This window comes from Lepidochelys olivacea (assembly GCF_965140295.1).
Source record: "Lepidochelys olivacea isolate rLepOli2 genome assembly, chromosome: 10".
NCBI classification, from domain to species: domain Eukaryota; kingdom Metazoa; phylum Chordata; order Testudines; family Cheloniidae; genus Lepidochelys; species Lepidochelys olivacea.
In genome coordinates this window covers 75,727,596-75,799,684 of record NC_140420.1, presented here as the reverse complement: position 1 = coordinate 75,799,684, position 72,089 = coordinate 75,727,596, and the positions used below count along the sequence as shown (strand labels likewise).

The 72,089-nt window shown below is 42.0% G+C and overlaps 1 long non-coding RNA gene across 1 annotated transcript; it reads left to right on the top strand.

The window, feature by feature from the left end:
• The first annotated feature begins 16,589 nt into the window (after nt 1-16,589).
• Nucleotides 16,590-48,344, top strand: LOC311527692. The gene is made up of 4 exons (XR_014713421.1): nt 16,590-16,678; nt 39,456-39,531; nt 42,838-42,985; nt 48,264-48,344. It is a non-coding gene; the product is annotated as an uncharacterized lncRNA (long non-coding RNA).
• The last annotated feature ends 23,745 nt before the right edge of the window (nt 48,345-72,089 follow it).

Sequence of the window (72,089 nt, the reverse complement as noted above, 5' to 3'; positions counted from 1 at the left end):
AATAGGCAAAATCAATCAGTAAACAATATGTAAGTGGGTGTGACTGAGAGTTTAATTCAGCTTACGTTGTGTAACCAATTTATTCCTTGATCTGTTAATGTAAATGTGAACCCGGATCTAATATTCGCAGCAGCTGACACATCTCTATTGGCTGAGGAAGAAATGTTGCTGGGCAAATCACTTTTACCCTTAAACTGAGATTTGGAAAACATTTCACATCCAAGACAATTATGTAAATTAGAGAATTATATCACTTTATCAGTAGTTCAAACACTTAGATGAACACTTAATAGTAAGAGCATTCAAAAAGCCATAGTGATAGTGGACCAAATTCTGCTTTCAGAATTCCCATGGAAGTCAATAGGAGTTACATCAGGGTAACCGCAAGCAGGATTTGGCACAGTATAAATGGCTGATAGAAGATTTTCTGTGAAAACTCATTTCTGAAGGAAAATTGATTTGGGACCAAGATTATTATTATTATTATTACTACTACTATTATTATTATTATTGTTATTTGGAAAAGTGTGCTTTTCACAGAAAATTTTGAGTTTTCATCAAAAACTTTTCAGATGAAAACTGAAAATGTTAGGTTTTCATTTTTGATGAAAAGTCTGAATTTTCTGTGGAAAAAAACACCCTTTTTCCCAATCAGTTCTAACCATTTTATCCATCACTGAAATAGAGCCACCTACGCGGTGAAACACAACAGCCATTCCATGCCAGCAAATAGAGTACTAAAAAGGGGAAGGAGAGAGAGAGTGTGTGTGTGTGTGTGTGGTGGTGGTGTGTGGGAGGGGGGAGGGAAGAGGGGGGATGTTTTCTGCATTCCTCAGACAATAAATACACGTTTTCAACTCAAAATTAAAGCCTAAGTTATACAGCCTTTCACGATAGATAGAGAAAGCATTGAGGTAATTGCCTCTGCCTGTCTAGGTATGTACATGGCCTCTATCATGGTAATATCTCAATGCCTCACAAACATACACACTGAAATATGTACCAGTCAGTCACTGAAGCTCACAAAGTCACCAACTAGACAGTGCCCCCTGACATCACACTGTGGCATTGCTTCAATACTGCTCCATTGGACCAAGTTGAATGGAGGTACACTAAGGATGTAAATGAAGTCCACATAATTTAATGATTTCCAAGGGTGTAAATCCAAGCTGGGATTCAATGGGCAGAATGTGTGAAATAAGACAGGTGCATGCGGCTGTCACAGAGGGGGGCAGTCCATAATGATGAAATGACAGGCTAGAGGTGATGCCCAACTGAGCTTGTAGGGGCCAAGAAGAAAGCTGCTCATTGCCACAACAGAGAGCACCAGGCCTAGGCAGGCAACTAAACTTGGAGGAAACAACAGGAAAAAAACAACCCCTCCCCCAACTCCTGTAACTAAACAAGTGGCTGTACAAAGGAATCCCATAAAAGATTGCGCAGATAGATGAGGCTTCTAAGGATACATCTACATAGGGATAAAAGATCCCCAGCAAGGCTGCATCTGGCCTGGATCAGCTGACTTGGGGTCACGGGGCTTGGGCTGCTGGGCTGAAAAATTCCTGTGTCGATGTTCAGGTTCAGGCTGGAGCCCGAGCTTTGGGACTTTGTGAGGGTGGAAGACATAAACTAAAGAAGAAAATGAAGTCTGACTGCAAGCTTTACTTTCACAAATAGTCCTCAATCACATGAGACCTACTCTCGCCAATGCAAGTGTTAAGGTGATTAAGAGTCACTTGCATGAGTAAAGCTTGCAGGATTGGACCACAATAATTGTAAAACATACTGTATCATAAAATATATTTCAACTATATGATCAACAATGCAATGATATGGAAGTTGCTTGTTTATGTTGGCCATTTTTGCTTATAAAGCAAATCAGATCTTCCAATCTTGGGTCTGATTATGGAAAAGTTTGTGAAGAGACAAGTCTCATAGTATTTAAGTGTCACCGAACTCCTTGATTCTCGTCAGTCTGGGTACAGTTATTGAGATTGCATAAGTTGCACTGAGGGATGATCTCCTTCTAGCAATGGATGAAGATCAGGTGCCCATGAAGATATTAGGGCTAACAGCCATTTTCAGTATCATTGATTATGACGTGTTATTGACTACTTGGGCCCTCTAATGAGAAATGACAGGGCTTATCTTGGGTCGCTCAATTGCTCTCTGTCTGAGAGATCCTAGAGAGTAGGTTCGGGTAATTGCTCTTCCTTCTGGAGTGCACTCTCATGGGGGGTTCCACAGGACTCCATCTTGTTTCACCTCTTCATCAAAGTTCATACGAGACTGTTAGGAAGGTGAGTGATGAGGCATGGACGGTGGTACTTTTCATTCTGATAACACTCTATGCCTTTGTCATCTTGGACTCTTGATTTGGTCAAGAAGTTTTTAGGTGCTTGACTCCAATTAATTTCAATGGGAGTTAAGTGCCTAAGTACTTTTGAGGATCTAGGCCCTAGTGCCTAAATCCCATTGTCAAAAATGACCTAGGCTCCTAAGTCACTTCTGTGCTTTCCCCCTGCTTCCAAATCTTACCTTTAATCTCTTTGTGCCTTAGCTCCCCAGCTGTAGAATTGGGATAATATTAGTTTCTTTCACTTTCCTTTTCTCTGCCTAGTCCTATTAGACTGTAAGATCTTCAGGGCAAGGAGTGTCTCCCACAGAGTACATGAGCTGCACCCAGCATAATAGGGCCCTGATCTCATTTGAAGACTGTATGTGCTATGGTAATCCAAATAATAATAATGAATACATGATTTGGACACGCAATCCCTGCAAGCCTTACTCCCATTTCAGTCCCATATGGCTCCCAATGACGTCAACCAGAGTTTTGCCAATGTAAAGAATTATGGCCCAATTCTGCACATGTTAAAGCCATAGTAAAACTCACTCCACCTCAAACCCCAGTTATTAGCTCTTTGCCTGCTCCTGCTCCCACTAAAGGAAATGAAAGTTTTGGGCTAGACTTGAATGGTTCACTCTCTCCCCATGCCAGACTGTCACAGCTGAGATCAGATGAGGTGCCGGAGCTGGAACACCCCTTATATAAACAAGAGGGAGCTGTTGGCAGGGCAGTCTCGGGGGGTGGGCGGGAGGGGTGCCTTTGAATGTGGAACTCACTCCCAGCCTTGGTCCACTAACACCAAAATTTGTTAATCTTCCAGGCATGTGGCAAACCCTGTGTTTTTCCTCTTGTCTCCTAGGCTGAGGTAGGTGTCCTTAATAGGCAAATTTTGATTGTGTTGTGATGTCTAACTGATGGGAGAGGCAGCCAGAACACTGGATGGGCAGTTGTTTTTTAAATGTTCAAATAAATAAATACTTGCATCACCAGCAAAATGTCTTAATGGAACTTTCCTCTTGATATGCGTCTGGAATAAACTCTAACTTACTTATTTTTTTCTAGAAACATCTTGTTTCTAGGCCCCTGAGTGACTAAGTATGATTAGAGCCCTCTGAATCTAAAATTGGCATGGAAAACCATTTTCTGACTTACATGCAATGTATACTTTACCTCACTGATGAGCAGATTTAATTGGGTTCAATAATAGCATGTGAGAATCTCAGGGCAGAATTTTGCCCCATATATATTGTGAAGGGCATCAATGGTAACATTTTCAATAAGGCTCAGCAGCCAGCAGCTCCGAGCCTGGCCCACATACTTTTATGTGCCAAGGAGGTGAAATTCACGCTCGTGCAATGCATTAGTGGTGCATACGACCTTTTGCTGTCACTCTGCCCTAAGAACTCCATAGCATTCAGAGCTGGTATCATTCCTTGCTTGGGATCAGTCTATTTTACTGCAAGATATTCTGTGCTTGCAAAGCTAAGGAAAGGGGTGCATTTTTTGAGTGAATGTCTGTGTGTGTTATGATTGCCTCGCTCTGGGACTAGATTCTTACCATGTTCTTGTCTCTTTATGCCATTACCTTTCTTCTTCTTCTTCTTTTTTTTTTTTACTTTTGCCATATGCTGCCCTGATGACACTGCCTTCAGGAGAGAGTGTTTGGGCAATTTCCTTGGCAGTGCTGAAAAGTCCCCTCGCGTCCACCTCTCTCATTCTGCTGCTCCAACCTATGCACCACTCGCTGTGGATGAATTCCATCAACGGTTCATCTAACCACCTCTCATATCCCTTGTCCGAGGCTCATGTGCTCAGCTTACACACAGTCTCATCAGGATGTCATTTTGATTTAAGCCCTCGTCTTCTCTCCATTAGGTCTAAGACCTCATCTGTTAGCCACTGCAGGCTTTTGCACTGTTTCTTTCCTCCAGTCATATTGTGTGCTGACATCTTCTCCCTCACACCAGGGATCATTTGGTCCCCTTCAGTTCTGGCATGCAAATAGCACCTCAAACTGGCTGTAAACTTCCACTCTGGAGTTGTCGCTGATATGTCTCGGGAGAAATCCAGCACATGGAAATTGCTTTCTCTTTGTTTCTGTCTTGCATAGGAAGAAACATGTGGCTCTTAGAAGCCAAGAGATAAACAGAGGTGAGGAGTGTGGGTAGGGAGAATGTTATCAATAATTCACTGGCAATAGAGCAGCAGCAAACTGTTCATCAGAGATTTGAGCTCCCGTGGATGAGCTCTACCAAAGTGCACAGGCAGCCAGGCTCATTCTTCATTACATGCTGGAATGGGCCCACTAGCTTAGGTCCCTAAGAAACACTGTGAGGAATAAAGTTCCCCTCTTGCTCCCTTTACCGGCAATGACAAGATCACTTTACATCTGGATCCTAACTGCTGAATAGAGACCAAGAACTTGTTTGCACAAGTAGAGGCCTTAATCCTACAAAGAATTACACATTAAAGTCAGGTTTCAGAGTAGCAGCCGTGTTAGTCTGTATCCGCAAAAAGAAAAGGAGTACTTGTGGCACCTTAGAGACTAACAAATTTATTTGAGCATAAGCTTTCGTGAGCTACAGCTCACTTCATCAGATGCACGTAGTGGAAAACACAGTGGGGAGATTTTATATACACAGAGAACATGAAACAATGGGTGTTATCATACACACTGTAACAAGAGTGATCAGGTAAGGTGAGCTATTACCAGCAGGACAGCAGGGGTGGGGGGAACCTTTTGTAGTGATAGTCAAGGTGAATTCAGAATGCGTAACATTAAAGTATGCAAGGGCACTGATGTTAAAGTACGTAAGTCTTTGCAGTATCGAGGTCCGAGAGCCCACACTGAAATCACAACTAGACACAGACATGAACTTGACACTTTTGAGGTGCCATTTACTTCTGGCAAGTGTGACTTGCTAGCTGCTGCTTTGCTTTTCTTTAAAAAATCCCCTTTTTAATCTTAAAAGTGGAGCAAGAATTAGCCATCAAACAATAATCTCTATCATTACAGAGAGTAGGTTTCTAGTTAGCTTGGCATATATGTATTTTTTATGAAATTTCCCTGGAAAAATAATGGTTTAAATTACAGGAGAAAATGTTTCATGAAATTGGAAATGTTTTGCAGAACCCAAAACGTATATAATTAAAAACCCTAGAAGGCATATGCCTCAGGCTGCCCTACTTCACCTCTGTCCTAAGCCTTTTGGACACAAGGATAGAACTCATCCTAAAAAGACTGAGAAAGGAACAAAGAAGAGAAGAAAGTTCCCAAACCAACACTTTAAGATTCTGAAGTGTTTCCTCCACTTAAAAGTACTTTAAGAGGAGAAGGGTATCAGGAACCATCAGCACTTTCTAAGCTGAATCTCGTAAATATGACTGCTGCCTGGGTCAGGAAGAAAACTCTCTCCAGCCTGCATGGTACATGACTGCACATTTAGATATTACCTTGAACATCCATTATTGGTCACTGCTGGAGATGGGCTACTTGGCTAGATAGAGCATTGCTGTGCTGTGGCCTGGCTATCTTTAGAGTATATTCACTTTTATTCTTTAACCAAAACTAATGCCTGGGAGAGAGAGCCATTGTCTATATGCAGTTGCGATAGATGGCTTATTTATAATGGGGTCAAATCCAGGAGCTGGATCCAGAAAAATAGGGCATAGTTTTGTCTGAGTGAAGGATCCATTGCAAGTTTATTTTGCACAAAGACCCCAAATTTTTTACTCACATTTTAGCACAAAGTCTAAAATCCTGAGTATTAAGAAGAGCTGAACAAAGACTGCAAAGTATTTCCCACAAATGTGTTCCCACCCCTTTTGTGTTTGCTTTCCACAAATATTCTAGTGAATGAGTTTAGTGGCAGGAGTGTCTGCAGAAACAGCTCTACGTATTTGTGAGCAAATATAGGGAATATTCACAGAAGCAAATCTTCATATATGTGCATAGTTCACGCTTGGAACCTGAGTCTATGTAATATACTCATCCAATCAGAAAGGAGAGTCAGAACATGTGATCCATGGGTCCAATCATAACAAAACAGTTCAAATTTTGACTAACATTTCCAAAGAACTTCTCATAAACTGACTTACTTATGACCAAGGAAGTATTTGAAGGAATAATTCTCAACAGCTAATAAATCAGAGAAAGTTGTGATTGGCTTGTCGATAGTTCACTAATAAAAAGAGGCAGAATTCACTGAATACATTTTTCAGTTTGGTTTATTCGCCTAACTCTAGCATTAAGTGAAAGAGGACATATGAATGCACTATAATATGGTAGACTTCAGTTAAATCGAATTTGCCCTACCTTGTCTGTGTTCAGTTTGTCTGCAGTTTTGAGGGGTTGTTACTGTCATTGGAGTGTACAGAAGTGATCTTCAGGACATGCCTGGGGACAGCAGCCAAAAATGGTATTGAGCCAAACCTTTGAGAAGGATATATAAAAACCAGGGGGTAAAATATCAGTGTATGCACTGTATTCATTTGAACATCTTTTGCCCCATGGATTCCGCTCAGTCAGAACTCTTGCTTGGAGCCTGACTGAAAGGAATTGCTGACTGGATGCATAAGAGGTTGTCTTAGACAGGTGGAGGCGGTGGTGATACCCATGGTTTGTTGCTTTGCTATTCATTGGGCCAAATCCTGTCCTCAGTTAAGATAATGGGTAGTTTGTCCTCATTTCCCTAGGACATGGATTTGGTCTCTGATATTGGGAAACATTTGAGTAAGGGTGGCCAGAAAACAGTAATTCTGTTTGTGAAAAAATTTGCAGTTTTGACACTTGTTTTTGTTCTGCATCGGAACAAAAATGAGACCTTTTGAATTTTTTTGTGTAAAAAGGGAGGTGGGGGGAAGAGAGAGAGTGAGAGAACGAGACTGAGACCTAGCCCTACCCCAGAATAGCCAAGAGCTTGGTGGTTAGTGTACTCACCATGGACATAGGAGATCCATGTTCAAGTCCTTTCACAGCCTGCTTTTGGCTATTCTGGGGTGGTCTTTCTCTCTTTTTCCCAGAAATTCCATCTGGATCCGAGAAGTCTTTCAGATGCAATTTTTTCACCCAAATGAATAAATTTCCATGAAACATTTCAGTTTCAATGAAATGACATTTTGTCAATTTTTTTGACCAGCTCCACCAATAAGCTAATTGCATCCTTTATTTTCTATACTCCTTATATTTTCTATACTCTATACTTATGATATAAACTGTCCAGGCTTAAAAAATGCTTATGATGTTATCTGTTGATGTAGGGAAACACATTAAGACCCTAATGAACAGCAGCAGCTACATACCAGTGGCTCCCACTAGGGGCTTAGCCATCCTACCCATCTAGCCACACAGTCCTGCATTGATTCCTGATAAATCAGATACATGCCCCACAGCAAGATGCATGCTCCTCCCATTCAAGTGGCTAAGCTGATAAAGCGATGCAGATGGCACTTACCTTTATGCTTTAGATACATTTAGGTTTGCCCGCACCCTAGAAGTAAGTAGTCCAGCCCTTCCCTCTGCATCATTGTCTTGGACGAAGCATCCTTGTTTCTGCTGCAGCTTTCCATTCTAAGATGAAAACTGTTTGAGCCTTAAGTGTGTGTCTTCAGAACCGAGAGACATGTCAAAAGAACAACTGGAACGGAAACCCTTAAATGCCAGGTCTTAAATCATTCTGGCAAATTTGCAGTCTGCTTGCATTTCCTCCCAGTCCCAAAAGTTCGGTGACGGATGACCATTGATTGGAACAAGTTGGAACTTATCATCTGGCACTCGATCTCAGATAACTGACCTCTGTTGCCATAATAAAGGGCACCATTCTAAGCATGTTTAATAACTTACTGTAACCACATCACAGAAACACTTACAGGACTAATGGGGTTGAGCTTGTTATTTCATCAGTCTAGGAACACATTACAAAATCCCAGCACACTGCTTTTCCAGCTGCAGAAGAACAGCTGGCCCGTCCTACACTCTAAGAGCCAACCACACTTACCATTAAAGAACCAGTATTTGCCACGCCAAGTATAGTGAAAACCTGTGGTATCTCTGATGCCTCTTTGGGTTCACTGATGGCACACTCTGATATGTAATAGCAACACTTTTCAGGGTCACCCAAGGTGTCTGGGGTGAATCATGACTACCTGCTTATAGGGTAAGAGAGCCTCATCTGTGCCTACCAGGGGAAACCCTCCCAACTCTGCTGTCTGCTCGCAACAGTGAGCTCTGCTTTCTCCCTTTCCAGGCTAGCAATGTACACGGCCCACTTTGTTACACTCGAGTGCACATCTACAGTGTGCAGCGATCTGCTGCCTCTGTGGAAGCAGTACACCCCAGTTTGCCAACTTCACTTCAGTTCAACACTGTCCTTAGCACAAGGCACATAGACTTGTCTATAGTGAAACCAAATTGAACTTTCTGCAATGGAGCTTAAGCTACAGATTCAAATAAAAGCAAGGAAAAGGATTTGGAAATGTAAGGTTAGAGGTAAAAGGAAAACAGGAAACACAATCTATAGCTTATACTTATTAACAAGTTACTTTCCTGTCTAATAAGGTATTTCTTACCCAGTGGTCAGTCCTTTCAGTGCTTGTCCACTCCAGAGAGCTGGGATCTGCTTTTCCAGAGACACTCCTGCTGGTAGAATGTCACCTCCCTAATGGATTACATTTTTGCCCTCTTTCCTTCCCTTATACATTTCTGGACCTTTGTCAAATCAAGTCTATATCTGTTCCAGATTGTAAACACAGGGTTGGGCAAGGTTGACGGATGTCAGCTGTTCTCAGTGTTGATTGGAGTGAGCTCTGAGACCCACCCTACCTCAGATGACAAGTTTCACCTCCACCAGTTTTGGAAACCAACAGTCTATATGTTACATAACTACAAAATGTCTCCTGTAGAAACATGCCTGCAATAACCATGACAACCAACTTGTTTTTAGCTTCTGGTAGAGACCACACATAACCCCCTTTTGGTGAAATATTGAGAAGGCTGTTGGACACAGATGTAATATATCTGCCAGGGCCTGCCTGGGCATATCTGTGTCAGACCACTATAGAACACGACCGTTTCTCAGTGAGAAATGTAATAATAATTTAATAATCCTGCGCTCTCCTGTAGTTTCTTTCATCCAAAGATCTCAAAGCACTTTGCTATCTCTCATTAATTAAGGCTCACGACTCTCATGGGAATTCCAGGCATGTGTTTCATTTGCAGATCAGAAAATTAATAACTGTAGAGGTTATGTGCCTTAGTCACGTGGCAAGCTGGTGGCAGAACTGGGAGTACAACCCAGGAGTGCCTCCCAGCCCCTCTCTTTAGGGCCAGATTGCAGCTGACCCTTGCATGAATGGCCAAGGGGTGGGAAGGGAGCTTGGAGCCTCTCCCTTTCTTTTGCACACCTAAGACGTGTTCACCCATACTGTGGCTTGGGGAACACAGGCGTTGCTATATCCTAGCATCAAGGCAGGTGCTAGCTGCCTCAAAGAGGGCAGGGAGGGAAAGAATAAGGTGGGGATAAGACCTCTCTACTTCCCACTCTTATTGGCTAGAGGAGCTGGTCAGGCATGAAATAGAAGGCACATTGTACCTTCTCCCAGGATGGTGTATAACTGATGCAGTGTGTGCTGCCTAAAACCCTCCAGTAAGATTTCAGTCTAATTCAGTAATATGATTTCTTGGGGATTCTGCCTGCTGTTTCTTCCACTTGCACAGCTGAGGGCAACAAGGGTGCCCTCAACCACCACATCATGTTTCCCCCGACCCCCACAGACCATGGATCAGCGTAGTCACTCTGGGACTAATGTGATGAGCTAGATCCCTCAGCTGCTAGAACTCAGCATAGTCCCACTGACATCAATTTACATCAGCTGAGGATCCAGCGTGGTATTTTGACTGTCACATACCGAGCAGGAGCAATGCTGTTCTTTCCTATTTTCGCCACGACCAATACGATTTGTGTTTAGGACTGTGGTTTACAAAGATCTTATTATAGAAAAATGAAAAGAAAACTCATCTAAAATCTGGTTACATTGAAGAATTCCAGCTGCCTTGCAATTCAGTGCAGCTGTGCTATCTGCTATCTTTTTTCCCCCTTTTGCATCCCTTTATAGAACATTAGTTTCTATAGAGAAATGCATTTATTTTAAACATGGTGATTTTTTTTCTTTATTATTTGCTAGCTATTATTTTCACCAATGAAACCTACAGAGTCTGATTGGGGAAAACGCAAAGATATTTTGAGACAGAAGAGCAGTGGGAAGGAAAAAAAAGAAGCATTTGTGAAGCATTTCTACTGGCAGTCTCTTGTCCATGAATTTTTCTTATGGAAACTCTAATATGATGATATTATGCAACTGCCTTCACATATTAGAATCATTATGAGCCGTAGCGGTGTGATATCATACAGCAGGTGCAAAGAACAGTTTTCTTTTTTCCCCCAAAGCAGCTACAAAATTACTTATGATTTCATTATAGAACAATCAATGCTTTGCGGGAGGAGGTTTGTATTATATTGTGATTGTGATAAAGAAAAAAAAATCTTTCTTGGGAGTTTGCAGAATTCTCAGGGTGAAAACTAAACTGAATTTAGTAGGAGCCAAATGTTCAAGTCTGTATTCAAGCAAAACTCTACTTGGTCTGAAGTGCATGCACTCCTAACTCCACACTTTACCAGGACCTCCTCCCCAAGTCAACAGAAGTTTTGCCTATGGTCATTTGGCCATAATGGGGCTGCATGAGGGAATGGTGAGCAGTATTTAGTCCCTGAATAAGGACTTTAGGAATTTGGTGCAAAATCTTTAAAATGATCATTTGATACCTTGCACATTTGTCAAAGCACTGAACAGACACCCTTTTATTAACCCTTTCAACACCACTGCAAGTTAGGTTGATATTCTCCCCGTTTTATAGATGGAGAAATGGAGACATGGAACCCATAAGTGATCTGAATGTCACTGTAATGGGGACCTTATCACTCTGGCATGGGGATGTGGCTGCAGCCTCATTTCCCCCTCACACTCTGGCTATTTTAGCTCTTTAGCTAAACCAGGAACTCCACCCTATCCAGGGTAAGGAATGTTCAAAAACAAACAGAACATAAAATTCCGATGAGAACCAGATCCTTCTGTCAGCCACTGACCACTCCCAAGAGTTCATACATCTTTTGGCCCCTCACTACAGAGTAGCTCTGAGAAAAGGAAGCAAATCATAGAATCATAGAATATCAGGGTTGGAAGGGACATCAGGAGGTCATCTAGTCCAACCCTCTGCTCAAAGCAGGACCAATCCCCAACTAAATCATCCCAGCCAGGGCTTTGTCAAGCATGATCTTAAAAATATCTAAGGAAGGAGATTCCACCACCTCCCTAGGTAATGCATTCCAGTGCTTCACCACCCTCCTAGTGAAAAAAGTTTTTCCTAATATCCAACCTAAACCTCCCCAACTGCAACTTTGTTCATCATTACTCTTTGTTCTGTCATCTGCTACCACTGAGAACAGTCTAGAGCCATCCTCTTTGGAACCCGCTTTCAGGTAGTTGAAAGCAGCTATCAAATCCCCCCTCACTCTTCTCTTCTGCAGACTAAACAATCCCAGTTCCCTCAGCCTCTCCTTATAAGTCAGGTGTTCCAGTCCCCTAATAATTTTTGTTGCCCTCCACTGGACGCTTTCCAGTTTTTCCACATCCTTCTTGTAGTGTGGGGCCCAAAACTGGACACAGCACTCCAGATGAGGCCTCATCAATGTTGAATAGAGGGGAACAATCACGTCCCTCAATCTGCTGGCAATGCCCCTACTTATACAGCCCAAAATGCCATTAGCCTTCTTGGCAACAAGGGCAAACTGTTGACTCATATCCAACTTCTCGTCCACTGTAACCCCTAGGTCCTTTTCTGCAGAACTGCTGCCTCGCCATTAGGTCCCTAGTCTGTAGCAATGCATGGGATTCTTCCATCCTAAGTGCAGGAGTCTGCACTTGTCTTTGTTGAACCTCATCAGATTTCTTTTGGCCCAATCCTCTAATTTGTCTAGGTCCCTCCGTATCCTATCCCTACCCTTCAGCGTATCTGCCACTCCTCCCAGTTTAGTGTCATCTGCAAACTTGCTGACGGTGTAGTCCACGCCATCCTTCAGGTCATTAAAGAAGATATTGAACAAAACCGGCCCCAGGACCAACCCTTGGGGCACTCTGCTTGATACTGGAGTGCCTGGTCTTGTTCTCTCAGCCGCTCCAAACCTCCATGCCAAATGCTGCTTCTTGCCCTTGCTCTGAGGGTCCCACCCTCCCCAGATTTCCCCACCAGCAGTTTTCAAAATTCAAAAAAAAACTTTTTGAGCTTTTTTGCTACATCAAGACAACGCTCTGCATTTCTGCCAACAGCCAGCACCAAGAGCAGGAGAGATCTGCAACCTGTTCCCTCACCACCTCACTCTGTGCTTGGAGGGAAGGGAGGCTTTATACAACTGCATCCCTTCCTGGCATTCCTTGCTAGGCTAGGCTCCAACTTCCATGGTCCCTCTGGATTACTAGTCCCAGGATTACCTTGCTCTGGGTGGAAACTAGGAACAGAGCCGACCTGGAGCTGAAACCCACCTTAATGTGTCAGTATGCATTCCAACAATCACACAGAGTGTTATTTGCAGAGCTGGGAACAGAATGCAGAAGTCCTGGCTCCTAGCCCCTTCCTCTAAACACTAGACTGTAATCCTTACCAGAAAAGCCCAAAGTCCATTATCCCATCCCATTAAGAAAGGAACAAGAATATAATAAATGAATGATGAACACAAGTGTTATATTTCCAACACAAAGAGTTTTGACCTAGATGGCCTAGATGCTTTGGCTTTGGCCTAGATGGCCTAGCTTTGTTCTTTGGCCTAGATGTTCCGGTCCCAGCAGTTCCTGCTGTGACTCCTATTGCTGGATTTTCAAAAGGTCTCAGTTCTTTGGCAAATCTGGCCAGCAAAGTTTAAAATAACTTTTATTTTATATTAACAAAAACAAAAAAGAACCATAGTAAAATTGGCCAGAGAGAGCACAGTGTGTGTGTGTGTGTCTCTCTCTCTCTAAGTTATGGACTGTAGCAACTAACAATAAAACGACCCAAGAACTTTTCACACAAGGAGTACTCTTACAAGTCTAAGGGTGCAGTCTGTGGAAATAATAAGGCATCATAATCAGAGCTGATTGATACTCAGAATGTCCATTTGGGGGAAATGTCAACATTTCAAAATTGGTTTTCATTCTGAATCAGAATGAAAAAATAAATATTTTTGAAATTTTCCATGAAACAGAAATTTCAAACAAATGCTGTTATGGAAGTTTCTCATTTTGCAATTTCAAAATTCTGAAACAAAAAAAAATTAGTTTCAACAATTTTTTCCTGCCATCAAAATTTATACACTTTTGTAAAAAGAAAAAAATAATCTGTTTGATTGAAAAACCTTTTTCCAACAAAAAACTGTTTTGATTTGTTTTCCAACCAGCTCTAATCATGGTATCATCATGCTGTACAACACAACATGGTATATGTGAAGTCTGAAAGCAGAGCTGGGCTGACAGAGACTGAGCCATCCCCGCTACTCACAGATGCCCTTTATGGACCACATTACACATTAGAGAAGCTACCTGGAAATGGTTGTCCCTGGAAACAGACATCCTGGAGTGATATTGTACAATGTCAATCATCATTGACCAAGGCTTCAACTCTGCTCCAGGAAATACTGCTTCCCAGTGTATAACCCAGCTTAGCCATACTGTACACAGCGGTTTAGAAGGAACTCCCCAAAACCATTAGCCTTCAAACACACCTGGAGATGGCTACACTTTGGGTCTGATCCATCTCTGGATGCAAAGCAAGAGTGTGAAGTAAACAAGGCAGGTGTTAAGTGCCAAAAGAGCCACATCCTCTTCTTTGTTCTGCTGGAGCAAAGTTTCTCTAAAGCTGGTTTAACTGGACTCCACTTGTTTAGAGGAATTCCCTGTGGGATAAAGCTGTTTTAGCAGCTTCTATGCCCCCTCTTTCTGGATGGTTGCACAACCAGTGCATCCCTACTACCCTAGGATCTCTCACTATCAAAATGGCCCCTTGAGGCAACTGGCTACTGGGCATATACCAGAGCATCCTTAAGCATGCTCTAAATTAAGCCGGGGGTAGGACAGTCTTTAGCTGACCCCAAGATCATGGAAGCAACAAGGTGGCTTAAATCCACCTTTCCCACCCCTCGCTCTAGTCCTGTAGCAAACATAACTCAGACCCGAGGCTCTACCCGAAAGTCATGGGAGTTACTCCAGATTTACACTGGCAAAGCTCAGATCAGAATCTGGCCCAAAGCGCTGGAACATGTGTCCCACTTCATGTACAGGTTGAGAAGGCAACAAGGTATTTCACCGCCTTTTCCCACCACTCCTTGAAAAGTTTTGTCTCCCCCTCTGCAGCTTTCCATCCTTCGCTCTCTTTGCTCTTTGTTCGGAAAAATGTAACAAAGTTGTATTTGTATGTGTGCCATCCTGTTGCTATGGCAGTTCCTGGGCATTTGATCCTGAATAGTGGGATTAAACCATAGGAACTTTGTGTGAAGCTGCTTTGACACTGTGGGTAAGGCTCTCCCTAGCCCAACGTGTGTTGCAAGAGGCTCTGTTCCAAACAACCTTCCCCTTTTCTCTTTCCTCCGACTCCGTTAATAAATGTACATGTGGCACGCTGGAGATGGGTTTGTCGCTTTTCAATCTGCCTCATTTTTCAAATTGGGCACTCCACAAACTCATAATTGAATAACCACAAACCTCTAAAGGGACACAAGGTCTGGTCAAGCTGGACTCATAGCAGCTGTCATCTGCTTATGCCCAATAAAAATGAAAACAGTCTGAGGCATTGGTGCCGTCAAATCTGAACCTAAATCTTAACTCAGATTCACTGTCTAACTCATACCCTAGACTTTGGCCTAAAGCTAATCTGCATCCACGCCTGGCTCTTCATGCCATGTCTGATTGTCATCTGACAATGTTCTTTTCATAACCAGTTGTGAAATTCTGGATGATCTCAAGTCCTGCTCTGCTCCTTCTAAAACCAGGTTTGTAGGATGAACTGGTGGGGCTGCTTTGAAAGTTGCAGAGCCTACTTTATTTTGTAAATGAAGGGCCTTGAAAGGGGGCTAAACATGGCTGATAGATAAGGAACCAGGAGTTCATAAATCATGTTCCTTGAGCAGGAAACAATCAAGTTTCATTGTATGATAATCCAGGCTTCCTTGCATGAGGATTCAGATCCAGGGGCAGGCTGGAGGTCTGGATGTGGATCTGAACTTCACCATCATTTGGGAATGGGCATGGTGTGGTTCTGGTCCATCTCCACTTGGTGGAAACTAAGTGGAGTTGCAGTGAGCCCATTTGATTGATTCTCAAAACAGAGTGCAGGGCATCAACTTTTCCAAAAATTGCTTGGGGCCCGGCACAGACTGAAGCTATTAGACTGACCCTATGCCCCCCATCTATCAGTAGACTGGAGAGGGGGGAAAATTACCGCCAGATGCCCCCTTCCTAGAAGCCCGACCTTGTTCTATCAGATGAACAGGCCTTCCAGGTGCTTTGGAAAAAATCAAACTCACTGGTGTGTGAGTGTTAAATTGTGGTTAAAAAGCTACAAAGAATTTTGCAGTAGCTTTAGTGGGCCAAAACCTAAGCTGGTGCAAATCAGCAAAGTCAGTGGGGTTTCTTACAATTGAGGAGCGCCAAACAAGGGTGGTGGTGATGGGGAGACAGACAGATGCTCATAGAATATTAAAGTGCACGATCTCAATCCTAGAGAGCTGTATACGCTCAAATAGTCTTTTCCCGCTCAAAGCAATGGGATTAAGGGTAAAGAGTAATGGTCTGTAGGATTGGGCCCCATCAGTTTTATTGCTTGGCTATTCCTCTTTGCTGAGTTCAACTCGGATTTCAAGCTTGGAGAAGTGTTTTTGTTTGGTTTGGTTTTTTTGAGAGCGCAAGAGAGCGTGAGTGCTCGATAGTCAGTCAATTTTTCCCAAGCCATCAGAGCTCTAGAACTGAGCCTGTAGATTATAGTTGTGTGCTTTTGTGTTTATGGCATACTATAATTAAATTAAGCTTGTCCCTTTAAATGGAAGGATTTCAGCAATAGTCAGTAGATGGCGCTAGGGTACTACATAAATTACCACTGAGCTAGTCCTTTTTTCTGCGGTTTCCCTGTTTGAAGAGGATGGAAGTAGCTGATTCCTTTCTAATTATTATTTGAAGGTGCAGTCTGGAATCCATTGTTGAGGGAATAGACCCTGGTTAAAGAAAACGGGGAGAATACTTTCATGTTTAGCAAAGGTAATAAAATAATTCACTTTCTTCACAAATTGTACGATTGAATTACAGCTCTGCTTCTCTACTAGGTTTTTATTTTTTTAAAATTATATCCCAGAGAGGAACATGAAAGAATCCGATTGCTAGAAAACCTCAGAAACTCAAGGGAATTCCTAACTGTGTAGATATGAATATGGATGAAAATCTATATTACCTCAGGCACCAGCTTAGCACAGAATATTTATGAAATATTCCTAAAATTTAGTTTATTTACAAATCAAGTTACCTACTTATTTATGACACTTAAATATTTATGCATTTAGTGGACAGTTAATATTGTTGTTATTTACTATTTCTTAGGCATAATGTGCTCTGCGCTGCACAAAACAAATATAAAGATTGTCCCTCCTTCTAAGAGAGTACAAACTACAGCCCTGCTCCAAAGCCCATTGAAATCCATGGGAGTCTTTTCATTGATGTCTGTGGACATAGGATTGGGCCCTAACTGAAGACAGGGTAAACTGGCAAACCCAGGAAAGAACAAAAGCTTTGAGGCATTTTCTATTGTTTGCTTGTTTGTTTTGTTTCTTCGAAATGCCCACTGGATCAAAGTAAGTTTCAAGAGTATTTCTATGGGATTTTTGTCAGAAAATATTTAGCTCAAGAGGGGTTTTTTTAATCTATATCAGATTCTTTTTCTCTCCCTTTCCTTTGGGAACTGGGCAGAAGAGATCATGCACCCTGTCCTAAAGAACAGAGTTACATACCATTAAAAAGAGGAGGATAAACTGGAACACATGTGAAGGACTAGACAGGCTTAAAAAGAATATTTTTAGCCATGGGACTAAACAATAGGAAATATTCCTGAGTACTCTACGCCACATACCATCCAGTATACGTGTGACTGTATTTATAGGTATATGTATTATACAGTATATAGCGATTTCTATTGTGTGTGTATATACATTTGTACAGATGCATACATGCATACAACAGGATATAACCATGGTAACTATAATATACTGGTTGTGAAATATTATCAGTTTTCCCCCCCACTTCACACACACTCACACACGCACACACAAATGTGTGACTAGTTTGTGCTTTCTGCAAATCTATTTTAATTGAACTTGATCTTAGAGTAAGATGAAACTTCAGCACTAGTAATACATGCTGTTCATGTCCTCTGCAGGCTGGAAAGCTGTGTCATGCAAGACATGTCACGGTTTATGCTGCAACTTTAGGGCAGAGGTCTAGCAATTCTTTTCAGGAAGAAGCAGCTCTGTAACTCATCAGAGAGAAGCAGATATTGCCCGTACAGAGTTTAAAACCACAGCAAGAACGTATTACCTTTTTCCAGCCTCTCTGGACAGAGTGTGTTTCTCCATTCGGTGAAGAGGGAACTGCTAGAGGTATACACAGATTCCCTTTAGTTTTTAGCCATCTAATTGTACCAGCCGAAGGGGTGAAATTGCGTGGTTTACGGGAGGTTTCTTTCTGAGTCTCCCCTCCCCCATTTTATTTTAACCTACTGTTTAAAATTAAAAAAAATTGATTGTATAGACACGTTAGCTTGATAGAAGAGTATTGTTAAACAAACATGAAAAATAACGTTGCAAGGGGCTACATTATTTAGTCTATAGATACCTTTATTTACTAGTGTTAGTGATCTGGATGTACTCATATTCTGCATAGAAGGTCATATGGTATTTTTTGGTGGTGTGGAGGGTAAATTGTGCGTACACACACTGTGTTGTACGCGTTTGTCATACAAAGGCATCCAACACTACTCCCCAACCCACTGAAGTATATATACATGCAGACTGATGCAAGTAATGTCTGCAGCTGAAAAACTACCCTATCGTATCTATATTACTGTGTATTATTCCGCACCAAGTATTTAAATTATTTCGCAGAATGTTGTTCATGAAGAGTTCAATACAGCTTGTAGTTCTGAGTGCAGCAAGTACTCAGTTCCAGTGGAGAGGTAATGGAGAAAATAGTTAATGATAACCCGATAGCCGTAATCACTTCTTTTGAGACAATCCAGAAGTATGTCCTAGTCTGTGGAGCTGTAAAGCTTTCTGGTCTATTATTTTTTTAAATGAATATGGATTATTTGGAAAAAAATTGTTACTGAGCCAAAAAAAAAAATGTAAAAGGAAAATGCTTTTCAGAGAGTCATACTGGGAAAGAAACTTCCTAGCAAACTGGGTTAAAATAATGTTGAAAGTTTCAACATGAACCAACAACAGACCAATTCAGAGGAAAATGCTAAACACTCCATACTTAGCTCATCCCATTGTAATCAGGTTGTAGAGGCCATTGCACACTGTTTAGGTCACACTCCTTGCAGACCCCTGCAATATGTAGGTGCAGAGGGGTGACTATAGGATAGATGGGCCATCATGCTTAACTCAGAATTCCCTAAACTTTGGACAATTTAAACCAGACTTTTAATGGGACTTGAAAAGTTCTTTGTGAGATCTCTCTTTCTTTCTTCTTTTCTTGCAGTTAAATCACAATTCGTGGGGTGGTTGGGAGAATGGGGTGAGGAGATAAAACCCTCCCTGTAGGTTTTAAAGAAATGTATTGATCTGATACTCCATAACGATACAGATATCATGTAAATATAGAAAATATATTTTTAAAACACATGCTCTAGCCCAACTAGAAGTTATGCAGGAATTAGTGGGTGAAATTTTCTGGCCTGTGTTATGCAGAGGATGGATAGCATAACCATAATAGTCCCTCCTGGCTTTAAAATTTATGAATACAGGAACTGCTCCAGCTTTTTATGAAGTCATTGGGAATTTTGCCATTGAGTTCAATGGTTGCAGGATTGGACCCAAATGTAGGTTAAAAAAAGACACCATTATTTGCAGTTACTGTGAAGAAGCTGTTGTAGGTTCTTTTGTAAATACCCCTAATAGGATTTTGTAAACCAGAGCCCTCTAATGATTATTTATTTATTTTATATAGACTTGGTCTATGATGTCATTGATCTCTTGGGGACCCCTTTTCCATAAAGACAGCGACATGTCACACAGCTGATGCTCATGCATGCTACATCTCTGTACTGACATGTTAGGTAGAAAACATATATCTCCTGTGCAAAACCAGCTACTATTTAAAATGAAATAAATCATTTGCCTTTAATGTTCAGTTTCCCAGTGCAGCTAATTGAAAGGCTTTCATTCACATTCTGCACCTGCTAAAAATCAGATTACCCCTCCACTCAAAAAAGCTGTTTTCAAAAATTGGGGAGTAGGGAGTTTCATGCAGAACACTGAAATCAGTTAGACTTTTTGTGACTTAAAATGGGAAAAGTAGGATTTTGTCTTTAATTTCGTTTGCAAAATAAATAACTAAAATAACAACCAAATAATCAGCAACAGCAAGTGAAAAAGGTCTTCCCTGGCTAAGATTTTAGATGGTCTATTTCAATGAACAAAGTTTTGCGGCCAAATTACAACCCCCCTACAACTAACAACCATTAACTACAGTGGTGCTGGTGTAGTTTGAAAAGAATAGATCTCAGATTGGGTTTTATTAATCTCCCAGAATTAAAATGTGTAACCTTCGCTGACATGAAAAAATATTTTTAAAATGTCATTAGTAAAATGATGATTTATAGTGTTTATTAGCTTGCTGGTTTTGTACATACTGCTTGAATATTATGCAACAATTGCCAAGTTTTGAGTGAATTTCTGCTGAGGGAACGATAGAAATGAAGAGGAACAGAACATTAAGGGAGAGAATGTTTGCTTCTGTAATTTTTAACAAAGCCAGCTGTGATATTCCTAAAAAGGGTAGATCAGATATCACTTCTGCTTTAAATATTTGTGGTCATTTCAGGTCTTTGTGCAAAACTGTTTGATGCTGTCGTTTGTTGTGCAACACCAATGTATGCTGTGATACAGGGGTGCTGCCAGTTCAAAGGAGATGGCCCTGTGTAGTGTCTTTTTTTCATGTTGTGGCTTTTGCTAGAGGCTTTTGTTTAAAACATGCATCCAGCACGCTCAGTCTCTGTCTCTCTCATTCTCTCGTGTGCTGGAGACGATGAGTCATTTGCAATAATAATTATAAAATCAACTGTTGAATTTAGAAATTGAATATGCATGGAAATATTGCATAATATTGCTACCTTTCCCAGCTTAATTTAGGTAAATAAGTCTGAAATGTGTGTTGGTGGTATAATGGATATTTATATACTGGAGATATTAATTACATTGAGCTAATTTAAAGTTTCTGTTATTAATTCCCTTCTAGTTTTACTGCCTTCAGGATTAATTGCAACCACCGACATGCACACCCGTTTGGTAATATTCTTAATTACTGTTAAAATGGTGCTTTAACAAGCAGCTGTCTTGCACTCTCTCTTTCTGTGTTTCTTTTGTTTATTCAAAACCAATATTAGCCAAGAAAAAGAACAGGCCAATATTCTGAAAGTAAAGACTGGCCTGAGGGAATTGGGCTAGCAATGATTTTGGTGAATGTTTAATTTCTTGTTTGGTTGAAAAAGGGCTGGATTGGCTATTGACAAGTCCCTATCAATAGGCAGACCCTGGAGGTCTGGCTATTTGCACATGGACTGATTGACTTGTCCTTAATAGACATATAATTGTTGACAAATACCTTTGAATAGATGATGGCAGGCATGGCTAGGTGGACAAAAGAGGTTGCTCTGTGACAGAGACCAGAGCTGAGCAAGGCAAGAGAGACAGTACCTTAAACAGGAAATAGTTTGCCTCCATAAAGAAGCCTCTCAAGTAAAACCCGTAAAAGCAATCCAGCTTTCTCCCCACATTGAGTGTCAACCAGCTCAGATGGTAAAAGCATCATTGTACTTCAAATGTGCAGGATCCGTCCAGGATGAATTTCACATCTCTCGTTCTGCTGGGTAATGTGAGAAATGCAACTTAATCACAATATTAATAATACGAGGCACTTCTGTAGTACCCCTTCCCTATGAGGTGGAGGCACTTTAAAACGTGAATGGGTTTCACCTCAAAACTCTTCCATGTGGTAGGTTAAATAAGACTGTCATTCTCCTTTTTACAAATAGGGAAACTGAGGCACAGGTAGGTTGGTGCCAACATTTTCACACGTGGGTGTGTGATGTTCAATTGAAACAGGCACCCGATTTTCAAAGGTGCTGAGCCCTTGCAGCCAGAGGTGCTGAAACTAGGAGTGTTGGGGGGTCCTGCCGCACACCCTGGCTTGAAGTGGTTTCTATCAGATACAGGGTTTACAGTTTGGTTCAGTGGCTCTCAGCATCCCCCACTATACAAATTGATCCAGTACCCCTGCTTGCAGCTCCCATTGTGAGTGCTTTAGCATCTCCGGAAATGAGGTGCATCGACAGACATATTTAAGTGCCTAACTTGGATCACCCAAGCTTGAAAATTTTGGCCTAGCTGACTTGCCCATGGTCACACAGGAAGTCTGTGACACAGCCCAGCCTACTCCTGTGCCCTAACCTCATCCTCCCTTTTGAACAATGTTCTCCCTACCACACACGTGAGAGGATTAAACAATGCATGCACTGATTACCAGCAGAGGGAAAGAGAACTGAAGAGGTGCAGGCCAGGGAGAAAAGATAATAAACTCTGTTTATCTGCTACATGATAATCATTCTATATTTGTTATGTTGGGGAATTAATTACATGGATTTTTAGCATGTTTAGTACATTATAGGCATGCAATACTTGTCACAAGACAAAAGGCCATTGAAACGATGCTGCACAGCCTTAGGCAGCCATAAAAGAACAAACTGTTCAAGTTTGTACATGAGAGTGAGATCAGAGAAGCCCTGGCTCCAAGTAAAATATCAGAGGAACTTACATCTTTACCTACATAATAAATCTCTCCAGAAGTGGTCCGAAACCTGGATTCTGGCCCTTTGGTCCACGATTTGATGTGCCTGTCTTTCCAAATCAACAGCCAGCTGAGAAATCACTCTTGAAAATTTGCCTTGCAGGACGTGCTCCCCTGGTCAGTTTGGTTTCAGTAATTTCTTTACCCTTGGGACGCTGCTCTTGTCAGTTAGCAGTATCATGGTTATCTCTCTGTGTAAGGAACCCTCTATGGGGTGGGGGGGGGTTGTCAGAAAGGATGTGATTTAATATTTACATCTCTAAGCTAGGGTTGTCCTCTTCTGCACCCCCCCCCCTCCAAAATCCCTAAACCCAATAAAAACAAAGACAAAACTGCTCCCGATCATGACCACAAAGCCTAGGAAAATAGGTTACTCATTAATGTGACACCATTAAGGTGACACTGCAGACAACCTCTGACACCCAACACGAGGTTGAATGCCTCGTGCCAAAAAGACCTTGAGCCTTGTCTTTGACTTTTATTGATCAAATACGTAGATTAAATACAGTATCAGATGGCCAGGCTAAAGCCTAGAATTCTATGCAACATCTTTATATGCAACTCCTTTGGGCCTTATACAGCAAAGCCCCTTCTGAGTCATGAAAGAACACACAGACATACAGCAAGTAGATAGATAGATAGAATAACTGTACAGTGAACAAACAGATATAGGTTGAGACAGATACAAATTTACCTGGTGAGAGACAAGCTTTCGTGCTTACAAAGAGCTCTGTGTAAGGTCGAAGCTCACATCTCTTACCAAACAGAAGTTGGTCCAATAAAGGATATTACCTCACCCACCTAGTCTGCCTAATGTCCTGGGAGTAACACAGCTCCAACAACACTGCATACAACACATTCATCTGACAGACCGGCAGGATTTTGGGTTACTGAACCTTCCTACATGTCATGAAATTCAAATCTCGTCTTGACAGTTCTTTAGATATAAAGGACAATTTTTTAAACGGTGTCTTTGCAATCCCTAAGCATTCCTAAACATGCAGCATTCTGCAGCCAGCTGCTTCAAAATGTTTGTATGTGTATGTATCCATTAATTCAGAATTACTCCAATTACGAGCTTTTGATGCTCCGAAATCTCCTCTCTAACCCAAAAGAGATGGAGAGCCCTTGGACTGTCCAATCAGATCATTTCCCCTCCTGCCTGCAGCAGATGTAAGCAATTTAGTTTTTTATTTCTGCATATTCAGTGCGAGCGGAGCTGTTGGTGACCTTTCACCTTGGAGCCTGCAGGATTCTAACCCTATCAAATTAAAGCATTTTGCTCACTTATTCCCAAATGCTTGGCTGGTGCTAAACAGGCATCCCGCTGCATAGCAATGGCGGGCGTTCGTGTCCGCTCATACCCCAAGCCTAATCAGAGATTATTAAGGAAAATATACAGTGCTTTAATTTGATGAGACTGGTTATAGGTACTGCAGTTAAAGGTCACACTCTTGCGTGTATCTCCCTCCGTCGCTGTAATATTTCCCTCTCGCTTGACAATCCTCGGCTCCAAACAATAGGCCAAGAAGACACGTTTATTTTTGTCACGCTCTGATGAGCTCAATAGGGATAAAAATGAATTATTTAAAGTTCGCATAAACAAACAACCCTGTGCAGGTTCCCCTACCTTTTTATTCCCCCTCCCCCCCGCGTTTTCTTTTTTCTGCTTTGTTTGGTTCTTGCCTTAAAAGAACATGCTAGAGATGTGTGCATCAGTTGGAAAGAGAACCCATTTAGATGTCAAGTCCAGATAGGCTGATGCCGGATGGCCAGTGCCTGCTTCGTAACTCCTCTTGTTGGGAAGCCAGCAATGTCTGGCTGTTAAAACCTTTCAGATGCTTCTGGGTGGGTCCCAACAATGTGTGCCTAGTAAGGAGGACCTTCTGGCTTCTTTGGCTCTTAAAGGTTTCCTCACCGCTAGGCGGTAATTGAGATATCCAGTGCTGAACAAACACACAGGGCCTGATTCTGCAAGGTGCCGAGCTCCACTGAAGCCAATGGGAATTGAGGGTGCTTTCAGCTGTTGGAAGATTTGGGGTTGTGGGGAGAAGTGTGCTGACTCGGACGTATCTACCTGGGTACTGAACCGTAATGGACTTGCATCATATTCTAAATTCATCCAGCTTCACATCAAGGGCAAGAGAATGGATGCAACAATACAGCTTCCCCCCCCGCTGCTTCTCGTGGCTTTAACTCTTCTGCCACTCATTAAAATACAGAGGTGATTTAGTCTCTTGTAAAAGCTGTGTGTTGAGAGAGAGAGAGAGGGAGACAGGGAGCGAGAAAGTGAGGGTTAATTCTAATCTCCTGTCAAGCCTAATGGTTTGAGCATATGTGTCCATGCAGCAGACCAACAGCAGGCGTATTTATTTCCAAAATTTACATGAGAATTGCTTTATGCAGCTGTATGTAAAAATTCAAACCACACAGTGTCACTGTATCCCGCAGGTCACTCCAAAGCCCAGTGGCATTATAGCTGGGGACAAAATCTTGCCACTTTGCCGAGGTTTCCTTTAGGACTGAAACTTGTCCTGTTAAAAACAAAAATGGGAGCATTTCCACCCCCTTCTCACTCCCTCCAGCTTCCATTTACATTCCTCAGAGGCTTCCAAACGTACAAGGAATTGGGGCCCGATCCTGCTGTCACTGATATCAACGGGAGTTTTACTGTTAACTTCAAAGGGCGACAGGACTGGGCCCTGGATCATTCCTTTGTCGATGAATAATCCCGTTAGCTGATCCAGAGCTCTGACTTTTTACTATATACACGTTGTGGACAGGCAAAGGCTGACGGGTTTGCAGAGGTTCAGTTTCAGTGCTTATCCTAAACAGAGGCAGATTGGCTCAGGCTGCTTGGGATGCTGACGGCATCCTGGCCTGTCTGTTAAATGGTTTGTGAGAGCCTGTTTTTGTTTTTTGCCAGATTTGACGACCTCCCATATATCTCAAGAGCAGCCAGGGCTAGACATCCATTTTGTATCTCACTGGCAACCTGAGGATCCTAAGGGGGTTCAGGAGAGATCATATCTTAAAATCACCTTACTTGGATTATACTCTGGTGTATCTACTTATGCTTATAGAAAAGCATCCTGACATGCGAGCCAGCGCGCCGGCCTCACAGACGCTGATTCTGTGTGTATCCAAACTCATCTGGACATTTTTGGCAAATTTTATGAGATCAGGTTTCAGGTTCTACCATGGTTGGAAATGTTGAATTAGAAGGCTCTGCGGTGGAACTTTCCCCAAAAATGCAGCGTTACGGTGTGGGGCGGGAGAAGACGGGAGTTACATGAACTTTTTCAAACTTTGGAAAAGCTATAGATGGAGGTTTGGGACAGTTCTTGTTTAGTCTGAAGTGGATCATTCAGCCTTAAAATCCACATGCACCCTGCTATGTCTCTGCTCTTTGATCAGAATGAACTTGCTTAAAGATCAGCTCAACCACGGTTCAAAGTTAAGTTTTTTGATTTAAAGCCCTCTGCTCCCATCCATGAGAGATGGTCAGAAGCACTTTAGTAAAAGCCACTAATAAGTGTGATTCAGTAGTGGCCATGCCTTGTAATGTGCAAACCAATTAGAAAAGAGATGCTTATTGTCAGTGTTACAGCTTAAACACAGATCACTCCAAATATCTCTGGCAGAACATACTGGATATTACAAAAGTCCTTAGCTTGCCACTGCGCAGCTATTCAGAACTACACTGACAGAGGAAGAGAACTCAGATCCTCTCACTCCAAAAGCCTTACACGAAAGGAGAATCTCCATTAGCTGACAGCAATACAGAGCTATGACACACACTTTGGCAGTTCCGATACTATCCATTAGAGGGTGGCGGTGCTCCTCATGAGATACTTTCCAGGTTATTACAATAAGCTTTTACATGTATGACTATAACTCATTTCTAGAGCTCAGAGCAGAAATCAGCCCCTACCCCAGTATTACAATTTATCTCCAGGTGTTGTTTTATTCTGCACAAGAGAGGGATGTGTGGTTCCTGATATAGTGAACAGAGATTGTTCTCCTTCCCGAATTGCCCCATACCCCTCGCTAAACATTCTCGCCTTTAAACCCACAAAAAAAAAATCTATCTCAGGTGCGCACAAGAAACAAAATGCAGGAAAAGCACAATATCAAAATATTTCAGGTAGCAGTGTCACCGTTTTATTAGAAGGGCGGTGATCGCTCTTTTGAGGAGGGATCATTACCCCGCTATACACAGCAGCAGACTGTGCTGCAAGGATCGTATGGAAACACCAGACCACAGTTCCCCCCTTCACCATTCAGAACTTTACTTTGTCGATAAGAACTAAGAGAATAAAAAGAAGATGCTTTTTTTTTTAATTTTATTTTTTTCTTTGCTCCTGGTGAATGAGAGCAATTTGACTTTAAATATCAGTGCTGTGGCCAATACCTTCAGTCGCTGCATCCTGCTGGGTCCTTTCACTGGGGATTGCACAGACCTCTCTTTTCTTTTCTGACTGGACCCTTAGGCACTTTCCTATCTTCTCCATCTCATTAATTTGCCCTTGTATGTGCCTTTTGGCAGGCCAGAGAGTGTCCTGGTAATTCAGGGGGAAAGGCAGGCACAGCCTTTATTACCACAATCACTTAGCTGTGGTGTAGCAAAGGACCCGATTTACTCTGGAATTAGACATGAAACTGTTTCAGAGGACCGATTCTGTCAGCCCATCCCCCAACCAGTTGTCCCACTGATTTCAATGGGGCAACTGGTGTGAGTAAAGGCTGCACGTATAAATAAGGGTATGTCTACACTATGAAATTAGGTCGAATTTATAGAAGTCGGTTTTGTAGAAAGCGTTTTTATACAGTCGACTGTGTGTGTCCCCACACAAATGCTCTAAGTGCATGTAGTCGGCGGAGTGTGTCCACAGTACCGAGGCAACTGTCAACTTCCAGAGCGTTGCACTGTGGGTAGCTATCCCACAGTTCCCGCAGTCTCCGCCGCCCATTTGAATTCTGGGTAGAAATCCCAGTGCCTAATGGGGCTAAAACATTGTTGCGGATGGTTCTGGGTACATATCGTCAGGCCCCCCTTCCCTCCCTCCTTCCGTGAAAGCAAGGACAGACAATCGTTTTGCGCCTTTTTTCTTGAGTTACCTGTGCAGACGCCATACCACGGCAAGCATGGAGCCCGCTCAGCTAACAGTCACCGTATGTCTCCTGGGTGCTGGCAGACGCGGTACTGCATTGCTACACAGCAACAGTTTATTGCCTTTTGGGAGCAGACAGTACAGTATGACTGGTAGCCATCGTCGACGTAGTCCTGGGTGCTCTTTTAACCTACCTCGATGAGGTCGGGGCGCCTGGGCAAACATGGGAATGACTCAGCCAGCTCATTTCCCTTTTAAGTTTTGTCTCATGGCGATTGAGTCCTAGTGGCAGTGCACTGTCTTTTAATCAGCAGCCAGCAGAAGGTGATGGCCAGTAGTCATACTGCACCGTCTTCTGCCGAGCACCCAGGAGATGACGATTGCTAGTGGTCGTACTGCACAGTCTGCTGCCAGCAAGATGTATAAAGATAGATGAAGTGGCTTAAAACAAGAAATAGACCAGATTTGTTTTGTATTCATTTTCTCCTCCCTCCCTCCGTGAAATCAATGGCCTGCTAAACCCAGTTTTGAATTCTATCCTTGCGGTTTTGAGTTCTATCCTTGAGGGGGCCATTCAGTTTCTCACAAAGCCCACCCCCTTTGTTGATTTTAATTCCCTGTAAGACAACCCTGTAAGCCATGTCATCAGTTGCCCATCCCTCTGTCAGGGCAATGGCAGACAATCGTTCCGTGCCTTTTTTCTGTGCAGACGCCATACCATGGCAAGCATGGAGCCCGCTCAGATCACTTTGGCAATTAGGAGCACATTAAACACCATACACATTATCCAGCAGTATATGCAGCACCAGAACCTGGCAAAATGAAACCGGGCGAGTAGGCAATGTCAGCACGGTGACGAGAGTGATGAGGACATGGACACAGACTTCTCTTAAAGCACGGGCCCTGGCAATGTGGGCATCATGGTGCTAATGGGGCAGGTTCATGCGGTGGAACGCCGATTCTGGGCTTGGGAAACAAGCACAGACTGGTGGGACTGCATAGTGTTGCAGGTCTGGGACGATTCCCAGTGGCTGCGAAACTTTCGCATGTGTAAGGGCCCTTTCATGGAACTTTGTGACTTGCTTTCCCCTGCCCTGAGGCACAAGAATACCAAGATGAGAGCAGCCCTCACAGTTGAGAAGCGAGTGGCAATAGCCCTGTGGAAGCTTGCAATGCCAGACAGCTACCAGTCAGTCGGGAATCAATTTGGAGTGGGCAAATCTACCATGGGGGCTGCTGTGATGCAAGTAGCCAACGCAATCAAAGATCTGCTGATATCAAGGGTAGTGACCCTGGGAAATGTGCAGGTCCTAGTGGATGGCTTTGCTGCAATGGGATTCCCTAACTGTGGTGGGGCCATAGACGGAACAGATATCCCTATCTTGGCACCGGAGCACCAAGCTGGCGAGTACATGAACCGCAAGGGGTACTTTTCAATAGTGCTGCAAACACTGGTGTATCACAAGGGACGTTTCACCAACATCAACATGGTATGGCCAGGAAAGGTACATGATGCTCACATCTTCAGGAACTCTGGTCTGTTTCAAAAGCTGCAGGCAGGGACTTTATTCCCAGACCAGAAAATAACTGTTGGGGATGTTGAAATGCCTATATGTATCCTTGGGGACCCAGCCTACCCCTTAATGCCATGGCTCATGAAGCCATACACAGGTAGCCTGGACAGTAGTCAGGAGCTGTTCAACTACAGGCTGAGCAAGTGCAGAATGGTGGTAGAATGTACATTTGGACATTTAAAAGCACGCTGGCGCAGTTTACTGACTCAGTTAGACCTCAGCGAAACCAATATTCCCACTGTTATTACTGCTTGCTGTGCACTCCACAATATCTGTGAGAGTAAGGGGGAGACGTTTATGGCGGGATGGGAGGTTGAGGCAAATTGCCTGGCTGCTGGTTACGCACAACCAGACACCAGGGCGGTTAGAAGAGCACAGGAGGGCACGGTGCGCATCAGAGAAGCTTTGAAAACCAGTTTCATGACTGGCCAGGCTACGGTGTGAAAGTTCTGTTTGTTTCTCCTTGATGAAACCCCCCACCCCTTGGTTCACTCTACTTCCGTGTAAGCTAACCACCCTCCCCTCCTCCCTTTGATCACCACTTGCAGAGGAAATAAAGTCATTGTTGCTTCACATTCATGCATTCTTTATTAATTCATCACACAAATAGGGGGATAACTACCAAGGTAGCCCAGGACGGGTGGTGGAGGAGAGAAGTACCAGGAGGAGTGATGGAGGAGGGAAGGACAAGGCTACACAGAACTTTCAAAGTTTAAAACTTTAAAACTTATTGAATGCCAGCCTTCTGTTGCTTGGGCAATCCTCTGGGGTGGAGTGGCTGGGTGGCCGGAGGCCCCCACACTGTGTTCTTGGGCATGTGGGTGAGGAGGCTATGGAACTTAGGGAGGAGGGTGGTTGGTTACACAGGGGCTGTAGTGGCGGTCTGTGCTCCTGCTGCCTTTCCTGCAGCTCAACCATACGCTGGAGCATATTAGTTTGATCCTCCAGCAGCCTCAGCATTGAGTCCTGCCTCCTCTCATCACGCTGCCGCCACCTTTCAGCTTCAGCCCTCTCTCTGCAGCCCGCCACGTACTCTCTTCAGCCCACCACCTCTCCTCCCGGTCATTTTGTGCTTTCCCGCTGTCTGACATTGTCTGCCTCCACGTGTTCATCTATGCTCTGTTAGTGTGGGAGGACAGCATGAGCTCAGAGAACATTTCATCGCGAGTGCGTTTTTTTCACCTTCTAATCTTTGCTAGCCTCTGGGAAGGAGAAGATCCTGTGATCCTTGAAACACATGCAGCTGGTGGAGTTAAAAAAAGGGACAGTGGTGTATAAAAGACACATTTTATAGAACAATGGGTACACTCTTTCACAGTAAACCTTGCTGTTAACATTACATACATAGCACATGTGCTTTCGTTCCAAGGTGGCATTTTGCCTCCCCCCAGCGCGTGGCTAGCCCCTCCCTGTGGCTAACAGCGGGGAACATTTCTGTTCAGTCACAGGCAAACAGCCCAGCAGGAACGGGCACCTCTGAATGTCCCCTTAAGAAAAGCACCCGATTTCAACCAGGTGATCATGAATGATATCACTTTCCTGAGGATAACACAGAGAGAACGCCAGCAAACATACACTGCAATGCTTTGTTCTACAATGATTCCCGAGTACGTGCTACTGGCCTGGAGTGGTTAAGTGTCCTACCATGGTGGACGGAATAAGGCTGCCCTCCCCAGAAACCTTTTGCAAAGGCTTTGGGAGTATAATCAGGAGAGCCACGAATGCCAGGGCAAATTACTCATTAAACATGCTTGCTTTTAAACCATGTATAGTATTTTAAAAGGTACACTCACCAGAGGTCCCTTCTCTGCCTGGCGGGTCCGGGAGGCAGCCTTGGATGGGTTCGGGGGGTACTGGCTCCAGGTCCAGGGTGAGAAACAGTTCCTGGCTGTCGGGAAAACCGGTTTCTCCGCTTGCTTGCTGTGAGCTATCTACAACCTCATCATCATCATCTTCCTCGTCCCCAAAACTAGCTTCCGTGTTGCCTCCATCTCCATTGAAGGAGTCAAACAACACGGTTGGGGTAGTGGTGGCTGAACCCCCTAAAATGGCATGCAGCTCATCATAGAAGCCACATGTTTGGGGCTCTGACCCGGAGCAGCCGTTCGCCTCTCTGGTTTTCTGGTAGGCTTGCCTCAGCTCTTTAAGTTTCACACGGCACTGCCCTGGGAGATTTTGACAAATGTTTTGGCATTTCGAAAACTGGAAGGTAGTTCTGATAGCACAGATTCCTCTCCCCATACAGCGATCAGATCCTGTACCTCCCGTTTGGTCCATGCTGGAGCTCTTTTGCGATTCTGGGACTCCATCATGGTTACCTCTGCTGATAAGCTCTGCACGGTCACCTGCAGCTTGCCATGCTGGCCAAGCAGGAAATTGAAATTCAAAAGTTTGCAGGCCTTTTCCTGTCTACCTGGCCAGTGCATCTGAGTTGAGACTGCTGTCCAGAGTGGTCATAATGGAGCATTCTGGGATAGCTCCTGGAGGCCAATACTGTCTAATTGCGTCCACAGTACCCCAAATTCCACCCGTCAAGGCCGATTTCAGCGCTAACCCCCTTGTCAGGGGTGGAGTAAGGAAATCGATTTTAAGAGCCCTTTAAGTCGAAAAAAAGGGCCTCGTTGTGTGGACGGGTGCAGGGTTAAATCGATTTAACGCTGCTAAATTCAACCTCAACTCCTAGTGTAGACCAGGGCTGAGCTTGTCTGGTTTGGGCCCCAGGTTTGCTTCCTGTCTCAGTTTCCACAGGACAATCCTGATTTTGACAGGCTGTCTCATGTCACAATCAGGACATGCGAACCGCTGTCATGCCATTGCTGCACTGAAGCTGTGCATGGCAATATAACACCCCAGCACAGCACCGGTCAATACTGTTAACAAGGGCTGATGAGTGGGAGATAAGCTCCCACTCAACATTTCCTTCAGGAAATCCATGTTCAAAGTACTGCAAAGTGTGTGTCAGTCTATTGGCACAAACCACGCCCCAGGTTAGTTTGTAACCTGTCCAGACTGTCTTGAAAGTGCAGCTCATGTTTTTATTGTTACAGAACCAACTGTCACAGAGTGGTGGAGCCCATGACAGGAGTGTACACTTCCATAGTTTAGGGATTGATCTGAGGCTCTTTGAAGTCAGTGGCAAAGGTCCAGTGATTTGGGGTCCGGCCTTTAATGAACAGTGAAAAAAGTTGGTTGCTTGGCCTCAAGTTTCTTCCCGTTTCCCATCAAAAATGCAAGCAAAAAGTGGTTTTGCGGTGGAAATGCCGCTCTCACTTGTGGCAAATGCACGAAGAAGCGGGACTCTGCTCCCACAGTGACTTAATATTTGTTTTTATTGCCACTGCCCTTTTCCCTGAAGGTGCTCTCTGGTGAAACAGGAAAAACCTTGCTGGAATGAGCCAATTTTCTTGAAAACATGGCAAAATGTCTGGTTTTGCCAACAAAAATTGGAAATTGGAAACTGCTGATTTTCCAAAATTCTAGCAGAGACCCAGCTGATCCGTTGTGGTCTCCATCCTCACTTTCTAGTGTGGGATTCTTGTTCAAGGGTTAGAGCAAGGAATCGGGCATCTGACTCGCTGTGGGACCTCAGGCAAGTCATTCAACTTCACTGTGCCTCAGTTTCCCTATCTATAAAGAAGTGATGACAATTAGGGATGTGACTGATCATCTCTTTTGGAAACTGGTGAACCCCAAATACTTGCTGCTTTTTCCTATCAGAGAGTGAGAGGAGAACTTGGTGCCCAAGGACATGGTTCATTACTGGGAGGCATTAATTTGTGCAGCAGGGAAATTCTCTTCCTCATTCACAGATTCTCCCTTCTCCCCACTTTCAGTGAAGACTCAGGACTCCTTACTTTTCAGAGTTCTCTCCAGAGGGAATGCCAGTCTGAGAGCTCCCTCAGTTTTCAAGGGTGAGGCAATAACATTTGGGTGATACCTCGTTGTCTATAATTGGGAAGAAATTTTTGGAGTGATGGAATGGCCTCATGCCAGGAATAGATGCCTCTTTATTGACCTGATGTGGTACCTAGAGAGCCTCAAAAGCTCTCTCGTATCTGTGAGCTCTGAAGTGAAGCCCCATGATTCCTAATGTAGTTGCTTGAAAATTCATGAAGGTTCCTCAAGTCTTTCAGGGTGCTAATTGCTCATGTGGGTGACTGAAGAGCCTGCTGCAGTAAGAGCGGGTGAGTCATTCCTGTGTGGCCATGGAGAAGCCTTCTCTCACTGCCCTGACAGATTCAAAGGGTGCTTCTTGGTCCCACAGAAAAACTCTTGGAATTCAGGGGGAAGTGGCCTTGCCTTGTGGATCTTCCTCAAAGAGAGGAGATGAGTTAATAGCCTGCTGGTATCCCTTAAAGCCCCAGGTTGGGGAGAAGAGGCCAACCTTCCATCCCTTAGGATCACAGAAGCAAGCAGTGACTCCAGGACTTGATGGGATGTCCCTTGGAGGTCTTAGTTTGTCAAACAGTATCTTGACTCTGAAAGGCTTGGTTTATGGGTAGTCCCTGTGAACCAAAGAGCAGTGTTCAGTTCTGGAAGGAAAGGAGGGATTTAAAGAGATTAAAATTGGTGATAGAAATTTCATAATCCCTAATCTAACAGACCAATTGCCAAAGGCAACACATCCAGTGTGGTGTTTCCTTAGAACAGTGGTTTTCAACCATGGGTACGTGTACCCCTGGGGGTATGCAGAAGTCTTGCAGGAGGTACATCAACTCATCTAGATGGTTGCCGAGTGTTACAACAGGCTACATAAAAAGCACTAGCAAAATCAGTACAAACTAAAATTTCATACAATGACTTGTTTGTACTGCTCTATATACGATACACTGAAATGTAAGTACAATATTTATATCCCAATTGATTTATTTTATAATCATATGGTAAAAAATGAGAAAGTCAGCAAATTTTCAGTAATAGTATGGTGTGACACTTTTGAATTTTGAATCAGCATGTCTGATTTTGGAAACAAATAGTTTTAAAGTGAGGTGAAACTTGGTGGTATGCAAGACAAATCAGCCTTCTGAAAGGGATTCAGTAGTCTGGAAAGGTTGAGAGCCACTACTCTAGAACACATCTGGGCATTATTAATTTATTAATAGAAGTCTTTTGCTGCACGTGAGATAAATCAGCCACCATTACCGGGTCAGCCCACTGATAACAGTGTTTCTCTTGGGAATCTGCATGTTTATTTCATGTAGAAGATTTAAGGGAGAGGTGAATAAAGTTTTAAAATAATTCAGCAAGGTCTGGGGCTTCAATCAGAAAGGGATGCCCCCTATATCCATGGTTGTGTTACATGAATCTCCCAGTCCTGGATGACGGACATGAAGTTCTGGAGACACAGACATTTCCTCTCTCTAACCTTTGCTTCACGAACTTCACCCTCTTATGTAGACCTGGGCACGTTCAAAACAAAGCCAATATTTGCAAAAGGTCAGACAAGAAAAATAGGGAGGAAAATATACGAAGAGAAATAGCATGAGGAAACAAACAAGCAAACATCCATCTACATGTTTACCCAGGTCAACCATTTTGGGTAACAGACCGTGGGAATTACAGACAGTGGTATTGGGAAAGTGCTATTGACAGCCATTGAGAGCAGGATACCAAGGACAGTTTGCTGTAGTGGAAGAGCTACAGTTACACCTGACATTTTGTTCATTTTGATTTCTAGCTTCAACTTCCAATCTTATCAACTTTAAAAGGAACAAACTTCAAAACCAAGAACCACGGCGGAATAGGATAAGCCCTGTAACTGGCTTGATTTCCTTCCTGCCACTCTATCATGTAATTGAGTTGAGGGAGCAATGTCTTTTCATGTATTCAGGGCGTGACATCACAAGCCCATACATAAGTGAGTTACTAATAACGATCAAACGACCAAGTCCGTCCTCGTCTCTGATTTCCCAGTGTGTTCGTCTCCAATGTGTTATGTTTTAAAATGTAACTACAAGGGAGCAGAGATAGCCTTTATTTCTATGTACTATACAGCACCGAGCACACTGATGGTGCTAAGCAAATAACAGGACAAAAATACCTATTAATTCTGGATAGAGAAGCAATTGGACTTGAACCCCTTCTAGACAATTAAGAGTTGAAGACTTTCATTCTATGCTATTGGAAAGGTTATTTTCCATAGACTTGCGATAAGATTGCACGACTTTCATCTTTACTCTTGATGTCACAAGACGCTCATGTGCGTCTAGCAGATGATAATCAGTGGTGACCCTACCAAAACCTGTCTTTTTAAACCTATCATAAATAGATATGGTTATTCTCTTTTATTTTCCTATACTGAATACCTTGAGCACTGAGGCTATTTAACTGCAAAATTTTATTTAGTTGTTTAAAATAACTGGTACATTTGGAAAGGCTGTCCAGCCATAGACAAACTGTGTGTGTGTGTGGTGGGGGGGAGGGGGACAGTGTCATGTAGCTTTGCTAAATCTTATTAGTGTACAAAGATAAACTCCGTTTGCCCAGTTTACATGGGTCTGTCTTGGGTTAGACCTGCCGAGCACACTCAGCCCAGTCTAGCTCCCACAACAAAAACACAACAAAATCAAACAAACTGTAAGTTAGAATTATTGCTCTTAAATAAAGCTGATTTGAGTGTCTGGCTTTTAAGAAAAACTCCTTTACCGTATACTAAGCACCTTGGCTTGACTGGCAGTGAATTTCCTGGCCTAGTCTGCTGGGAACTTTAAATGAACACAAGCAATTATAAACCCAAAGTCTGTAGCAATTTGTAGGCATTATCTCAGGATAATTACCCTGAAACGTTCACGTTGCAAAGCAAAGGTAGATAATTTAAAAATCCATTTTTCTCTGTCCGCATTACTGTTTGGGCATAAGACCCTTCCCTTTTGCGGGCATTGTAGTGAGATAATAAAGCCTGAAATTGGTCCTTTGAAGATACCTATTGCAGTTTGTTAGAAAGCAATGAAGACAATCTTGTTTGACCTTTCTTAGCTGTATTATACTTAAATACTTAGAGAAGTTTAATTTCTCAGCACAAACTGACAAAAGCCAGAGGACTGAAAGTCAAAGTAAAAAAACCAGCCCTTAATGAGCTAAGGACAATAGTACCATCTACAGGGCCTCAGAGGAAATGGCTGCTTCCCTGCTTTGTGGGTAGGGTAAGTACTCCATGGGTGTGCTGAGCCCTGGACTAGTTGTGACACCCACTCTGGTAGTGTGAGCAACACCCTAACATTTTCTTGGGATTCCCTTTTGTGCAGCCAATGAAGTCATGAGAATGCACTCAGCTCCCACCTACATAACCAGGGAAAACAACCTGAGAAGCTGCTGAATGCAGCTCATAGTAAAGCAAAGGTCCCTGGTTTTGGTGGCTTCCCCATTCCCCCACCCCAAGCTTACAGGGAAAGGGACTGAAGAACCTGGTAAACCCTGCCCAGCTGAAAGTAAAGATTGCTCTGTCCCCGTCACGAGTGATGGAGAAGATGGTGACAAATCTCCCACTGTGAAGGACCAGCAGCAGGAGAGATGCTAGTGGTGTGATACTTGGATGAACCAAGAACAGTCCACATTTTTTTTGGCGGGGGCGATGGAGAGGTTGTGCTATTAAAATATGGGATCGGTACATGTTTCATGCTTTGATGTAATCAAGCCAAGCAAAAATCTACCCATGGCACATATACGTATGTAAATCTATGTATACATACAGCCACCCATCAGCACACCTACCCACCTACACGATACACACACACACACACACACACACACACATTTAATAGGGTAGATTTTTGCTTGGCTTGGCGATATCAAACCATGTGTGTTATATACTATTCTTAAAGAGTGATGATGGATTTTTGAATCGCAGCATCATTTACTCTAGTGAAGAAGCAGGTCCTTCTCACGTTGACTTTAATGGGGACAGGATGAAGCCCCACAGATGGGAAATGGAAGGCTTAAAGTATAGACAGTGGAGAAAGGCAAACAAATTTGAACACTTCCCCAGCCTTTGGTTGGGGCAGGGATGTCACTCCTTTCCTGGACTCCACCTCAATGGACCCACTCCACATCACTTCATTTCCCCCCCCTTAGCCATTGTGCAGTCATGTCAAAACTAAGACAGTGGAAGCTACAAGTATTCTTCTAATGGGATGGCACTATTATGTGGATGTAATGCAATGTTTCGTACAATCTGTGAGGAATGTTATAACAGGTGGTTTGCTGTATCTTTTACTTGAGATTCTTGGGTGAAATGCACTATAGAAGTGCAAAGCCTCATTGTTCATTATCATCAGGTAAACAGAACTGGGGAGCCAATAAAGCAGCTACACCCATTTATCACAGAGTATTTACCAGTGGATTTTTCTTTTTAAAACAGAACCTTTAGTCAAAGTGAGCTCAAGTCTGCGAGGTGCTGAGTGCTTACAACATTCCGTCAGCTTCAGTGGGAGCTCAGGCCTCTCAGAGCTCACAGGTGGTGCTGACCACCTGGTAGGATCAGGCCCAGAATTAGCAGAAGACTACGGGTTATTACTTATTCCAGCTCTAAGGGTACTGCTCAGTGTGTCTGTTGCAATTGCAGTTCCTCTTTTTGGCTCCAGAGAGTATGGCTCTTTTTTTTTTTTAATAGTTGAGGTGTAGAGTGAAAGGTGGGCAGGAGAAGAGGGACAAAGAGAGTTATCAATAAGGGGGCCAGCTGTGTGAGGTTACTGACCTGATTTCAAGCGTACTGGGGTACTCCATGACCCCTGTAATTTTACTGCCTCCTGAGTTATCGTTTGTGATTTTCACTGGAGTGAAATGATACATCAGGGAACAGTAAGGATTCCAGGAGCCCACAGATAGACAGAATACAAAGTACCTACCAAAACAGCTGCCATACCTCTGGCAAATATATTTTTTTAATCTTTTACAATGGAGACTTCAACTGCCTATCCAGATCCCCTGAGGTGTGGTTAATTGAAAACACTAGAGAAGGGAACGTTTTTTACAATCGTGGGCCCAGTTCACAGTGCAGACGCTATACAGGCACCTGCAACTCAGCTGTCAAGGAGCTTAATCCAGATTCAAACATCCCCTCTTCGCAGCTGTGGAATGTAGCCTCGGAGCTCCTGCTGCTTCCCCATGAAGACCTGCTCCCCTCAATGACCACAGAAAGAACACTGCTGACTCTGCCAATGTTGTGCTCAGTGGAGTTCACACCAAATGGGGATGGAACAAATTCTAAGGCTGCTTAGCAACATACCAGAGGCCAATCAGAGCCACAGAGAGACTTAAAAGATAACATCAGGAAAAATATTAATCAAAAACGAGCTGATATCAATCAAAGGAGAAGGATCGTCATTGGCAGAAGAATGGAGAAGGTATTCTGTTAGAAACAGTATAGCTTATCCAGCTTCTGGCTGGAAACACAGTTGGCTTGCAAACACAGCTTCCACACGTAGTTATGGCCAATCATTAAAGTCATGATGACTGGCCTAACTCTTTCAGATACTATGTGTTTACTAGAACTGGTTTAAAAAAAAAAACCCAAAGCTTGCAAGATATTAAAGTGTTTGAATTGGTTCTAATTTTTCTGTGAAATAGCGATCTCACTTTTTCTGAAAAAATCACTCCCCCCAAAAATGTAGAATTGTTTTCTATTTGTGTGTGTGTGTGGGGGGACCCTCTCTATTACCTTTTTAATTTGTTCTCCTTTATAAAAAGAAAAAAAAAAGGAGCTTTTTTCCTCATTGAAACAAAATGCAGTTTTTAAAAGCTTTCACTGGTAAATGAAAAACGTGGTCAAAACAATAATTATTTTTTGTTTGGGTTGAAAAGACATTTTCCACTGAAAGAAGTTCAGGTGGCACATTTTTGACCAGCTTTAACATTTACGACAAGCTCTAACATTTACACAGTTTTTTAAACCACTTTAACTTGGATAAATGATTCCAGACCCTTTATAGGAAAAGTCTGATAACATTTAATTAGCATCAAATGACTAGGATGCTATATAAATGACTCCTAAACAACTAGATCTTTGTTTCCCTGCTAAAGAATTCAAAAAGTGGGTTTAAAAATTCTATAGAAAGTTATCACCATTTATTACATTTTACAGAACTTCCCCATAAAGGCTAAACCATTACATCCATTTTATATGAAACATGCATATTTTTAATGGTCTGTGAAAGATTTGTTTCTTTTTAGTGGATTAAGACTGTTAAGAGTTGCTTGATTGGGAGCCCTGTACTGAAATCTTTTTTTGTTCAATAGAAGAAATGCAACACAAGATGTGTTATAGTCAGCATCTATCTTGAGCTGGAGTCAGAAAGGAGAGCAGAGACTGCTGGTAAGATTACTGTTTAATGCCGTTTGTGGTGATTTTGTGATATGGACGCCTTTTAAACTAAACTGACCCTTTTTGCCAAAAACTAGTTCGTTTCACTCAGGCCAGTGAACAGCCACAACTTGGTAACAAAATCAAGTCACCAATTGCTTGGCCCAGACTTGAACTGGTGGCCTACAGGTAAAAGGCTGCGAGTCCCAAACAAGTAAAACACATTTAAAATTCTGCTGTTCAAGGCAAAATGCACTGCTGGGGCAAACTACCAACAATTCACTTCGTTTGGGGCCAACTGCTCCTCCAAGACTCAGCCAACAGAATGTTTCTCCTACCAGCTTGTGGGAATGTTCCTCTTTCTTTCCCTTTTAAGGCAGGAGTTCACAACAGATCATCAGCTTTAATCTTGACATTCCTATCCATTTCATGTCAAGCCTTAGGGTTTAATTATGACTGTGACAGCCAGAGCCGCCGTAGCGGGGGTGTAGAGGTGAAGTGGGAGTGCAAAGTTGAAGTGACTAAAGACATCATGCCTCAATAGGACAAAGGCAGGGAAAATACCTTCCTGGGTTCTGGGTGGAGCATGCTCAGCAGTGCTAGTGGCTATAGCTTTATAAAAGGCGCAGCAGGACCCTCCAGTTGCTAGGAGGGTCATAGGTGGCCATGTGCTCATCCACCCAGTTTGGCCCATTTGAGGGCTGGAGCGCTGTTGCCAGTGCAAGCCAGCTCCTCCTTGTGCTCAGGGAGTGTGAGCAGTAGCTTCCCTCCTGCCTGCTACACAAGAATGTGGGTATGAGGGGAGATTCAACCTACCCTTTTGCCCTTCTAGTGCACTTGTGCGTTTGAAGGCTGACCGGACTTTTGTTTTACGCCTGGCAAAAGACAACGAACAATATCCCCGACACACATGAACCGGTATTTCCCACCCTCCCCACCTCACATTCCCCAAGTGATTTTGCAGAGGAGGACACTGTATCTCTCGATTTTAAAACCTCATTTCAATGCATTGGCAGGGAAAAATGTTTTCAGCTTCCCCCATGCTCCCTTGCCTGCTTTGTGGCTTGATTTAATTTTACCAGGCTAGAGCCAGAACAATTATCTGATTCTTCATGTACGGCATGCTTTCCGTGGTCATTTCTGAAGTTTTACTGGTTCGTAACCTCTGTAATCAGAAGACCCAGTTAAAAAAAAAAAAAGAAACTAAGTGAACAGGCAGGAATTTGTTCATATTATCCCTTCCTAGCTGTCCAGGCTTTCATCCTCTTCTCTCCCACACATGCCCTTATTGCTCCGCGACTCACCCACCAATGAGGGTCTGTCAGTGGCAGTGAGGGGTCAACATCAAAGCACTTTTACAGCTAGCAGCTTGCAGCTAATGCTGGCATTATGGAGCGAAATAGACCAAGAGAGCCAGAGAGAGAGAGAAGCATAGGGATTGAATGAATGGCTCTCTCATATAAAAAGAGACCAAAGAATAGAACAAAACCTTCTATTCTCCCACTCTTTATAATACTCCTGAGCTGAGTGTGCGTATGTGGTACACAGCTGAGTTTGAACTGCATTAGCACTCTTTCAGTTTACAAACAAGAGGCCTAATTTAGAAGAAAAATCTCCTATCTGATTATTTCTTTGTGCTCACCCATGTGGCAAAAAATGTCTGTACAGAGAAGGGGGGCTACTGAGGTGGCTTATTAACTTCTCAGGCTATATCATGATTGTGAAGGGCAATTGGGAGATCATTATTCATCCATAATTTCCAGACTCAGAAAAACAAAAGTACAAAATACGTGCAGTGAAGTCTGGCGGGATTGCTGTTTGTCCCTACACCAGCATGATGACAATACGCTGAGTACACCCAATACTGGCATCAAGTCTGATGCTAAATCTCCCCGTCCCCCAAATACTAATGAATTATTTTGTCCGATGCCACAGATATCAAGGTTGGATGTCTTTCTAAAAGATGTGCTCTAGCTCAGCCAGAATTTGCGGACTTAATTCAGGAATCACTTGGTGAAAATCTATGGCCTGTGCTATTCGGGAGGTCAGGCTAGATGGTCAGAATGGTACCTCCTGGCCTTAAAAATCGACTAATCTATATTTTGAGCACTGGAAATCAAAGCTACTGTGTCAATGAGAGGTGTTCTGCAGAGATTCTGGAGTTTATGCTGATATGAAAGCCACAGGTTTGCTACTGACTGCATCTGGAGAATCTTGCTCTTTTGTATTAGGTTTAGCTGAATGATAGCTACAGTATCACTGGCTGACTGAGCCTGGCCCTGCTTTGAGGCAGTCAAATTGGGAGCAATGGGCATGAAGGAGTGAGCAGCTGGCAGCTTGGAAGAAATACTGGGAGAAGTTCAGTTTGGTTCTCAAATAGACATCAGAGGGGAAGGTAGAGAATGCAGCAAGAGTGCAACGTGGTCATAAGAACGTAAGTGGCCAATGCCAGATGCCGCAGAGGAAATGAACAGAACAGGGAATCATCAAGTGATCCATCCCCTGTTGCCCATTCCCAACTTCTGGCAAATAGAGGCTAGGGACACCATCCCTGCCCATCCTGGCTAATAGCCATTAATGGACCTATCTTCCAGACCTAAGGATAAGCCTGAGCCTCAAGGCTTTAATCCAGATCCAAATTTCCCCAAGAATCAGGGACAGCTGGACACAAGGATTTGGTTCAGGCCCATGTCTAGGTGAAACCCATACCTACCTCCTGGATAATATCCCATTTTGTAAGGGGCATGTAGTAGATGAAGGGGACTTAACCTGCACGGAAAGGGCCACATTCTGCACTGAATTACACCATATGTAGCCACATTGACTTGAGGGGTGTAAGACGCACACATTTAACTCAGTAAGCTTGGTGATCTTGAGTATCTTGCCATGTTTTTTTCTTTGAAGCCATGAATGGAGACATCATAGCATGGATTGGATAGTTCACAGATGATGGAAACAGAAATAAATTAATCTCCAAGATTAGGGATAGCTCAGTGGTTTGAGCATTGGCCAGCTACACCCAGGGTTGTGAGTTCAATCCTTGAGGGGGCCATTTAGGGATCTGGGGCAGAAATTCAGGGGAATTGGTCCTGCTTTGAGCAGGGGGTTGGACTAGATGACCTCCTGAGGTCGCTTCCAACCCTGATATTCTATGAACCTGAAGAAAATAGCACTGAGCTTGAAAAACTGCTAGTTTAGTTTGGGGGAGTCTGTGTTGACCTAGGCATTTATACTCCACACATTTGTACTGTTTTTAGAGACAAACCTGGGAGTCTGAGACATAATGAACACTAGTACTTGCTTCTTTTGTACAAATAGGACAAGAATCTAATGGAGCTGACCCTCAGTTTACACTGCTAAAAGAGGAACCCACAAACTCTCAGACCAAAAGAGAAGGGATAAATAAAATTGCCACATAACCCCAAGATGTCTTCACGCCCTGAGTGTTGCTTTAATGGCTTATTTGGTAAGATCTTGACATGACAATATGTTAACATGACAATATGTTTCAGAGTCCTTCATAGTATTATATGTATAAGACTTAAGCCTAAGCTTCAAATCATTATCACACATTATAGTTTCCCTTGTTGATAGGATAAGTCATGTCCTTTGGTACTCGTATGCTCTCTTTAGGTGCTTAGAAATCATAATGAACTCAAACCCACAGTCTTTTCTTCTAAGCAACATTTTGAAGCTTTCCTCCTTTGATATCCCTTCTATACCATGGAGAAATAGAGGTGTGGTTGAAATGGAACATCCCACAGGAGGGTTTTAACAGGTAATATCTTACCTCTTTACCTTTCTAATGTCAACATAAGACTAAAATTCCATTTAAGAATTCATAGTATAAGAATGTTAAAATTTTAACAATTTAGCACTCAAAAGGCAACAAACACCAAAGTTAATTTATACATATCCTTAACTCTGCCCCACTGAACATATTTTATTTATTTATTTATTTAAATTTAAATAACTATAAAGAGGCCTATCCAAGATTCTAGGCATTTTAACGTACCATTAACAATATCATTACATTTCAGCAACATTAAAATAATCAATTCAAGAGGAACTTAGCCAGCCAGTCCCCTACCATGATTCCTTTCTGTCCCTTCCTTGATGTGGGGAGTAAACTCTCATCCTTCTTCAAAAACCCTATCAAATGTGACTTTTGCAGTGCAATTGGAAGATTACCAAATCTGGGCTATTTTGAACCAAGGAGAAAGGTGGGCATGGGTGGATGGAATGAGTTCCAGAGTCCTGGAGCCTTCACTGAGAATGTCCTGCCAGCTGCCTTTACTATTACAATAGAGTCTATAATTACTTGATCACATACTATTTTGGGGCATTTTTTCCTACAATTTATTTTCACTCTCCTCCAGTTACATATTAACTCCCTCATAATGTCCAGTAGAGCTACTGACTTGCTTAGGTGTCATTCTGGTGCTGTGCAACAAACTAAAGTGAACACACAGATGTCTTATGTATGCTGACAAATATTTGTAATGACCCTGATCCAAAATCCATCAAAGTCAATGGGAATCTTTCCACTGGTGTTTGGATCTGGCCTTGTTACTCTATGTTGTGCTAATACTTAAACTATGGTAAGAATAGTTTTCTCTGTGTTTTTCATATCAATGGTATCCAGGGACGCTGGAATAAAATGAACACTACATTCTCCTAGAACAGTGGTGGGCAACCTGCAGCCTGTGGGCTGCACGTGGCCCGTCAGGGTAATCTGCTGGCAGGCCGTGAGACAGTTTGTTTACATTGACCGTCCACAGGCACGGCCGCCCGCAGCTCCCAGTGGCCGCGGTTTGCTGTTCCTGGCCAATGGGAGCTGGGGAAGCGGCATGGGGCTGCAGGGACATGCTAGCCACCTCTTCCCACAGCTCCCATTGGCCAGGAACTGTGAAATATGGCCTCTGGGAGCGCCGGGCAGCCATGCCTGCAGACGGTCAATGTAAACAAACTGTCTCACGGCCTGCCAGCGGATTACTCTGACGGGCTGCGTGCTCTAGAAGGTGATTCACATAGGTATTTTATTCTGTGGGGAGAAAAAAACACTGCATGGTATTTTGGACATGGGGTGGAAATGACTGAAAAAAGGAGCTAGAATAGAAACTTTAACTATAGAGGTCACTAGCTACCATTGTTTCTACAAAATATTAAAATTTGGAGTGTCAGCTACATCACTCAGAAATGTGTGCTGGCCCCGAAAGGTTTTCAATGAGAAAATGTAAGCAAGTACTAAGGGCCAGCTTGTGGAGCTATGTCCATTTACACCAGCTAAGGATCTGGCCCTGTATTGGGTTCTACACACTCGGTGCTGTCTAGCGGTTAATATATAAAAATTCTCTAATGAGTTAAAGTATGGCATAAAAAATGAGCCACCATGAAAATCAACATGATAGTAAGGGGAAGTGGATTGCCTGGGGAGAAACCTCAGTCGTTGCCTTTAGGACTTGCTAGGCTAACTCCAAATTCTTATTTATATTATGATACTTGCCACCATTGTTCATTAGTTAGTATGTGTTCATAACTGCAGACTGTTACAGACAGAAAATAAGGACATAAATATTTAACCTTTGAAGAGGGAACTCATTTACTGGAATTCCAACTTTATGAACTAAGGTTATAAATATATCTCAGATGTACTGCAACCAACATAATATAATGAGACCACATGAATGGCTGTCATCGTCTTTAACCTTTGATTGTTTAAAAGCTCAGATCTTCATTTATATTAAGGGTTAGCCGTGATGAACAATGAACTGAGCTGTCCAATCAACAGGCATATGCTATTATGACATATGTCACCGAAAGAAGCCATCCCACCGCCTTCTTCCCAGTCACTGCAACTTAGCTGTAGCCTGTTGAGAGTTCGAAAAGGATGTACATTTTAAAGTTGCCTCGTGGGGCCTCTGTAATGCTAGAAAAATCTTTTCGCTTGCCTGAGAATGGCCGGGTTATATTATAGATGTTTTAAATATTCAAATTCAAAGACTAGAAACAAAGTGCATTTTAAAAAAAGTATGTTGTCCCTGGCAAAGGTCTGCTTTTAGGTGCGTATATATAGGACTGGATGTCAGGATCTCCTATATGCTAAATCCCGGTCTTAATGTCTCTTTGTGTGTGACTTTGGATTAGTGTCTTAATTTCTCTGCCACAGTTTACCTTTCTGGGCAAGGAAGAAGGGTGTCTACACTGCTAGGTTTAGCCCCATAGAGTGAGCTCCGTGAGCCTGAGCCTGACCTGGGCTCTGAGACTTGCTGCCACAGAGTTTGTTTTTTGCTGTGTAGCTGTGCCATAAGTGACTTGCTCAAAGTCACACAAGAAGTCTGTGGTCGGGCAGAGAGTACAACCTAGATCTCTGGTCTCCCAATCTTGTGCTTCAGTCATAAGACCAGCCTTCCTAAATGCTAAAGTATTGTTATTCTAATCAGACTTATGAACTCATAAAACCCTCTCTGTTATAAAAAGCTTTGTTACAATGCAGAATAATACAATATGCTCAATTAACAAATTTACTGTCAAGGAAGAAAATACAAACCAATTGATAAATTAAACAGTAATAAGTCACCAGGACCAGATGAGATTCATCCAAGAGTTCTGAAGGAACTCAGACACGAAACTGCAGAACTACTACCTGTGGTATATAACCTATCCTTTATATCAGTTTCTGTACCAGATGACGGGAGGATAGCTAATGTGACACCAATTTTTTAAAAAGGCTCCAGAGGCAATCCTGGCAATTACAGGCCAATAAGCCAAACATCAGTACCAGGCAAACTGGTTGAAATTGTAGCAAAGAACAGAATTATCAGATACAGATGAACACAATTTGTTGGGGAAGAGTCAGCACGGCTTTTGTAAAGGGAAATCATCCCTCACCAATCTATTAGAATTCTTTGAGGGGATCAACATATGGACAAGTGTGATGCAGTGGATATAGTGTTCTTGGATTTTCAGAAAGCCTTTGACAAGGCCCCTTACCAAAGACTCTTAAGCAAAGTAAGTTGTCATGGGATAAGAGGGAAGGTCCTCATATATCAGTAACTGGTAAAAAGACAGGAAACAAAGGGTTGGAATAAATGGTCCGTTTTCAGAATGGAGAGAGGTAAATAGCGGTGTCCCCTAGAGATCTGTGCGGGGATCAGTCCTATTCAACATCTTCATAAATCATCTGGAAAAAGGGGTATACAATGAGGTGGCAAAGTTTACATACTATACATACAAAATGATAGGATCTAAATAGCTGTTACCACTCAAGAAAGAGATCTTGGAGTCACTGTGGATAGTTCCCTGAAACCATCCATTCAATGTGCAGCAGCAGTCAAAAAAATGAACAGAATGTTAGAAACCGTTAGGAAAGGGATAGATAATAAGGTAGAAAATGTCATAATGCCCCTGTATAAATCCATGGTACCCCTACACTTTTAATACTGCTTGCAGTTCTGGTCACTCCATCTCAAAAAAGATATATTAGAAATAGAAAAGATAGAGAGAAGGGAAACAAAAATGATTACAGGTATGGAACAGCTTCCATATGAGGAGAGATTAAAAAGACTTGGACTATTTAGTTTGGAAAAGAGACGACTGAGCGGGGGGATATGATAGATGTCTATACAATAATGAATGAGGATTTGAATGGAGAAGTGAATAAGGAAGTGTTATTTACCCCTTCACATAACACAAGAACTGGGGTCACCCAATGAAATTAATAACGCAGCAGGTTTTAAACCAAACACAATGAAGTACTTCACAAAACCTGTGGAACTCATTGCTAGGAGATGTTGTGAAAGCCAAAATTATAACTGGATTCTAAACAGAATTAGATAAGTTCATGGAGGATAGGCCCATCAGTGGCTATTAGTAAAGATGGTCAGGGATGTAACCCTATGCTCTGGATGGCCCTAGGCCTCGGACTGACAGATGCTGGGACTGGACAACAGGAGATCGATTGCTTGATGATTTCCCTGTTCTGTTCATTTCCTTTGAAGCATCTGGCAATGGCTTCTGTCAGAAGACAGGATACTGGTCTAGCTGGACTGCTGTCTGACCCAGTGTGGCCATTATTATGTTCTTATATATAAGCCAAAAATTAAAAAAAAATTGTTCTTGATTTTTCAACTAAAATACTAAAAATTTCAAGAAAACCAAAACTTTTTCATGAAAACCCATTTTTCTTAAAAAAACAAAACATTCTTCAGCCAGCTCTGCTCATTTTCACAAATAATCTATGCTCAGGATTTGAACTCAAATCTTGAGCGGTAAAAGGCCAATGCACCTAGCCGCACATTCAATGGTATTAGAATAAAATATTGTACATCCAAACACTACAATTTTGCACCATAACAAGAATTGCCAGATCCAAAGTACAGATCAGAACACATAGTATAGGAACACAAATTAATTGAGTGACTTTCAACAGTTCTATGGTAGTGAAAGAAAAAAAGATCACAACAGTACATTCTGTTCAATAAATAATGAAGAGTTTGCCAATACAATATAAACCTTTCTCACCATGTTACTGCAAAGCAGCCTATTCTGCAACATACTTTCAGTGTTACATCACAAAAGTGGTATCAGAAAATGGTTTATTGTAAATTGCAACCCAGATTGCCATATATCCACTACAACTCCAGGAATCTGAACTCTAAAGTAATTTAGAGGTAGGGTTACATCATGAAGAAAGGATATCCTCCCTGGGAGATAAAACAATACACAGTGTCTATGTCTTACAGATGTAGTGAGAGACAAAGCCATTGGAAATGGACATCAAGCTGGGGAAAACTTTTCTGAGACTAGAAAGCTTTTTCCAGGAAAATCAATTAAGAAGGTTTGTTTCTTGAGCACAAATGCTTATCCTGTTTCTCCCCCTGCCTTTATATTGCAATACAGAGTCTGTCTGATTTTAATTAAGTTTGCTCCTATCACTTTGATTGAAATAAACAGCTGATCATGCTATCTCTTTGATCACCAGGCTGTATATTATAGCTTGTACAGGGCATGGTCGTGCTTATAGTGTCAATAACAATAGCTAAATCACAAAATTCTATTTGGAGCCACCTTTCATTTCTGTAGACTTTTCCTATGTCTTTTCCTTCTATTATTGCATACAGAATTTTGGCCTCCACTTTTCTAATTAAATATCAACTTTCTATGACCAGTAATTGAATTATCCCCTAATACATGCCTAACATAGCACAACTGACCAAAATAAATGGTCACCGTTGTATTTATGTACAAATGATTTAACTCCATTGGGTTGGATTAGAGCTAGCTGAAAATTTTCAAAGTTAGAAATTTTGATGTAACTTTCAGTAGAAATTTCAAATTTTCACCCAAAAAGGAGGAAGGAAGAAAAATTAAATGTAAATGTTTATGATTTTTCCTGTCCAATTTTTTACAGAAAGGTAAATAGAGGCACAGAGATGGTAGGTGATTTCCTCAAGATTACACAGCGGGTTAGCAACAGGAATAGTTCTGACCTATAGGGCCAGTCCTAAATTGCTTTTTTAAACTACGTCTCCTATTTTGGAAAACAGATGCTGTGCATCTCAGACATTGCAGTGAATAATTGTCCCTGGGGAAGTAAGCTATAATTAAAGGAAAGTTGAATGAACAAGAGAAGCTCAGGCTAAACATTAAACTGTATGTGTTGTAAGAAAATTCAGCTTTTTGACTGATTCACAGTGCATCTATAAATTACAGCATAATGTAACGTATCATGTCTCAGATACAAGAACAGTACTGAAAAGAATAATTTAGTTTCTTATACATAGTTAATGATGAATTACCATTTACATGTTTCAGCATTCACCAGTACATATGGCCATAATTCAGGAATCATGACAGTACAAAATCTATTACTCTAACAAAAGACTTGTATCAGACAATTATCTTGATGGTTTCTGTCTTGTTCATGGAGTATCAGTGCCTTCAAAGAGCTTTGTAAGTTATCTGCCAGCTCTGGAAGATTTTAGACACCAATGAGCCTCTCCCCTCAATCGTAAAACATGTAAAAGAAAAACTAATGTTATGTTTTAACGTTACTTAAGAATGGTAGCATTCTTTATTTCTTTCTTTTCAGAAAGGCTGCAGTAAACCATCAGTGTATCCAGTTCTTTCAGTTCTATGGCCTAGGTTCTTTTCTATGCTTTCCCCCAAGAGTTGTGGGCTATCTGGTCCATTCCTGAAGGAAGAGAGGGCTATTTTCTCTCGATGAAGAAACCAACCACTTTGGCCTGGAGTATACAACCCATAGTTAAGGCTAAGATATTGTCACAGATATTTTTAGTAAAAAAGTCAGGGACAGGTCCAGGGCAATAAAGAAAAATTCACGGAAGCCCCTGACCTGTCCCTGACTTTTACTAAAAGTATCCATGACAAAATGGGGAGTGTTGGGCAGCTCCAGGGCCAGCTGGGAGCTCTGGGGCCCCCCACCAACCATGGGGGCTTGGAGCTCCAGGTTCTCGCTCTGCTGCTGCTCCGAGATGTGGGCTCCCCTGCCTCCCGCAGCAGCTGGAAGCTGCGTGGGGCCAAGCCAGACTGCAGGGTCCCCCCTGCTGCCCACGGTGGCTCAGAGCCCTGTGCCACCCAAGGTGGCCAGGAGCAGTGGTGTACTCCTGCTGCCCCTGGCAGCAGGGAGCTCCGGGGTACCCCCTGCCACCCATGGCAGCTGGAAGCTGTGGGGGTCCCCCGCCACCAGCGGGGGCTGGAAGTTGCGGGGTATCCTCACTGCCTGTGGCAGCTTGGAACTCGGGGGCCCTCGCCTCCTCTGGCTGAGTCACGGGAGGTGGTGGGACCCTGCATTTCCCAGCTGCTGCAGGCTGAAGCCACGGAGGTCTTTGGAAGATACGGATTCCATGACTTATGCGACCTCCGTGACAAAATCGTAGCTTTACTCAGTGAACAAAGGAAAACCAACCATAACCTCTTTATTCTTTGATCTATATGATTTTGCAGACTGGACTATGAGTATTGTTCACATATGAGTAGGCTTGGAAGGATTAGATTTTTATCCATAAATGTTGATTTCACCGTACACACACAATCAACGAAAAAATATTTCTATCGATGATCATCTATTTTTACAGATAGGTCAAGTGAGAAAAGTCCTGCTTGAGAACTTATTAGTGTTTGATTTACGGATCTTCAGTTTGTATATTTTGACATGTGATGTTGACAATTTGTATTTTAGCAGTAAAAGCTTTTATTTTTTCAATCTCAACATCTACTGTCATTAAATAATTATTGTCCGCCCCACCCATTATCTGACCCTCCATAACTTCCCACAACTGTGAAAATTTAAATGAATAATAAAAATGCTTAAAACCCAGAATTTTGAAGAACCGTGAAAATTTAAATGGACAAAAACTAAAAAAATGCTTTGAAGTAAACACTGATATTATCTGTTGAAATTATAAAAATTGAATTCTGCCAAGCCTACATATGAGTTAATGGAAACCCATATGATAATTTTACCTCCCTGTATTTTGTGCATAGCTGCATATAGAAAGGAAGCTTTTAATTAACTCCTTAAGTATTGCATAAAATACACACTTAGGTATCATAAAACCATAATAACATAAGACAGTCATTTCAATGGAGTACAAGGAAGTAAAGTCATATACCTCAGGACAATGAGAATAGAGCTGTAAAATAGTCTAATCCTGAGTTAACTACTGATGCCCTATGGAAACTACAGCATATCATTTATCTTTCTTGTGGACAATCAATCTACCTGTAGGACTTTGATGAACACAAAACAAATTGCACACAGATTCTACTTCTGAGTTTAGCATATCTGGTTTTCATCATGGTTTGCTATCACCTGCTTCATGTTATGGTTTAACCCATGCCAACAATCCATATCCAGAACCAAGTAATCTCAACAGGAGAAATTGGGCACTATAGTAGGCTACAAGCTCCCGCGGAACAAGACCTGCCTCCTTTCTTAGGTTCTTCAGTTAATTCAGTGAACTGCTGATGGATACCAACATTCCCTCAATTTGAATTACAAGCATCTCAGAATCTTGAGGCCAAATATTGGTCTTCTATTGGATAGATGAAATGTTTTTGAAAATGCTCTGACTCTTCCATTTAGTCAAAAACTTTGTTTCTTGGACCAAGCAAAGAAATCAACTCCATTTATTGACATTGTCACTTTTATTCTCAGCTTCTCATCAAAGAAGTTTCCATTGAGTCTGTCAGATTCCTTGATTAAATCATATGCCTCAGCTTTGAGCCTGTTTTTAGCTCAGTTGACATCTCGCCCTAAATATAAGCTTCTGCTTAGGGCTACCTCTTTCTCATTCAACCTGTCAATCCTAAATTTATCAAAATCCAAGATGGGGATATCCTTTTAACCTATTTATCCACATTAGACAATTCTTGGCTTTTCCCTCAAGGAGATTTCTGGGAAGCTTTCCACTCTTCTGTCACTCTGTTAGGCTATCAAGGTTGTCACATATGTGCAATTCATTTGTAGTTCAGATATTTGATAATGTCCAGGGGGTTATGAAGTTTTATAGTACAGCAGAACTAAGGCTCCCTGTCTGAGTCCAGTCTGAGGGTTGTTTTGAGGTTCATTCATGTCTGAAGACCTTACCTTAAAGATAATGGGCTTGATTTTCTTCTGACTTACATTGTTATAAATCCACTGACTGCAGCAGATTTACTCCTGATTTACACTGGTGTAAGTGAGCGGAGAATCAGGACTAATGTTTTTTTCATATCAGTTAGCCTCTTATATGACATAATAGATCATGGTTTAAATATATTTTGTTAAGATGTAAACCTAATACTGTGGCCATTCCCCTCTGATTCTGTAAATGAAAAGTCAAATCCTTAGACTTCTTTGGTGCACCAGATGTTCACTGATGTGGTTTAGAACTTTTCCTAAGTTCTGTACATGCGTTTATTATGCAACCCTGATCTGGACAATCCCCAAACTTTGGGAAAGTCTGGGTCCAGAGACAAACTCTGCAGCCTTGGCCAATGTTTAAAATTTAGAGGTGAGGGTGAACATACACCTCAGTTCCAAACACCTATGATTAAATGGAAAACAAGGGGTACATTTACCTCCCTCTATTATTTGTATAGCCATATTTACAGTGGGAGAAGAGGGACACATGGCCAAGAAGGAAGGACAGCATGGTGTAGAATCAAAACCCAGGTCGCATCGCTGTAGCTTCCCTTTCATCTATAACAGACTGAACAAAGGCCCTGGATCAGAACACCCCCAATTGTGGGATTAGATCTGAATCAACACAAGCCCAATTCTATCTGCTTTGTAGAGTGATATAGTTAATACTGAGTAAACCTACTGAAATGGTTCATCACCATATGTGAAAGGCCAGTCTCATTTATTGAAATAAGACATGAGGGGATATATTCATCTGTGGAGTAACTCCATTGGTTTAGGAGACTTCATCAGAGTTACTTCAGGGACAAATTAGCCTTTAGGTAGGTGTCTTACTGTAAAAAAATTTTCATCCCTGCTAGAAACTAACTATGGTTCTATCAGTCCTTCATATGGAATGTCACTCCCTGGTATACTTTGGCATATCACACTGTATAAATAGTCCTGAATGAGTCTTAGCTACAAACTTTACCAGGCTATCGGGTTCATCTAGAAATTAAAATATTTTGGATTTAATCACTTCTCTTTTCTCTGATGCATCTCATTATACTTTCCAGGTCTGGTATATTTCTTCTATGAAGTTCACAAGATAAAATCAAGTTAATCAAATGCCAACTCCACCCCAACATGCTATAACAAGAAATGAGAGGGAAGGAAAGAGAAAAAAAGAAATCTACGCTAACATCTTTCTTTGGCTCTCCCAGTGCATCTTGTCTTACCAGCATCTGTCTTCAGACTCAGATACTGTAAAGGGATCTGCCACTGCAGGTCCTTATACCTGTGCAGAATACCAAGGATATAATGGCTCAGAACTACTGGATGGAGTTGCAGGATTGGGGCGTAAGGCTGAGATTTTCAAAGTTGCCTAGGGAGTTTAGACACACAGTTCCCATTGAAATTAGACTGTAAGATTCATGGGGTAGGTGTCATCTCTATTTGTGTGCTGAGCTGCACTGAGTATTTTATATGGTCAATAAAATTTATAAATATTAACTAGCTAATCCTTCCAATTCCTTGAGGTGGTTGTTAAGCATTATTATCCCTATTTTACAGAAAGAAAAACTAAGGCAGAGGGTAGCCACTCACATGGTGAGTAAATGGCAAGATAGGATTAGAACTCAGAGTCTTCAAACTTGTGAGCAAATGTGCTCCTTACTCCTGATCATGCTGTAATAGTACATACAAATGGACATGTGCCACTACATTTCTATGATTTTTTCCTTTAAAGGCTAAGAATAGCTTCCGGAACTTATTAAAAAAATCTCTTCCAGGTTGCCCTCTGTTTCATACATTAGTTTGTTTCATATTAGCTATTGCAACACAATTTATCCTTATTGGATTATAAACCAGGAAAAAACCAGGGGAGGCCTGATTCTCAGTTTCATGAAGGCTGCTTTACACCACTATGATGACATGAATTGGCTTTAAAGTGAATGTAAATTACACCCATTTTAGGGCCCTTTGCACCACCAGATAGGTATAAAGTAGTCTTATGTTCAGCTGATATAGAGCAAATCTATTTTTGCTGACAAAACCACGTGATAAATCATTAAAATAAAAATCGATTACTTGTGATTACTGGAGTAGGGGTAGCTGAAAGCATGCTGAAGACTTGAGTCTTCTAGAACATTAATAACCAAGAACCACTAGAAATAACCATGGTAACAAACAGTAGCTAAGTACAGTACAATCACCCTGATTACCATAGAATTAGCACAAAACAAATGTTTATTTTTCCTAAATATGTGGATGATGATGATGATGATGATAATGTTAGTAACTACCCCAAATTACAGAGTAGTCGCCCAAAATGCCAATGGCATTGCATTAAATGCTTTGCTCTGCACTTGTTTTCAGACCTGCCTTTTCTAAATTGTGTAGGAAGTGTATTTATAACAGAGCTTTTCTGCTCTCTCTCTTCCTCGGTCTGTCCGCCAGCCCCACTAATCTGAATATCAGTTGGATTCTCTGATCACATTACAGCTGACCACAGCCCTTTTCTGATGTCACACTCATTGCACGATTAACCTTTTTAATAAAGCGCTCTCCAGACGGCGACCCCAGGTCTGAGTGTCATTTCCACTAAGGCTTTGTCTACATGGGAAAGTTATACTGGTATAAGCTAAGGTGATATAACACCCCATGTGGACATTCTTATTTTGGTCTAAATGAGTTTTTTTCGGTTTAGTTTACTTCACTTTGGGATGGATTTTAAGCTAAGCAGAAAAAAAAAAGACACTGATTCCAGCATAAGAGTGGTTTTATGACAGAATAAAAGTGCCTGCTCAGGGAGTTATACCAGTATAACTATATTGGTTTAGCTATATTGGTATAACTAGTAACCCTGATAATGAGAGTCAGGCCCCACATAAACTTCTCATGGAGTTCAGAACCCAGCCTTGCTCATACTGGTCAGTTGTAGTTTTGGCATGGACTATAACGGAATTAGATTGAAATGACTGTGCAGAATACTGAATATAGAAACATATTACAGTAGCAAAAATAGTGAAGATAGCAATTAAGATCTGGAGTAAGATGGTCTTGTTGATTCATAACATACAGAGAATGCACCTGCTTCTATTGTCACACTTGCTTTACACTAGTGTAACTTTATTGACTTCAGTGGAATTGCTCCTGATTTCCACTGATGTAAGTGGGAAGAGAATCAGGTCCTATATATACTGTCTTGCAAAATAATCAGCTGGTATAAATCAAGGTAGCTCCACTGAAGTTAATGGAATTATTCTGATTTATATCAGCGAAGGATATATATTTATGTGTATATATATATATGTGTGTGTGTGTTTCTGTGTGTGTGTACAGACACACACACAAATACAGTGTATATTTCTCTGTGACAGGAACACACACACACACACAGATAGATATAGGGCCATGGCCTTAGAAATACACACTCTATGCATCAAGATTCCCGGAAAGTTGAAGTTAAAATCTAGTCACAGCCTATCAGGCTCACATCAGTGTGAGGCATAATGACAGCTGGCATTCGGCTGTTTTCAAAAAACCCTTTTACAGTATACAGCACCATGCTTCAACACGCGATTGAAGTAATTAGCTACTGAGCGGCTGAACGTACCCCGCAGAGCACTGGTGTCTCGTCTGACACATCTGGGCACAGAAAGTAATTGAAACAGCTGCTTCTGCCCATATGGCAGCAAAAGCTGGTGGTAGAGTGCCGGCTGCCTGGGCTGCACCAACCTCCGGCAAATTAGCCATCATTAATCCCAGAATCTGACCAGCATACTCAGAGCTACTAATCAAGACACTGGGGAGGGGGAAAATGGGAGGGAGGGAGAATGCAGGGGTGTGGGAGGAAAGGGGCTGTTTAACTCTATTTCAAATGGCAGCAAAGTTAAAACATCACTCTCCTCTCTCACCAACACACTCCTCAATCGGCTTGTCTAGGTGGCTTTGCCCATGCCATTCATAAGAGGGTTGCTAAAACAGCAGCATCACCGTCTAAAAGTGTCACACTGATAAATGTACGTCTGGCATCACACAAAGATTATAAATAGCTGTGTGTAAGCTAAGAACCTGGAGTGTTTTTACATGTTAGTGGATGCGGCAATTGAACCAAGGAACACTATGATCATATGATGCCCTTATCTGTGGATAAAAGCTGCACCCAATCTATATAATCGAGGTTTTCTTCATTATTTTCTCAAGCCTAGTGCAGGTGCAAACCTATATGTGCAATGTGTGCTCATTTGGGCTCGTGACACCATACCTTGTAATGAACTTTATGTAATCCGGAGTTAGTTGCTCAGAAAAATGCATCCCTCTTTGGCATTGTAAAGGGCAGTAGGTTAGGGAGAACTCACTCTTAGATCTAAGGCTGTGGATTCACTGCAGAAATACAGACTGAAATATAGAAAAAAGCCTTCTGATGACAGTGTCAGTAGCATAAAATAGCTAAAAGAAAAGGAGTACTTGTGGCACCTTAGAGACTAACAAATTTATTTGAGCATAAGCTTTCCTGAGCTACAGGTCACTTCATCGGATGTTTATGCTCAAATAAATTTGTTAGTCTCTAAGGTGCCACAAGTACTCCTTTTCTTTTTGAGGATACAGATTAACACGGCTGCCACTCTGAAACATAAAATAGCTAGTGTAGTTAAGTGATCGCCTTGATTGTCCCTTCTAGATGTCATTGTGCTATTGGATAAAGGTACGTTTTCGGTGAGCAAGCCGAAGAAAGTTGTGGTGTTTATACAATAGAAAAATAATATCCTGTAAACAAGGTCTTGTAATTGTTACCCTTCTATATCCTTTATTTGGCCATTCTCCTTTTACTGCTCCAGCTGTAAATGAACAGAAGATATTACAATAGCTGATCCTACCAGGTACAAAGAAGCATCAAAATGCTTTTCATGATCCAAGTGACTCTTTCCTTCTTGAACTGAAAAGGTTGTTTCCTACAGAGTGACTACCTTATTTTGTTTTCTCTTCAGCTTTCTGAATCAATGAGGTATGATACGACTGAGGATTTTAGCAAAGCAAAACCTGGTGAGCAGAACAGAGATTCAAGAAATCTTCTTAACTGTGTTGTGGACTCATTTTAATAGACTAACCTCCTTCAAGTGTGTATTATGTTCTGCACATGGATCAACAGTGTCACCAACATAAATCTTGTGCAAATCTTGATGTCGTTTTCAGCTTTGCCATACAATATTTAGGGTGTTTGTATGGAGGGTAGGTTGTAACCTGTGAATTATGCCTTACTTATCGACCTCGTTAACTAATCAAGTCAGGAGTGGATTCCATTCAGGACTTTACCACTGACTCACTCTGTGGCCTTATGACATTAGACATGTGTGCCTCTGTTTCCCCACCTACTACATTGTACTTAAAGAAAAGATTAGCTAGCTAACAATTGGTAAATTGGAAAACAATTGAAGATGGGGAAGGTGAAGGGGGGTGGGGCTTATGCATGCAAAGATAAATATCAAGCAAACAAACTAAGCAACACATGGGACTAACAATGCATGTGCCAGCCATCAACCTAACCACTCTGCTTGGATCTTGTCTTCACTTACCATCAATCACCCTTGTGAAATCTGTGCTCTTTGGAGCAGGGACCATGTCTTCCCGTATGTTTGGAAAGTGTGGGTACTCCCACAAATAAAAAAAAGGTTAAATACTAATACAATACCTTCCTAGAATGGATTGGAAATTCGTTAATATTTGTACAGTACTTTGAGATATTCAGATGAAAGATGCTATGTCAATGAAAGTATGTATTATGTCACACAGTCAGCATCATGACTTCACTGCAGGATCATTTAAGAGAAGATGAGCTGCAAGAGAGCAATTGCTTTGGTAATTAACAAACAGTGTAAACGAAATTATGGAGAACATATGAAAGGCAAATGGCTTCTCATGTATGTGATCTTCTTTGAGAGTTTTCCCTGGAATGTTATTCTCTCTAGTAAAACACTAGAAATCCTTAGATCCTTCCACAAGGAAATATCCCTCTTCTGTTATGTAGGGATAGGAGTTTGCCCAGATTACCCCAGTACATATCTGTGCTAACAAAAAAGGTTAATAAACTCCATTGCACTCAAGAACGGCATAAGCAGCATGCCAATTTTGGCTGCTGAGTCTCATGTCAATGTGCCTGGTTCTGTTCTCACTGGCTTCTTAAGCCCTGCCAGAGACATTCTGGTTCATGAAAGTGGCTTGTTAAAAAGAGAAAGAGGAGAGAGAGCTGGCCTCTTGCACTTTGCTTCCAGGAACCCATAGTCTGCAAGGGAGGGAAATATGGTGTTAATGCTTCCCTTGACACAGGTATCAGGTAGTGTTGGCAAAACATATTCTTCCCTTTCAGACATTCCAATGCTTCTGGATTTTGAAGACAAATGGAAACTATGTCTTCTATCAGGGTGTCTGCAGCCTGGGCTCTTCCTTACTTCCAAATTCACTTTTTATTATTTCTTGGCTGGCAGGGTACATCAGTCCTTGTACTCTCTTAAAGGCTGAAAGGAGGGTCACTGACTGCTTTTTTTCCCTTCAAAATGCTGTTGGCTATTTATTCAAAGAGTACATGAAGTTCCATTTCAGTAGTTCAGTTGTGTGTATTATAAGAATTCTGCAATAATTTTGTTTCCTACGTATATGTAGAGCGTGAATGAGAGAGAGAGAGAGCATGCACTAGGATTGGAGGCCGGTAGTAATTTTGTCTTTGTCTTTGCGGGGGGGATGAGAACAGATCATGTGTATTTTTAGGTACAAATATCCTTTTAGGTACTGGACTTCATAATATGATGAATTAGCACTGATGCACAATGGCTGACCCATGTGCATATCACTTGATGCTCTGATCACTTCTGGTCTGCTTATTTAATACTCAGCAACCCGGTACTGATCAAAGCTTCCAATAGGCAGAGCCCAAATTGTTTTTGGGATCACCTCTCCCTTAACGAACAGGACCCACTGTTTTAATAGAACTTACAGTTAGGCATGTGCTTGAGTGCTCTGCGGAATTGGGTTCTTAGGCATCTGAAGTGAGTGGGACTTAAGTGCTTTGGTGAATCAGGGCCGTGGTTGTACAGGGAGTCGGTGGCAGAGTTGGGAAATGAACTCTGATCTCCTGAATCCCAGTTCAGTGCCTTAACTGCAAGAACACCCTTATTCTCACATCTTTCCTGTGCCCTCGTTTCTCTACCACTAAACTGAGTGCAGTTGCGAGAGAAGACAATTCAGGGGGAAAGTGTGCTTTAAAGAGGGTCTGTAAGGGGGAAGAGCACACAGGAAGCAGACAACTTCCTCAAACACAAGGGGAAGCATGGGAGAAGGCATAAAGATGTGAGTGGGAGAAAGAATCAAAGCAAGAACCCAGGGGGCTTTTTTGCCTTCCTCTTCAGAATGGGGAATGGGTCACTTGCTCGTTCGAACTAGAGCAAATGGAGTCTCTGTAACATGAAGTCAAGATCTGAGGTCTTCAGTAACTCAGCCAGAGGTTATGGGCCTACCACAGGAGTGGGTTGGTGAAGTTAAGGGATAGGGATAAAGTGAGACAGGCTAAAAGTCAAGTAGAGTTGGACCTTGCAAAGGGAATTAAAACCAATAGTAAAAGGTTCTATAGTCATATAAATAGGAAGAAAACAAAGAAAGAAGAAGTGGGACCGCTAAAAACTGAGGATGGAGTGGAGGTCAAGGATAATCTAGGCATGGCCCAATATCTAAACAAATACTTTGCCTCAGTCTTTAATAAGACTAAAGAGGATCTTAGGGATAATGGTAGCATGATAAATGGGAATGAGGATATGGAGGTAGACATCACCATATCTGAGGTAGAAGCGAAACTCAAACAGCTTAATGGGACTAAATCGGGGGGCCCAGATAATCTTCATCCAAGAATATTAAAAGAATTGGCACAAGAAATTGCAAGCCCATTAGCAAGAATTTTTAATGAATCTGTAAACTCAGGGGTTGTACCGTATGATTGGAGAATTGCTAACATAGTTCCTATTTTTAAGAAAGGGAAAAAAAGTGATCCAAGTAATTATAGGCCTGTTAGTTTGACATCTGTAGTATGCAAGGTCTTGGAAAAAATTTTGAAGGAGAAGGTAGTTAAGGACATTGAAGTCAATGGTAAATGGGACAAAATACAACATGGTTTTACAAAAGGTAGATCGTGCCAAACCAACCTGATCTCCTTCTTTGAGAGAGTAACAGATTTTTTAGATAAAGGAAACGCAGTGGATCTAATTTACTTAGATTTTAGTAAGGCATTTGATACTGTGCCACATGGGGAATTATTAGTTAAATTGGATAAGATGGGCATCAATAGGAAAATTGAAAGGTGGATAGGGAATTGGTTAAAGGGGAGACTACAACGGGTCCTACTGAAAGGTGAACTGTCAAGTTGGAGGGAGGTTACCAGTGGAGTTCCTCAAGGATCAGTTTTGGGACCCATCTTATTTAATCTTTTTATTACTGACCTGGGCACAAAAAGTGGGAGTGTGCTAATAAAGTTTGCAGATGATACAAAGCTGGGAGGTATTGCTAATTTAGAGAAGGACAGGGATACCCTACAGGAGGATCTGGATGACCTTGTAAACTGGAGTAATAGGAATAGGATGAAATTTAATAGTGAGAAGTGTAAGGTCATGCATTTAGGGATTAATAACAAGAATTTTAGTTATAAGCTAGGGACGCATCGACTAGAAGTAACGGAGGAGGAAAAGGACCTTGGAGTATTGGTTGATCATAGGATGACTATGAGCTACCAATGTGATATGGCTGTGAAAAAAGCTAATGTCGTCTTGGGATGCATCAGGAGAGGTATTTCCAGTAGGGATAAGGAGGTTTTAGTACCGTTATATAAGGCACTGGTGAGACCTCACCTGGAATACTGTGTGCAGTTCTGGTCTCCCATGTTTAAGAAGGATGAATTCAAACTGGAACAGGTACAGAGAAGGGCTACTAGGATGATCCGAGGAATGGAAAACTTGTCTTATGAAAGGAGACTCAGGGAGCTTGGCTTATTTAGCCTAACTAAAAGAAGGTTGAGGGGAGATATGATTACTCTCTATAAATATATCAGAGGGATAAATACCAGAGAGGGAGAGGAATTATTTAAACTCAGTACCAATGTGGACACAAGAACAAATGGATATAAACTGGCCACTAGGAAATTTAGATTAGAAATTAGACGAAGGTTTCTAACCATCAGAGGAGTGAAGTTTTGGAATAGCCTTCCGAGGGAAGTAGTGGGGGCAAAAGATCTATCTTGCTTTAAGATTAAACTCGATAAGTTTATGGAGGAGATGGTATGATGGGATAACATGGTTTTGGTAATTAAATATTCATGGTAAATAGGCCCAATGGACTGTGATGGGTTTTCAGATGGGGTAAGATCCAAGTTACCCGGGAAAGAATTTTCTGTAGTATCTGGCTGATGAATCTTGCCCATATGCTCAGGGTTTAGCTGATCGCCATATTTGGGGTCGGGAAGGAATTTTCCTCCAGGGCAGATTGGAAGGCCCTGGAGGTTTTTCGCCTTCCTCTGTAGCATGGGGCACGGGTCACTTGCTGGAGGATTCTCTGCTCCTTGAGGTCTTCAAACTACAATTTGAGGACTTCAATAGCACAGATATAGGTGTGAGGTCTTTTTTAGGAGTGGTGGGTGAAATTCTGTGGCCTGCATTGTGCAGGAGGTCAGACTAGATGATCATAATGGTCCCTTCTGACCTAAATATCTATGAATCTATGAAAGTTCTGTGGCCTGCAATGCGCAGGAGGTCAGACTGGATGATCAAGATGGCCCTTTCTGACCTTAAACTCTATGAGTTGTGAAGGATCACACGCTTGTGGAAGGCAAGTGCAATCAAGTGAAGGAATGTGAACGGGGAATGACATGGGCACAACACCAGGAGAGGATGATGATTTTCACAGCAGCATTTTGGATGATATTCTGTGTGGGACTTGGCTAAGTGATGAGTAAGCAGGGGCATAGTCATTAGGAAAATGCAACGGAGTAAAACTAAGAGAAACAGGATGAAACTAAAGCAGGGAACACTTTAGCTGAAACCTCCTGACAGTGATATCTACTAGCCCAGTGGTTCCCAAACTAGGAGTGCCGCTTGCTCAGGGAAAGCCCCTGGCGGGCCGTGCCGGTTTGTTTACCTGCTGCATCTGCAGGTTCAGCCGATCATGGCTCTCACTGACTGCGATTCGCCATTCTTGGCCAATGGGGGCTGCAGGAAGCGGTGCGGGCCGAGGGATGTGTTGGCCACCGCTTCCTGCAGCCCCTATTGGCCTGGAGCGGCAAACCGCGGCCAGTGGGAGCTGCGATTGGCCAAACCTGCGGACACGGCAGGTAAACAAACCGGCCTGACACGCCAGGGCCTTTCCCTGAACAAGCGACGCCCTTAGTTTGGGAACCACTGGCCTAGCCCATAGAACAGTGTCCTGGAAGTAGTGGAGACCCATCTTTTGGGACATTGACAACTTGGCTTTAGAGAGCACTAGCAAAAGTGCTGTGCAGGGTATAATATGGGAATGGCCCAGACAGTTTAACAGGTAATTCCTTAGTTATTCTGATTCTGTGTAAAGGTTTGGGGTTGGTTCAGAGAAAGGACTGACTTTTTCTCATTCCAAGGGAGCATGACACCGTGCATGCATCAGTTCACAAATTACTTATCTGCGCATGGCCTCAGAAAGCTGGAGGACAGCACCTTTTGCAGCCAAGAATGGGAGAGATGAAGTACTGACTTCTTTTTTAAAGGATGGAGTTTTGGACCTTAAAGATTTAAAAGTTTTCCTTTTAGAAGCCACACGAAATATTCTACAGATGTGAGCACCTGCAACGCTCCAATAGTAAACATGTAACAAGGAGCATTTTTTCCTTTTTGTCCACTACCAATATTTATGAAACTAATTACATTTTTGCAACAAAAGAATCAGTGTTTCCCCTTCCAATTCCTTCCACAGTTTGACCCCTTGACGTACGTACCACACTGCACAATTAAAGCATTCAGCGTAACACCTGCATTATAACTTCACAGTTAATTGGAGGACATGTGTTCTATTATTCTAAATTTAATCCAGCCATGTGTATATTCCTTCACCCACATGGGCACGCATATAGCAGAAATTCTGAAGGTCTCATGTTTTACTTCTATGGATAAAGCTGGATCTTATGCAAACCTCAGGCTTTCTGTATTTAGTGGTAATGTGCAAGGGATGGAGATCTCTCGTTTTCACACAGGTCTGCTTTTTAGGAGTTTATGAAAAACAAATTAACCCCCTTTAAAGATAAGCAATTGTTCATATAACCTGCCTGTCTACCCAGAGGCCTCCTATATGGTATAGGATATTCACGGACTGATCATTTTTTGATAGTTCCTATATGAGCCTTGAGCTTCCTGCCAGGCCAGACCATGTTAATAATTAATAATATTAATTATTATTACTATTATTTATTTGTACCGTGGTTGCACCTAGCAACCCCTGTCATGGCCCAGGACCCCATTGCGCTAGGTGCTGTACAGACACAGAAAAAAAGATGGTCTCTGCCCCAAAGAGCCTAACAAGGCTTAGCTAAGGACAGGAGTCAGGAGCCTTCCAGCTTGTAACAATCGTCTTGCGTTTTCCCTGCTCTTTCTTTACCTGAGACCCCAATAAGAAAGACTCCTGCTTTGCAAGGGTATAACACCAAAATCTTCTCAATCTACATCTTCAGTCTCCATCAAAGAGATCATGCACAATTCTGCCACCCTGTCAGCTGAGAGGAAAAAAGTATAACTCTCTCCAGAGTGCCGAATACTCCGTGAAGCTCAAATCATTTTTAATTCAATCACAAGCATCACCCCTCTGGAGAGGCCGGAAATGACACATCACTAATTTTCCGCACAAAGCCTTTTTATTCCTTCACATTGTGCTCCTCCCCTACGTTCTACATTGGACTCTTCTATCTATTGTTTTTGCTTAGAGTTTTAAGAGAGTTTGAAATTACATTTTGAGAACATTTTCAGTGTATAGGCCCACGGTGGAGCACTCCTATAGAGAGTTAATATAAATCAAACTAGTGTGGACTTAGCTGTGCAATGGTTAGTCTGGCTTGGGAGCACTTACTCATGTGAGTAAGTTCAATGGAAATACTTTAGTGCTCACTGACATTAGAAAGGGTGGCACAGTCTGGCAGTACATGGAGATCATTCTCAAGACTGTGTGGTCCAGTGCATTTACAGTATTTGCAACATGACAGACAGCTGTTTAATAATAAACCTGTCCCAAAAACCCCAAAGCCAAAAACCTCCCATAGAAACCCTTAGTGACAATGAGTGGTACCTTACTCCTTGAGGAGTCTCTTTGAAATCAAAGAGTAAGAGTATAAGAATCTGGCCCTATGTAATTTGGCCTGAATCCTGCAGTGTGATCAAAGCACTTAAGCCCATGCTTAACTTTAAGCATACAAGTATGTGCATAAATCCATTCCTATTAAGCAAAGCATTTGAAAGTGTAGAACACATGTTTTTTAAAAAAACAACAACAAAAAAGAAATCTCATTTTCTTTGAGGACTCAATCCTGCAAGGGCTGACCTGCAAGAGATTTAAGCACATGCTTAAAGTTATGCATGAGCTTTACCAGATCAGGCTCCAGTGCTCAGCACCTTGAAGGACTGAGCTTTTAAAGAGGAAATAAACTATTTCAAACACATCTGTTGCCCACAAGTTCAGCCATCAGCAATTCACTGTGTTTTTTTATCACTCTCACACAGAGGGGTGGGAGTGAGAGCCAAGGGCATGTGGATTGGGAACTGCATTTAAAAATGGCCAAAAAGATATCCCAAAAGAAGGTATTCATATAGAGCATGATATCTTCCATAAAGTGATCCCTCTTCCCTTCCCCCGAGCAAATGAATGTCAAAAATTTGTTTACTTCACACACGCACACACACACACACCTTTGTTGAGTACAGATGATTTCAGAAAAATGGATACACTGTACTGTGCCCTTACTGTATGTAGAGACCGATACGGCTTTTGAATAATTTAAACCCTTATTACACAAGTGTCTCTATAAATAGCTGCTCTCCAGCCTATGGATTTGTGGAAATCCCCTCGCCTCCCCAGTCAAAAAAATAAAAATAAAAAAGTACTTGATGCTAATACCAATGATCACACAGTGAGTTGGAGGAAGCTGCATCATCTCATCCTATCTTTCTCTTAGTTTATAGGTTAATATTCCATGCAAACCCTTTCCTGGTTGATTACTATTTGATTTCACAGTGCATGATTAACAAAACAAATCTCTGGAAGTCACGGAAACATATTTGCTTGTTATAGACAATACAGCTGATAAGATGCTCTGTAATAACAGACCCACTCAGCCCCCAATGAAATACATTGAGACATATAAAAATATGAAAATTTAACTTTTAGTGATAGTGACTGCATGTAGTGCCTACAGCAGTCTCATCTGTCTGACCTTGCTTTGTGAACTACAAATGACCTCGCTGAAAAACAACAGAGACCTTTTCTTGCTCCAGGCTATCTCTTGATTGTATCTCTTCCTTCAGGTTACTGTAACTGCTCTTTTCCAGGGGTAGGGGGGGAAAAAGACAGAGAGACAGAGTAGAAACACTTAGCTGAAGATCCAAATGCCCCCCAGGCCTGCTTCTTCCTTAGTTCTACCATCACTCTATTAATAACGGACAACGTTTTCATTAAACGATGCACTTTCCCGCTCCAGGACAGACTTGAGTTTTCTGTACTGATCATTATAAGAGTCCCAAGAGGGCTCCTACAACCACACTGTCTTCACAACAGAGACAGGAACTATCTGTTCTTACACACATACCATACGCTGTGCTGATCCCAAGAGTGAGAAAGGCCTAATAACCCCCAAGTGAAAGAGGTACAGAGCCTAGTTATCAAATTCCATTCTGTAGGATAAAAGCATCCCCCCTTCAAAGTTCTCATTTAAGGTCTTTGTGGATAAAAGAGTTCTCCCAGCTGCCCCTGAGTGGCAGGAAGCCATTTCTCTTGCATAGCAATTAGCCTTGTTTTATTTATTTATTTTTTTAAACTGAAGAAACTTCCCTAATCAGATCGAATCATTTTCAGCTAAGGGGTTGTTGCTGCTGCTTTTAAGAAACTGATTTCTGATCATTTCAGTGTAATACTTGAAGGAGTAATTGTTAAAAAGGGGCAGATTTAGTGTCCCCCCCTCCCGCCCCCACCCTTCTTGTGATTTTTGGCTTCCCTTTTCTCCCCTATGTGTGTTGCAATACGCAATAAGCAGATTGTTGTTATTATTTGCTTTTTTGTACTATGAAAGCACCATTGTGCTAGGTGCTGCTCAAACCTTTGGGAGGAGATAGTCTCTGCCCTGAAGAGTTTACAGTCTAACTAGGCAAGAATGACAGAGGGTCTGAGAAGAAGCAGAAGCACAGAGAAGTGAAGTGACTTGCCCAAGGATACAAAACAGGTGTGGCAGAGCTGGGGCTAGGACCTAGAACACCTGATGCCTAGTTCAAGTAGAGAATCAAAGCATGCTACGAATACACAAAACCCCAATACATCGCCATAAATTACATCCCCTCTTCTCAGTTACGGGTGATGTAAACAGTGATTGTTTGGCTTGATGAAATGATTGCAGCATAAGGGCCTGATCTGGCTAGGTCTGAATGTCCTTTTATTATTAGCACGGTTTGTATTATGGTGAATTATCGGATGCCTCATTTAAGATTGAGTCCTTGTTCTGCTAGGTGCTAGGAAGAGACAGTCCCTGCCCAAAAGAGTTTACTATCTAGATAGATAAGGGGTGGAGGAAGGATTACTCCATGTCACCATCCAGGGCAACTGCTCCTTTATTCCCATTCTGTGATCCAACAAGGGCACCCTCTTTTAGATTTCTGGCTCCCAGCCATCACCTATCTCGGGCAGAGACATGCGACTCACTCCCTCTTGACCAGGGTTTTTCCAGGCTGCACATTCCCCTGCCTTACTCTGTGTTATTCCCAGAAAGCCAGACTGGCCAATATCTGCATTTTGCTGACTCTTTGAAGGCTATGAACAGCATCATTGCCAGCAGCTATGAGTTTCCACACAGCTCTTTCCAAGCAAGCACATTTATTCTTAAGGTGAAAGTATTACTGAGAAAACATTAAAATAAAAGAACCTACACACATGTTAATAAGCTTACCAGAGATCACCCCTACCCCCACAACTCCAGCAGGGATTCTGGTAGAAGTCAGTCCTTCAAACCTCACCAGGTTTTTTTTCCCTTGTACATACAAGTTCATAACAGCTTTAACTCAGAACTAGAACACCCAAGCATAGGTGAGTCTTTCCTTTATACAGCTTGGGCCTTTGATCTTCAGAGTCCAGGAACAGTTAGACAGTGGTTCCCCCTTCAGGGTGTAGCTTCAAAAGGCTGGGCTTTTATATAACCAGAGGTGGGAATTTGCATTCACCTCCTTCTAGAGATCCCCCATTCAAACCACTTGACACAGTTTGTCCAAAAATCCATTCTTGCTGGCCCATTGTTCACTATAGCCCTTTGAAGTTCAGAGCACTTCCTCAAGGCTCACAATAATACATAACCTGTGCATTTAATACAATGGACTCCAAAGATATTTATACTTAATTCAGTAAGAGTTTTCAAGAATACTGCAGGACGTTGCCATATCTATCACACTCTATTTTACAAATGGAGAACTAAAGACCAATTCAGCAAAACAGTTAAGCATAAATTCATAGATTTTAAGGCCAGTTTGACCTCATGCATAACAATTCATAGTATCTCCCTCGGCCAATGGTACTGCCTTGTTTAGCAATAAATTTAATAAGCACCTGCTTAACTTTAAGGTCCATTGAAGTCAATGGGACTTATGTACATGCTTAACATTAAACACATGCTTTAAGCGTTCCGCTGAATAGGAGTGGACTGTTGAACTGAGGCCAGAGAGATGAAGGACCAGATTTCAAAAGAACTCAGCTCCTACTTGGGCCCAGAATAAATAACCAGATTTTTGGAAAAGATTTTGTAATTCTGTCTGTAAGTAATTCTGACTGTAAGTGACTTGTCCAAAGTCACAAAGGAAGTTTGTGGCAGTTCCAAGAATTACACATAGATCTCCTTAGTCCCAAGGCCAGTGCCTTAACCAGGGACCAACCAGTACCTTTGATCTGAGGGGTAGTGAAGTTTGCTCAGCATCTCACAAGACTGGACCCTCTGGATAATTCCTCCATGGACAAGAGACCCAAAGGTAAACAGATTAGAGTGGAAGGCAAATCAGTAATGAAATACAGCCTGCATTACAAACATGCCTGCCCCAAATGCTTGAAACATTACCTAATTCAATAATATTTATCTTTTCATTACTTACAATTAAAACTGCTGAATCATGAATTTATAATCTGGTTACTCATTTTATCACCTTGCAATTTATTGTATAAATCATTCCTTTCAGAGGACTAGATCAGTCATCAGCTGCTTCTGGTCTGTGTATAATGCACTGTATAATGAGATTGAGATTGTGGAACATTTTCTAAAGATAAGGCTCTTTTAAGGTTTCTCAAATTAGGCACCCAAAATAACTAGTCAGTTTTGAAAATCTCAGCCTTGACTTGCTTCTTCCCCAACGTAGTATGTTCAATGCTGCTCTGTTACGAAGATATCTCTTGGTGTCTTGTCATCCTTTTTCATTAATTTTTTTGTTGTGCTGAAGTATGGATTAAAAATCTTCTGAACCCTCAGAAAAAATACCCCAAGATAATTCAATTTCTAGGCCCACTAGAAGTGGGCCCATCATGTCAGAGCAGTCCAAACAAAGCTAGCAGATGAGAATTTGCTGTCACTTATGTCTTCAGAAGTAAATAAATGTTCCCTCTCTGACAACTGTATTTTTAAAGTCCCAGTCTCTAGAAAATACATACTCTGATTTTTTTAAATGTCGGCAGGGCTTGGAAATCTATATGACATGAATTTTTGCCTAAAAATCAATCCTGAGTTACAATTTGATTAGCAGAAAATTGTTATCACATTTGTTTCTACATTTGTGTGCCTCATGTCCTTTTCATTCATAGGCTGGCCGATTTAAGCTTTCTTTAAAAACTCCCCAAGAAAGTCTGTGACATTAAAATGTCCTTTGATGCTCTTTCACTAAGCAGTGAATATTAACAGTTATGGTGACCCTGTTCCCAAATGTGTCTCTGTTGGATCAATAGCAGTTAAGTGCCACTGTTTTACAATTAAAAAGGGGATCATTTTAAATTTAAAAGCTCATAGCTAATTTTCTTCTTGGCACTTAATGGCATAATTCATTTTTGAAAAACCACATGGGGAGAGCATATACTTTATTCTTTGTCGGCAGCCTTATAGTGGCTAATTTTTAGTGCTTATGGTTGCATCATGGATAATTTACAATCATGCATTCAAGCATTCCACATGGCATGGAGTGTCCCATAGTTTGTTCCTACCTATAAATTTGTTATACATGTGAGAAGTTAGAGGAAGAACCTGGTGGTTATTCACTGACTTTTTTTTTCATTTGAATTTTGACCCAAATAAACATTTTATTTCTGTTTCTTGTTAGGCTCTGATAGGCAATGCATCCGCCCATTGCTTCCATATTTTAATGTGTACTACATTGTGTACCATATTAAGAAACCAGTAGGTAGATAGAATTTCAAGATCTAAAGCCTACACTCAATGTTATCAGTACCTGATTGCATTAGAAGTTAACAACACTTATTATTCTACCCTGTCAGGTTGGTCAGTATTCTTCTCCTCATTTCACAGATTGGGGAACTGAAGCAGAGGCATCTGAGGTAAAATCCATCCTATCCTCCACAGCTGCAAAGGGTCACTTTGGAGCAGTACAATCCTCCAGTGCAACAGCCTGCAGGTGTCTGAGAAAACACAGGACATTGCAGATTTTTGAGGAAGATGAGCAAAGACGTCTACAGGCCTTTGTGAAGTAACTCCATAGCCTCCACATGCCATGATGGGAGGATTCTTTTGAGCTGAATCCTCTGCAAATGTGCCAGGCTGGGAACTGGATTTAGCCTGGTTTCAGAGTAGCAGCCGTGTTAGTCTGTATTCGCAAAAAGAAAAGGAGTACTTGTGGCACCTTAGCGACTAAACAATTTATTTGAGCATAAGCTTTCGTGAGCAACAGCTCACTTCATCGGATGCATAAAGTGGAAAATACAGTGAGGAGATTTATATACACACAGACCATGAAAAAATGTGTGTTTATCATACACATTGTAAGGAGAGTGATCACTTAAGATGAGCTATTACCAGCAGGAGAGTGGGGTGGGGGGAGAGAAAACCTTTTGAAGTGATAATCAAGGTGGGCCATTTCCAGCACATTTCCAGGATTTAGCCTGTGACTTTTCCATAGCCACACAGAGAAAGTCATAAAGTCAGAAGTCATGTTAGAGCTCAAAAGCTCCTGGCTACTAGTCCTGGACTCAGACCACTACTGGAGCACACCTCTTATATTAGGGTTGCTCTTATCTGCCTCAGTGCCTCTGCAGAAAACATAGGCATGTTAAAGGAAAGCAGTGACATGACTAGGACTCAACTGTAAAAGATTCAGTGTGCGTCTCCAGTTGTAATGTCATAGCCTTGGTAGAGGCTCTCTATTGCACAATTATTCAGTTGTCTGCCTCTGGTATACACACAATACATGGAGTCAGGAAGTGCACCCACTTAGGCTGGGTGCACTAAGTTTAAGGGAAAGCCACCTAGCTTGTTCTTCATTACTAGCAGAGCTGGGTGAGGACCTACAAATAAACTTAGAAAAACACTTCAAGAATTCTGCCTAAAAGAAATGATTTTCATAGGTTCTCAGGCCCGGACGTTTGAAAAGCTCCTGGTTCGAGTGAACCTTGTTCTCCCACTGTGAGCTTATTGGCAAGGTTTGTGCTGCAGGATTCTGTGCACATTCATGTTGTTTCCTACGGGTACAGAGGAAGCAAGGTGGGATTACTACCCATATTGGAAACTAGCACATGACCTGCCCAAGAAAACATGGTTCTACTTGAAAGCCAACAGTGAACTGCAACTCTTGGATGCCCAGAGAGAAAAATATTTTTATTCATCCCTAATAACCCCAAATACAATTCAAGTAAACTTCTACTGGCTGCTGAATGCAGGCAAAACTCAGTGTTAGTTTGCATGACCTGCATATGTTTGAGATGTTCTGCACCCCTCTATTATTGAAAACTTCATTCAGATTCATCACCTGCATTGCAAATAGACACTGGTTCTCGCTATCCTTTTGTAACAGATCTAGATTTGGCAATATGGATGAAAAGGGGAAAACATTTCTTTGTAACTTTTACAAAGTGCCCCTTGTACGTTTTAAAATCAATCTTTAGGGCTGGAGGTTTTGCAATGCAGAACTTCAGAGAGAAAAAAAAAGTAATTCCCCTAAAACTATACCAGCTATTTTAAAACCAGGAACATTGAAAGACATGAATCAGATGAGCATTTAGGACTACACTAGAATACAAGATGAGTATTACCTTAACCTTTGACATTACTGTTGTGTTTAGAGACAATGATACAATAGGGAGGAGGGATAATGTCATCTTTCAATTTATTTCTCTGTATGTGATTACTGCTAGTGTACAGTCCCAATCCTCCAGTAAACAACTGCAGTGAGTCTTCTTAGGGATGGAAAGGAAAATCATTACCCTCTGATTTCATTAAGTCTACAGAGAAGGATCCTCCCTTCCCAAGGTTAGATATCTTACTCCCCCATCACCCCAAAAATAATACAAGGACTCTGAAAGCTGTTTATGGAAATCAGTACGGCTGGCCTCACGCTGACACTGATGTTAGAAGACAAATCTCACCCTTTATATGTAAAGCTAGCTGGGCTTTTATGTTAAAAGCCTGAGCACATCTTGAATTAAATATATTCTCTTTTAA